Here is a 72,089-nt window from a genome sequence, read left to right on the forward strand (position 1 = left end):
GGAACATGAAGAGATCTTGGATGAAGATCTACAATATCAGTCTGATAGTGGAGATGAGGAGTACAATATAGCTAAGCAGAGGGTTAGGGATACAACTGCCCAGCTAGTTGACATTGCAAGGAAGATACAATTGGAGGCTGCTAGGGGTTTGAGCATACAAGAAGTTGCTGAGAACAGGGAAGAAGCTAGGGAAAGTGCAGCAACTGGGGCTCAGAGTGATTATGAAGAAAGTGATGAAGAAATTCATACCCCTCCTAACAGTGGTGATGAAGAAGAGTTGATTCCAGGGAGGAGAAGAAGGTTAGGGCTTTTAGTGTCTAAGCATACAGAATTTAGCACATTTGTTTGGAAGGTTGGGCAGAAGTTTGCCAACAGAGAGGACTTCAAGGATGCAGTTGCTAAATATGGAATACTTCAGGGCAGAGATATGTTTTTTGTTGTGAGCAACAAGCAAAGATCTCAGAGATTGGGTGTAAGGTGCATAGAGAGCTGTCCTTTTTATGTGTATGCATCCTAGGATACAAGAAGAGCAACATTTGTGGTGAAGACAGTGAAAGGGGAACACACCTATCAGAGAAACATGAAGAGAAACAGGCAGCTCAAATCTAGTTGGGTTGCAAAGCAGTTCCTGGATGTCTTCAAATCTAGGCCACATTGGCCTGCAAAGGAGATACAAGAGTGTATAAGGAAAGCTTACAAGATGTTGGTGACCAGAGACTTTTCCTACAAGGTGAAGTACAATGCTCATAGGTTGTTACATGGGTTAATGCATGTCCACTACAACAATCTTGGAGGGTACTTGAAAGAGATTGAGAACTGCAACCCAGGGACAGAGATTGAGCTTGTAACTGAACCATCAAAACAAGGAGACCAACCTGTATTTCAAAGGTTGTTCATTTTCTTTGAGGGGCTTAAAAATGGGTGGATACAAGGATGCAAGAAAGTGTTGGCAGTAGATGCATGCTTCTTAAAGACTTTCTTAGGGGGTCAGTTGTTGGCTGCTGTTGGAAGGGACAGCAATGACCAAATGTTTCTTGTCTGCTTGGCAGTGGTTGAAGGAGAGAATAACTCCTCTTAGGAGTGGTTCTTTAGGAAGGTAGCAATGTGCCTAAGTCTGGGAGAAGGGGAAGGCATCTCAATCATTTCAGATGAGCATGTGGTATGGACTTAACTTTGTACTCATTTATTGTTAAATAGTTTACATAGGCTAGTTTATGTTGTGTGCAAACTTTGACTTGGTTTTTTAATTTTTTTTTTTGGCTTTTTTTGTGCAAATGTAGAGTATTGTGAGTAGTGTCTCAACTGTCCTACCTAGGGCAGAACATAGACACTGTGCCAGACATATATTTGCTCACTGACACAAGAAATATAGAGGAGATGAGATGAAATTGTTGTTCTGGGCTATTGCAAAGAGCTACAATGAAGCTGATTATGAAGAGAACATGGCTAAGCTTAGTTCTCTCAATGTTGATGCTGCCAATGACTTCAAGCTGCATAGGCCTCAGTTGTTTTGCAGAGCTTTCCTCAATCCTGCTATCAAAACAGATGCAATAACTTCCAACATTGCAGAGACATTTAATGGTCATTCAAGCAAGGACCAAACATTTGCTATACATGTTAGAAGAAATCAGAACTTCACTGATGCAAAGGCTGGTAGTGAAAAGGCAGGCCATGATGAAAGCTACTGGTGTGCTCTGTCCAAGGATTCAAGCCAAGTTTGATTTTGAGAAGACAAAGGCTGCTGAATGTGAAGTGTACCCTTCTTCTGAAAATAATTTCAATGTTAGCTACATATTGGATCAATTGGTGGTGAGGTTGGAAGAAAGGAGCTGTACTTGTAGAAAATGGGACATCACTGGCATCCCATGTTGTCATGCTGTTGCCTGCATCTATTTTGTGGGAAAGGAGCCTGAGTTGTATGTGCACTCATCATATTTCAAAGACACTTACATGTCAGTTTATGCAGGTACAATAACTGAACCATTTCAACATTTGTGTATTACTTTGTTAGTGTATGTGTATGTGTCACATGTTACTTGTGTGTGGCAGGCTAAATTCCCCCAATTCAAGGTGAAAGACACTGGCCTAAAGTGTCCAAATCAATTGCTCCACCACCAATCAAAATTGGCCCAGGAAGGCCAAGAAAAAATAGAATCAAAGACCCCCATGAGAACCCTAAGAAATCTGGTACAATGACCAGAGCAGGGATTGAGATGACTTGCTCACTCTGCTAGCTTAAGGGACATAATAAAAGAAAGTGCCCCAACAAGGACAATGTGAAGCCAACTGAACCTGCTCCAAAAAGGGCTAAAGGAAGGCCTAGAAAGGATGCTCCACCACCAACTCAGCCCTCAATAGCTAGTCAGGCTATGCCATCTACACAAGCTAGTCAGGCTGTGCCATCTGCACCCCAAGGACCTAATACAAGTCACTACAATCAAACAGCTTAACCCACCATACTAGGTAGAGGGGGAAGAATGATAAATATGGGAAGGGGCTCTAGGGGTGGAAGGGGTAAAGGAGATGGTGCTAGGAGAGGTGTTGTTGCTGGTGGGAGAGGGGCTACTGCTGCTGGTAGAGGAGTGGATGCTGGGAGTGGTGCTGCTGCTGGGAGAGGCTCTGCTGGAAGAGGTGTTTCAAGTACTGCAGGCTCCAGCAGTGGTGGTGCAAGTGGGAACAGGGGTGCTGCAAGTGGGACAAGAGGAAGGGCAAGGGGTGGCTCAAGGGGCAGGGGAAGGAACCAGGTTGGTTTTTGTTCTCATACATCCCTCAATTAGATCCTAAACTTGTTTATGGTGTGTACTTATTTCCTTGAATTTTTTGTGTTTTGTACAGATTCCACAAGGTGTAGGTATGTACATTGCACCTGATGGATCAGCCCACACTAATCAAAGAAGGACAAGGTCAGCCATGGACTGGTTTCAGTGCAGTCAAACAAGCCAAACCTCCACTTTGCAACAAGGACCAACTCAATAGTTTCATGTCACTCATTAGACTTAACTATGTTTATATTATACATTTGGATACTGTCTTTTGATCATGTTGGGTGTGTTAATTCCTACAGCAATTACACCCAATTCATGATGCATTTTGTGTATGAATGTTAGGCCAGACAATGTCACCATCTTTTGTTGAACTTATGCAGCTATGTGATTATGCTACATGTCTGAATTTCAAGTATTGTGCAAACAATTGTCAAAATAACTTTCATTAACTCATCAATGCATTGCTCATTACATAACAACTTGGTCTTTGCTCAATACATGTCACAAATGACCACAACACATTACTTAACCAAACTAAACTGACTTCACTTTTAACTACCTACAATCATTTGCAATACATCACAGTCATGCCTTCAAAATCACTATCATGAAAGCAAAGACAATCCAAGAAACCAACAGAGAAATGGAAAAATTCTTTTCATTCCTTGTAGCCTTCATCAATTCAATTCGAGTGTGGCAAAGCTCCATTTTGGTGTCATCTAATTCATCCTCTTTACTTCCCATTTTCTTCTTAACCTTCTTCAATTCTTCTTTAAGGAAATCAATCTCCATTTCCTTTTCAGCAACTTGAGTATCTCTTTCAAACACTTGAAATCGTAGGTCATCAACAACTTTGGGGTTAACATGAGCCCACTCAAAGAAGCCACAGTCACCATCCTGCAAAAAAAATTAAAAAAAACCCCAATTCAATTAGAATGAAAACCCTACATTCAAATCCCCAATTTAATTGGAGCAATTAACCTTAATTAATCACACACATAATTTCGCAATACACCTGGACTTACAGGCCATCTAGGGCATCCATGGAACTTCAACCCCACGTTCTCACCATTCTTAACCGTGCGTGTAATTGCTTCCAAACCACACCTGCACTTCATTTTTGACGCAACCAAGCCGTAATTCCTTGACGAAGTAGAACTACTTGACCCATTATGCCTCCTACTAGCCATTTTAGACAGATTTAACAAAGAAGAAATTTAATTAAGAGAAGAAAATCAGAGGGGGAGGTGTTTTTTTTAGAACAGAGAACGAAGAAGGAGAAAGCAAAATTGTTGACCTGGCAATTTTTAAAAGGATTGTAACCGTTGGTAGCCACGTCATCCCAAAACCGGCTACAATAGGTAAGGTAACCTGTAGGGACCAATAGAAAAGATCGGGGGGTAAAGGTGGGATTATTAAAAAATAAACGATAGGTGGGATTATTTTCAGCGGACGGGCAAAAGGTCGGATTAATCCGGGCAATTTTTCCTTAATAAAAATCTAATAACTCGGCTCTATTTCTATCATAAATTTTTGTTAAAAAGTTCTTTAAGATAAGATTGATTTATAATATATTTCAAATAACAGACAATTAGTAAAAAATAAGTTTTAATCAAAAAAATATTTTCAGTTTAGTAAAAATAATTTAAGTATGAACATATCTTGCATTATCAAAAGTAATTATAGGACTGTGTAATCGTATTTAATATTCAAACCAAAAGGTTTATAATCCTTATATGCAATAAACAACGTAGGTCTCGCTCTGGGCACAAAACTAGTATGTAATACTACCCCCGTTACATATTATGTGCAACGATTAAACATTTTTCTTCTCTACTTTATGTCAAATCGTTGCAAATAATATGTAACAGAGGTAGTATAATAAATTAAAAATTAGTCAAAGTTATTAAAATTATAATGATATTGAAACTGACAAAAGAAAGTTAAATAATTCACAATAGAATACAAATCTTTTTCTTATTTACTATTTTTGTTTTTTTTAGTAAAAAAAATTTAAAATAAAAAACAATGGCAAACAAAGGTATCGATTTAAATTCCCCATTTTCAACAAATAATAAAACAAATTCCTTTTACTGTTTGTATCTTTTTTTTTTTTTTTTAATATGGAGTTTGGAGTATGAACCAAACAACTTTGAACCTATTTCATTCCCATATTGATTTAGGGGACCGCTCACATCGTAGCGATCAAGAGGTAGAAAAAAGCAAATAAAAGAATAATACATAAACACACAAAACGATCCGTTCCGTTACAGGGACATGACGAGCAACAAAAGAGTGAATCCGTCCTTTTCAATTTTCAAGTGAGAAAGAGAGTAATCAGAGAGTATGCTTAAATCGACTACGCGTATCCCGTAAAAGAATTAAAGCACACCCTTAACCAAAAGCAAACCGATACAGACAAATTGCGAGGCTGACGGAAATAAAGTCAGTCTATTTGTCTATCTCACCCTCAAAAAAAAAAAAAAAAAAAAAAAAAAAACCCTCAAATTCCTTCTCCCAGGTGTGAGTAGCCAAATAAATAAAAATATTTAAATCACATTGTCTTCCCGTTGCTTTGCTCCTTCCTTTATACAGAGTATTTTTTTTTCTTTTCTCTTTCTCATTGTCACTTTCCGTTGGAACACTCCTCCCAAATATCACCACCTCCCACTTTTTCTACCATCTCTTTTTCTCTGATTTCTTTGATTTTCTCTGAAAAATGCAATAGTGGAATCACGGGGAGAGAGAAGGGGAATTTAATTCGGGCATGAATCCCGTGACAGCTGAGCAATTACCGCCGCCGCCACCACCACCACCACCGCAGCCCCACCTGAAGTCCACCAGTTGCGACCGGCATCCCGATGAGCAGTTCACTGGGTTCTGCCCCTCTTGTCTTTGCGAGCGTTTAGCGGTGTTAGACAAATCATCCGCAGCAACCGCCTCTACTGGCCGTAAATCCGCCTCTTCTGCACTCAAATCACTGTTTAAACCTAGCAACGATACTGGGTCCGCATTACGAGGTAGGCCGAGTTCGAGTTCTTTTTTACCGGAGCTGCGACGGACTAACTCGTTTTCCGGAGGAAAGAACGAGGGAGGGTTTCTCGGACTTTCCGGTGCTTTCGAGCCGCAGCGTAAGTCGTGCGACGTTCGAGGTAGGAGTACGCTTTTCTCTCTCTTTTCGCAGGATGATGGGAATGGGAATGGGAAGCGCGGTGCACAAGGGCAAGGGCATCATCCTGTAATAAATGAGCCTTCGACTTCATCGGCGGTGATTGAATTGACGGCGGAGGTTGGAGATCACGGGGTAGCCGAGGAGGAAGGAGAAGGAGAAGAAGAGGAGGAATTCCATGAAAGCATTGATAATGGGGATGAAATCCAGGTTATAGAGGAGGAAATTGTCGAGTGTAATGATGATTATAATAATAATAATAACAACAGTGTGGATAATAATTTGAGGGATTATTCATCGGGTGAGCAGGTGGTGGGTGGAAACTTTCAAGGGCAGACGGTGGAATTGAAGCCAATGAAAGACCATATCGATCTAGATTCACAAAATAAGAAGGTGGGTAGCAAAGATTTCAAGGAAATTGCGGGTAGTTTTTGGTCTGCGGCCTCGGTTTTTAGCAAGAAATTGAGGTCTTGGACAAGGAAGAACAATAATCAGAAGATTAAAAAGCATATGAGTGGGTCTCATACTGTACAAGTGAATGGTAAAAAGGGCAATGCTGGGAGGAATTACAGAGATACTCAGTCTGAAATTGCTGATTATGGGTTTGGGAGGAGATCTTGTGATACTGATCCTAGGTTTTCTCTTGATGCTGGGAGGTTTTCTGTTGATGCCGCGACTGCTGGGAGATTTTCCGTTGATGCTGGAAGAGTTTCATTTGATGATCTCAGGTGTTCGTTTGATGAGCCTAGGGCTTCTTGGGATGGTTATTTGACTGGTAGGACTTTCCCGAGGATGATACCGCCTATGGTTTCAGTGGTGGAGGATGCACCGATAACGGTGTTGAGGAAAGATACTCAGATTCCGGTAGAGGAACCGAGGAGGAGTTCTGTTTCGATTAATGGTGATGACCCTTTCCCTGGTGGAGCTTCTCAGACGAAGGATTATTACTCTGATTCGTCCTCACGGAGGAGGAAGAGTCTTGATAGGTCTAGTTCTATTAGGAAGACGGCGGCTGCTGTTGTTGCTGAAATGGATGAGATGAAGAATGACTGCACTAACAAGATCTCCCCTCCTTGTGTAGACTATTTAAATGGAACCAAAGTTGTTGCTGGTTTTGGTGGTGATAGGGATTTTAGGGGCTTAGATTTGTTGAATTCTAATTCTAATTCGCTTAGAGATGATTATTCTGAGAGCTTTGATATGGGATTTAGGGATAATACCTCTGTGATGGGTAGCACCTGCGACAGAAAGGTGTCAAAGAAGTCTAGTAGATGGAGGGCGTGGAACATTTGGGGTTTGATTTATCGACGAGGCAATAACAAAGGTGAGGATGATGATAGATACAGTAGGTCAATACCGAATGGGGTGGAACGATCATACTCGGAGTCTTGGCATGGTGATCCAAGGGCTGGTTTTAATAGAAATGTGTTTCGCAGTAATAGCAGTGTCAGTTGGAGGAACTCGTATAACGTAGGGTGGTATAATTGATTCCAACAAAAAGAAAAAGGATGAGTTTGTATTAGAAAGGAATCGGAGTTCAAGGTACTCTCCAAGTCATACTGATAACGGGTTGTTACGCTTCTATTTGACACCATTGAGAGGCAGCAGAAGGGGCAGCTCAGGGAAACCAAAGCCAGCTTATTCACATTCCTTCGCAAGGAGTGTGTTGCGATTCTATTAAACCCGAATCTCTCCAGTTTCATCTGATGTTCCTTTTCATTAATGTCTAAATATTTTGAATTTGTGTACAAGCGTTGGATCCAAACCTCTGTTTCCTTTGTGGTTGATATTATAAAAGGTACCCTTGCATTAAAGTTTTACATTAAGCAATCTCTGATCAATGAGTAAAACTTGTACATTGTTTTCTTTCCTTTAGTAATGTAGTTTAATTTCCTTGATTAATCATAGTAGCAGTTTTGTTAACTGAAAAGCTCCTTAATCTTATGATAAGCACCCGTCAGAAGAAGCTTAATTCTGTCCACCTTATTTGATGAAATTTCTGCCCCTTCCATCAATTATGTAGATTCTCTGATGTTCATGACAGATTGCACTGTCCTTTATTATACATTCCTATATTATGTCATCAAAAGTTTTTCGATTCCTCATATAATTACTCCAAACAATGTCTGCCTGAGTTATATTCTTCTATATAATTACTGTAAAATCAATTGAATCTGATCTTGTCAGAATCTAAACACTGCTCCCGTATTCCATAATTTCAGTTATCTGTGGCTTCAAATGCTTGTTTTGAGGCTTTGCCGGAAACTTAGTATTGTTCAGATTCTTTGTGACCTCGGCCAATTCCTATATATGTAGCCGTGCTGACCTTGAGTAGTCCGTATGTTCGAGTTAGCTGCATTGTTGATGAATAAGTCAAATGTGCATATTGTGATTGTTGAATAATCTGCAAGAATTTCGTCTCTGTTTTGATAGTATCCTAATGGCCGAAAAATTTATCTTGTTTATGCATTAGTTTGGCAATTAAAGCTTGTTATAGTTCTTGTTGAAATCTATTTGTTAGTCTGTGTCTAATATGATATAATGGAGTATATTATGTTTATTGATTCTGATCAAACTCTAAAGTATGCGTTTTGGATGGAAGGTTGGTAGAGGGTAGTGATAATAGATGAAGCTAATACACTCGTGTCTGCAAAACAGTCTGTAGAAAAATATTGGTACAAAGATCTTAGCATACAGTAACATACAGGGGCCAGTAGCCCAGTACCACTTATGCGGTTCCCAAATCATGAGCATGAGGGAATATATTTTTAGTCGTTTCTGTTAGTTTTATTATTAAAAATCGGTACTCCTTTCCTTATCACCGAATAAATTTGAATATGATAACTAAATTTAGGCGAACACAATTTGCAATAATTTATCTTAAATATCAATTCACACATGTATATTTTATCTTACAATTGAGTTTGCTAAAGAAAATTGAGATGTTATTGCTTGAAGCTCTAACGGAATAATTTAGCGTCAAAAGCTTTTACTCCCTCTGTCGTTTTATTTGTATTACTTGATGTTGCACAATGTTTGATGATAATTTATTTAATGGAATATTAATTTTGGAAAGTAAAGTAAGTAATTACTCTGTAATTAATTTCTTTCAATAAGAATACAATGGGGATAATAGAAGACACATTATATGAAGTTTTTCTCGTTTAAATATGTACTATTGAAGAGAGGAAATTGATAAAATATTTTGAGTAGATGTTAGGGGAAAGGAAAATAAAAATATTTCATATTAAATTATGCACAAAAAAAAAAAAAAAAAAAAAAAGAGGCCAAAAATCAATATGGAGGTAATACATCCCTTTTTTTTCATCTTACTACCTCCTCTTCCCGATTAGGTGAGACAAATCTCAAATGGATTCCTTATTAACATGTTAACTAAATCTAGACGGAGTCAATTCACAATAACTTATTATATATCACCAATTGAAAACATTGGTGTTTAATTCCTTTTTAAGGTGATAACTATATCTAGACGGAGTTAATCTACAATAGTTAATTATATCTAACCATAAATAATAAAATGACTAAATCTAAGTGGAGTCAATCTACAATAATCATATCTAACCATAACTATTAAAATTATAAAATGCGATTTTCGGTTAAATGCCTGGTGGAATAATTTCGTATCTAGAGTATTTAATTCTGAACATAATTTTGCCAAGTTTTTCTTGTCAAAAAAATAAAATAAAAAAAAATTAAAAAAAATTCTGAACATAATAACTTCTCGTTCATGTAATCCATATTTCTACCTATACCTCTTTTGGTTAGTATAACTCAAGTGGGATGTATTAATGGTTAGATTATTTAATTAAAAATGTAATAGGATTAGTAGTTTGTATGCAACTTTTGACCCCCAAAATTAAATGGGGATAGATGAATAATGTTCACACGGAAAGCGCTTGATTGCCCAAATCCCGTGGGAAAAATGGGATCAAACTAAGCAAAACGGCAATGATTAAATCCTAAATGAGTGCTGCTTTAGCCTATTGGGAAATAAAAATACTTGATTGTGTTAAGCTGAATGAATAGATTTTGAGATCATTTCATTCTCTTTTTTTTCCTTGTAGTAAAAAAAAATAATATAATAAAATGAAAAAAGAAAAGGCTTAGTGATCAACCAGAAAAAATTTGCCTTAAAAGTCAAAAAGTAGGAAGAAACAACTCAAAAACATGCTCTTTCATGGGTTGGATAAAAAGAAATAAAGAGCAAAAAAGAAAAAGAAGAAAAGAGATAAAGACTAAAGAGGGCTCGTTAATCGATGGGCATCTAGAACTAGACTTCACTCACTGCTTTAAAAGATAACTTATACTCGTTCATTTGAAGTACTGTTTTTATTTAAAAAAAAAAAAAAAGAAAAAAAAAATTAAATTTTTTTTATTTATATATTTTTTTTTCCATTTTTCATGTCTTTCCACTAGTTTTAGGCATCGGTGATACTTCGAGTTTTTTTGCATTATTTCCCGGATAAAAGTACATTTTAATATTTAATTTTAATCAAATTCCATGCTAATAGTTTAGTGACTAGCATGTTAGACATTTAAATTCAAAATTAGGGTTATTATGGGTTCAAATCTTGTAAAAACCATAATTCTAAACATAGAGTGAAATAACACGATTTAAATAAGTAGAGCACCATGTGACACTTAAACTTATTTGAAAAGGCCTTTTAATCTATTGTATAGATGATTATACTTTGTATTATGAGTAAGCAATAACCCCTTATCTATCAAGGTAACCACATTTGAATATTTGATCATCATTATAATTACTAATAATTAATAAAATTATAAAATTACTTATAACAGTGCTATCAATTATAATAGTTTTAATTGACACTACACATAATATTATTATTTAGTATTAAACTATTTAACTAATAAATAATAATAATAATAATAATAATAATAATATGATTAACTTTGTTTGATTTTAATAATAACAATAATAATCTTAGCCTCATTCGGGGTTGTTTGATTTGTTCGTTCTTAGTGAGGTAGTGGCTAATGCGGTTTAGGGGTCACTGTAAGCAGGTCAAGTATTAAGCTAGTTGTCGGATGATTGGTTACAATATCTTTTTTTTTTTCTCCCTTTTCATCTCTTGGGGAATTAGATCGACAAGGAGATTGTTGTTTTGCTGAAGTGGGTCAGAAGTTCTCGAACACTCAGGATATTGGGGCACGTGATACCACTCAAATTTCAATAGGATAGATTTTACAATTACAACAACATCAACAACAACAACACCACCACCACCACCACCACCACCAACAACAACAACAACAACAACACCAACAAGAACAACAACACCACCAACCACAACAACAACAACACCAAAAACACCAACAACAAAAACAACAACAACAACACCAACACCAACAACACCAACACCAACAACAACAACACCACCACCAACAACACCAACAACACCAACACCAAAAACAAAAACAACACCAACAACAACAACAACACCAACAACAACAACACCACCACCACCACCACCAACAACAACAACAACAACACCAACAACATTAAGAACACCACCACCACCACCAACAATAACAACAACAACAACAACAACAATAAAATACTTAACCAATTTGTAAACACTTAACCAACTCAAATACTAGTATAGAGGCAAGTCAAGGGCCGAACCCAAGGTAATGGAGGGAAGCTAACTATTGCTAAAGTTGAGCTATCTCGAAACGTAAGTAGAAATGTAGGTTGTCTAAATCAACTAAACAAACAAGCAACACAAAGTAAACCAATATATAAAACTCTAGGGAATTAGGATCCACATATACTTGCAATGAATACACACTAATTGGGGTGGTGTAGGCGTCGTTCGAAGTGCGCCTACATTAAAGCATGTGTGAATATACTTAGTACTCATAGGAAGTGGGAATTAACATTACGATTAGGGACAATGATTAGGGACAAAGCAAAGTAGGGAGCCACCAACAAGTTTTTAAGGAACTTGTAAACCGTTCACGGATCATAAAAGGCAACCACGATAAAGGGACAACGAAGGCAACAACGATTGACTTGTGAAGGTTACACCCCATTCATAATCCATGAGATTACTAACTCCATATGGTTCGGAACCACGAAAGAAGGATCGGGGATGATGGTACGAAGTGAGTCATGGAGTCACATTCGCCCGTATTGGCCTCTACTCGATTCTTATAGTGAAAAGCATTCCTGCGATCTCAAAGGCATACAAACAGAGATTTAATTCGATCCAAACTACTATTAAGCTAAATTGGATTAATATTAATGCAACATATAATCTATAAAATTTGTGATCACTTGATTAAACAACAAGATTAAAAAGGAACCTAAACTGGTCGTCCAAATTATCTTATTAGGCGTGATTTTCAATTACATATTCCCTTTAACATGCAATATGGTGATCATAAAAAAAATAATAAAATAAACATTAATATTGGAAGAAATTTAACAATAATTGCGTTAGTCAAATCAAGTATAAAATAACCTAATCATGATACTAGCAATATTAAAATAAAATAAGTAATTAAATTAATTAATTACTCACATTCCGCGCGTTCCTTTAAACTGCTACATCATGAATAAATTGTTAGTAAATTCAATAAAAAAATATAAAGCAAATGAAATTAAATTAAATAAATATATATTTGTTTTGGTCCAAACCCTCATTTAATTATACTTTTCACGCGTTGGTTTAAGGACGGAACCTCGGGTTTAGTATAGACTCCTTGGAGTGCTTAAGGAAAGAATGATATAATTAGGAATATAGGTTTAAGTCTTAGAATATAGGAGAGAGAGAGAGAGAGAGAGAGAAGAATGATTTTTGGTGTAAAAGAAAGAAAGAGAGAATGATTTGATGCCCAGAACTGCAGAAAGGAGGGGGTATTTATAGGGAAAACAAGCAAAGGGAACACACGGAACCCTAAAAAGATAAAAAGCCTAAAAAATAACACCGCGACACGGCAGAGAACACCATGACACGGTGCCAGGCACCGTCATATAGGAGAGGGCACCGTCAGACGGGGGAAAACCCCGTGACGCGGTGGACAACTGAAGTGACGCGGGAAATATTTAACCTACAGGAAGTGAAAACTGATCGAGGGTTGAATAGGTCGTTAAACTACTACCCTAATCAAATTAATCATTTATAATACCTAAACTTACACTAAACTAGTTAGTGGAAAGTAAAGGGTCGAACCACAAGGGAATCACACTAATTCAACATCAATAATCACTAATGCAAGAGTAAAAAGGGAATTGTTTTTGTTGGTTTTGTTGAGTAAGAATCACTATAACTACAAATAAGCAAGGAAATGATGATTAAGACCAAGGGAGAATGTCGCTAGGGATACGGGGGTGTCAAATATGATTAGAAAGAGGGGAATAATGATGATTATCATGAAACACATGCCAAAGAACACAAGATTCCATCTAAACAATTCATTCTCATGCAATAGTCTAGGAAAATCAATGAAAGAGGTCTACACTAATAAGGATCATTCTCATGCATCCTATTAGTTACAATCAAATCAAGAGAATAAAGAAGCACAATCCATAAAAACTCCACTTTAATAACTCATTCTCATGCAATCATTAAAATAGAGATGATCTTAATCTAGTTCAAATCACTTTCATGCATTTAAACTAGAAAACATCAAATAGAGTGCAACAATAATCTCAAGCTATTAAAAATCATGTCTTTCATCAATTTATGGCATAAGTTCAATCCAACCATCATCATTCATCCAATTCAACTCATATTTTCCACCCCCTTCCCCTAGCTAAAAGTTTAGCCTAGAGAAGGGAGATTAAACATAATATCAAAACTAGAAACAAACTCAAGAGACTCAAAACAAAACATGATTAAAATCAATGAAATCAATCACAACTAGATGAACTAATAAGATTAACAAGAATAAATAACAATAAAAAAAAAACTAAAGGAAAGGAGAAGAGATTACTAATGAAAGGATTAATGAAAGATGAAAACTTGGATTCTTGCTTGATTGATTGAAGATTAAACTTGAGCAAAGTTGAATACAATAAGGGATGCTTGAATAACAATCTACTTTCTCTGTCTAGATTAGGCTAATATTCTATGGAATTAGAACTAAGTGTTTTCATTACAAAGAGTCCCGTTTATATATATGTGGCTCCCCCAAAAGAAAGAAACTTGAGCAACAAGGCACAAAGAAATCAGAAACCCAGCGGTGCGCGCCCTCACAGTAGTAGTGTGCGCCTTCTCAGTATATTGTACGGCCGCAACTTTGAGGGTACTGGGAAATGAAGCGCGCCCGCACAACAAACATGCACGCCCGCGCAACAGGTCGCGCGCCCGCACGGAGGCCGCACAATAGGTCGCACAAATTCTCTGGTTTGGCTCTGTTTCATCAGCTTGGCTGCGCGGGTTCTGACAGGGCTGCGCGCCCGCACAACCAAGGGTGCGCGCCCGCGCAATAGCCGCACTGTATCCCGCGCATAATAGTTTGCTTGGCTCCTTAAAATCCTCTTTCTTTAGGCACATGATACCTACAAAACACAAGCATGGAAATCAAAATGAAGAGAAGGCAAGAAGACTACGAAAAAGGAAGATAAAGGAGAAAGGAAAGGAGGAAACAAAACTAAGGAAAAATGCTTAGAAAAGGGCCAAACAAGTGCAAATGAGGGGAGAATCCTTAGAGAAAAAGGATAAAAGAGTGGCATAAATTCCACTTATCGAAATCCCCCACACTTGCCTCATGCTTGTCCTCAAGCAAGGAAAACTGGAACAAAGAGACAAACACAACAAACATAACATGACAAGGTTTTAGCAAAACCAATCAAGCCTCAAGGTAATGAAATGCTCCATTTGGACTCACACGCAAATAAATGCACCAAAGAATACTTATCTTTCTCAATTCAAAGAGGGAAAACACGTTCCAAGATGCTCAAGGTTGAAAAAGACAAACCTAAGCTAAGCATAGAGAACTAATGATTTCATTCTCCACCCTACCCCTAACCAAGACGGTCCACGTTCTCTTCACTAGCTTCAAATCATCCCTTAGTTAGCTCCTCATGATTCCTCGAGGGAACTGGAAAAAGAAATTTTTATGTGGAATCATAAGGTCATCCCGACATCTCAACTATGCATACTCTCTCCATAGGGTTGAAATCTATCTCCCTCCATCGTTCTTTGACCACGCCCCTCTAAAGTCCAAGGGTCTTAACTAGGGTTGTAATGTCATGGGCTAGGGGTTAAGGTTGGGAATCAATTTGAAAATTTTGGTGGAAATTCCTAAGTGAAGCATAAGAGTGGCCATCTCTCAAGAACATCCTAAGAATTGAACCTAGTCTCAAACTCACAACCTTTCAAAACAAACCACACAACATTACTTCATTCCTTTTCATTTCCTTCACATTTTTTTCCGCTTGGTTTTCATGAGTTTCAAATTTCTTGCCAAACCTTTTTGCGTACTCTTTTCATGAATAATCTTTCAAAACCTTACTTGAACCAAATTACACAACTTTCTTGCTCAATTTCAACATTATCAAACTCGAACCTCACAAGCCAATGCTTCACTAACTACAAGGGTTGGTAGAACATAGGCCGATAGGTTTGTAATATGGTTAAGTCAAGAAAGGGGAAATAAGGCTCGAATTGGTTAGCAAGTGGGTGAATGCAAAAATGAAAACCAAATTTGTAACAAAACACAAAGAAAACAAAGAAAAATGAGAAGAAATGCCCTCTTCCTCCTCTAGAGTTATATGATCATGATCTTGGGAGCTAGACGCCAACACAAAGGTTAAGATATGCATAGTTAAGGATCCTAAATGCCGCTCATAAGAATGATGAAGGCTAGAACAAATGACGCTCACACGGGATAAGAAATGAGCAAATACCAACCAAAGGAATCCTATCCACCATAGAGAGAAACACCATCTTACCACTTTTCCGTGAACTAGTGGTTCAAACATCCTCAAAAGTTCTAAACCGGGCTACCTTAACTTACAATGTGTCTAATTCAACCCTAAGCATTCTCAAACCGTGTAAACCCTCATCAACTAGGAAGATAAGCATTCAAAGACACATCGTTAAGAGAGGCAAACCAATCCAAAAGAGTGAGCAAATTACAAATAAAAAATCATTTCAAATTGTCATAGTTATGCTTGTAACACATAAAGGGGAAAACAAAACAAAAGAAAGAGGAAGAAATAAAAAAGGTTCACACACGAGGCATATAATCCATTTAAATCCCAATCGTCATACAAGTGATCGTTCGATAACAACATCAACGATCCCAGGTTCCATAGAACCAAAAGCAAATATCCTCGAACCATTCAACTTCTTCCTAAGCTAAACCTAAGCTAAACACCCAAAGAAAAAGAAAATAAAAGAGAGGAAAGGTCTCACCAAACGCGGCTTGAAATAAAGACAAGATAAATTATACAATCTCACCGAGGGAGCTCGAGTTGCCCCTTAAATTCCTTCATCTCCATTTCCAAGCTTGAAAAGCGAGCCAAAAAAAAAAAGAAACGACTGAGATAAAACAAAAATAAATAAAAAAATTTAAAAATCAAAGAAGGAAACTAAAACTTTAAACAAAAGGAAGAAATAAAAATAAAATAAAACTTTGTAAAAAAAATTTGGATAAAGGGAAATTTGGATTATCGGGAGTTTAGAGTTTCCTTCTTAGGAGTGACATCACCTACACAAACACTTGAAAATTAATTAGAAAAAGCTCATCAAAATCACCCAGAGACATCATCATCAGAATCAAGAAGAATCTATCAACATAAAAACATGATAAAGCTAACCGAAACATGCAAGCTATACCACCTACAATGGAGTCCCCCTCACACTAGCATGATGCTAAGCCTTCCCCCACACTACCAAAAAACATCCCTTTGCATCTTACGCCCCCCCCACACTAAAACAATGCACCGTCCGCGGTGCGCGAAATTAAAACATTGGGAGGGGGAAAAGGGGAGAAATAAAGAACAAGGGGGGCTAGTGGCCACTAGGGCCGGCTTCTTCATCATCCCCATCAACCTCGGGGTCGTAAGAGAACCCGTCCGGAGGGATGCCGTGTGTGTCCCAACCACCGGTGAACCCGGGGGCCAACCATAGTGACCTCAAAAGAGGTCTTGTTGTCATTGAGGCAACGGGTCGAATGGGGCGGGAAGCTGAAGAAGGGAAGGGTGGGTAGGGTCGACATTGGGGTCGCCCCTAAAATACTCCCCTCGGGTACGATAATCGTACCCGGTTTCCGTCGGGTAGTCTACCCGGGAAACACCTTGGGTAGAGGGCCCTTGCCAATAGGGCCAAGTAGGTTGCGATCCCTGCCATTGAGGGACCGGGCCATGTTGAGGCGACCAATAGGGGTAATTGACCGGGGGGGGGTGATCTCACCTCTATCCACGACCGCACCATAGAGAGCTTGGGTTTGCATAAACATACCCAGCTGGTTCTCCATCAAGCTTTGCATTCCAAGTTGCATGCTCATCATTTGCTGTTCAAGGCTACTCATGCCTTGATGTTGTTGCTGTTGTTGATGTTGTTGTTGTTGTTGTTGTTGTTGTTGTTGTTGTTGTTGTTGTTGTTGTTGTTGTTGTTGTTGTTGCTGTTGCTGTTGTTGTTGTTGTTGTTGTTGTTGTTGTTTGACTACCATATTCCTTGCGCTACCCAAAGCAGTGAGTAACACACCATTGTCTCGCAAAATTTTCCATACAATCCTAGCATTGTACTCCAAGGATGTACGGCTGAGGTAAGGCAAGATACAATGGTGCTCGCGCTCAACAATCCAAGCATGAAAATTGTTGGCATCTGAAGTTCCTTGGATGAACCCCGACCTTCTCATTTGTTGGATGTCAATGAATAAATCTTTCTCGGCCCCAACTTGAGTGCATGCAGGGAAGAAGCGTTCATAGTTAAGCTTCTTAGAAATCCTTGTAATCATCCCACCAAGGGCAATTTCTCCCGTCTTGTGACCCGACTTGATTGCCTCGCAGCACAGGACGAAAAGTAAAGAGCTCTTCATGCGAGAGCTTACTCAAGTCTTGCTTACTAAACACTGCATACCCTAAAATACGGAGAATAGGGTGGATAATTTAATTGGCCACCGAATACCTAGTGTTGAACTCTTCAAAATCGGTAATTGTTTGCCACCGTCAAAATGCATCGTACTCGGGGAATAGGATCAAAGAAGGGGCAAGGAGGTCCTCCTCGGGGTTCAAATCCAACAATGCATTGAGATCACTAAGAGTCATAGTGTGCTGGTTGTTGAATAGTTGGAAGGAAATTTGGAAATCGTTGTTCCCATAAGGCTCTTTTTCAAATGAGGCCAAGAATTTGAAGGTGGGCTCTTTATATGTTCGATGTTGATGCTTGATGAACTTATTCTTCCTTAAGTTTTCAAGGAGTGACCTTATGTCATCGTCAATCCCTAAAGCTCTCATGGAGCGTTGATCATAGTGCCTCGTGGGATTTAGCTTTCATCCTTGAAGGTCGTTGAAGACGGTAGCATGGAGCTTGTTCAAGAATTTCAATCGAGGGGGAACATTCAGTCCTTGAGCTTTAATTTGAGCACTAGGCTCCTCAACCCTTAACCGGGGCTCCTTTCTACTCTTCCTTTTGTTCATTGTGACCTTAAGCAATACAAACAACCAAACCAAAAGAGAACTCACTTCGAACTCAACCAATAACTGAAACATAACAACAACAACCCAAGCCTTAACAATCTACAAAAAGGTTAGTGTATAGGACAGCTCTCGCTGAACTATCGCCCAGCCCCCAGGGTGCGCACTCGTTGCCGAGAAAGCAGTTAAGGAGGGATCATTAGCCCGGTGGATTTAGCTCGCAGGGCTGACCAGGCTGAACTCTCCATGAAGGAGATGGTACGCCTTTAAATAGAGGGTAAAGTACAACGGAAAGGGGGGAGACACTGAAGTTATTACATTCTCTATATCTCTCTAACTACACTTTCTCTCTCTAAACACTCACTAACTTAAGCTTCGGGGGGGGGGGGGAGGTTCCTTGAGCCACCCCGAGGGCAGTTTACGTGTGCTGCCTTGTGTAGGTTTTTGATGGGACCCAGCTCACCCAGCAGAATCCTTGGATCCATACCTAGAACAATTGGCAATAGAAGGAGGGGTAGGATCATCTAACCTGAGGTTCACCAACTAGGCTAGGGACTAGTTAACTAACCACCATGGCCAGAGAAGAAACTGTACCAAAACCCATGTCCGAAGCCAATGAGACCAACCAAACACCACAAAAAACACCCTCAGTAACCATCAATCCAAAAGGATCCACCAAAAATCCCAAATCGACCATCTCACAGAAATCCAACCCCATCGGATCGACGTCAGCTGGAGCTAAAGCGGCGTCAAAACCAGTCGATCCGGCAGGATCCAGTTCCATTTTCAAATGCGGAATGCCGTTAACAGGCGCGAACAATGAGCTCATTGTTTCAGCACCTGTAACCCAGAAACCGCAGCCCGTAAACATGCCAGCCATCCTGCAGAACCTCTCTAAGTGTAGTAAGGAGCAGCTGGCAGCAATGACGACGGTCCTCACTAATATGGGTAAGGGGGCGAGCTTGTCACCGGTAACGGCGACTGCGGAGCCCGCAATAAAGAAGCTGGCTCCCTCAGCCCTCATCCCCGAGCAGAAAGAGCTCGTTCAGCTAAGGAAGAAGGTATTGGAGTTAGAAGCTCGTAATCTAAATCGAGAATGGAGCGTGGAGGAAGTAACCCCGGCTCGCATCCGCCCGGAGAAGCGGGTCCTCCGCAGCAGGTCACCAGCCTCAGAGCGAGGACCCAGCCTGGAGAGGGACAAGCGAGCGCGAATCCAAGTTGTTCCAAATGATTCCCCATTTTTCTGGGAGATTCTGGAGGAACCAATGGAGAAGGTAAAGATGCCGAGCTGCAGATACAATGGAAACACAACACCTAAGAGCCACGTATTAGCTTTTGAGAACCATATGGTACTCTATACTATGATGAACTCAATTTGGTGTAAAGCATTCGCGCCAAACCTGGAGGGGCTGGCAGCGAAGTGGTATGGAGCCATTCCCAAATGTTTCATGTACTCATATAACCAGCTGAAAAGAATTTTCATGGAACATTTTATAACCTTGGTAGATCGAACTAAGATGACAACTAAGCTGATGTCGTTAGTTTAGGGAAAGGACGAGCCCCTAAGGGAGTTCATCACCAGATTCAATAAGGAGGCAACAACCATTCCAAATATGAGTCAAGAGGTAGCGCTGCTAGCAATGCAGAGCGGCTTGCTACCAGGCTCGCCCTTCAGAGCGTACATGGGGCGTTAGAGCCTCAAAACACTAGCTGAAGCGCTGGGTAAAACGCACGAGTTCATCAAGGCAGACGAAACAGACGGAGCCATGCTGAGCAGGAAAGCACGGAGTGACTCAGCTAAGAGAGCAGAGGTTACCCGGGCAGAGAACACACCCAAGGCTGACCAGCCAAGCAGGGCAGAGAAAATTCGCATAGAAGTGGACAGGGTAGTGGGGGTAAGAAGGTCAGATATGAAGAGAGGGCCAAGACCTGGAAGGTTCGACCAACATACCCCGCAAACCCACTCAAGATCTCATATCTTCAGCGTGAACAAAGCTGATGATAAGTGGAAGAGACCCCTAAGGATGGTCAATAGAAACCGTGATACTAGCAAGTGGTGTGACTTTCACAGAGATCATGGTCATACCACTGATGAATGCACACACTTGAAGGATAACATAGAGGATCTAGTCCGGAGAGGGTACCTAAATCAGTTTAAGCAATGCGATGATCCTCTCAGAAGGAGGGACGAGGATAGAGCAGGCCGCGCTGACCGCAGAGGGGGTCATAGGGGTCCCGCTGGGGATAGAGACAGAGATGGTAAGCCAGAGGGCAGGGTGTATGTGATTAGTGGAGGTCTAGTGCATGGAGGAACAGTGAACAATGCACAGGCTGATCTTCGGGTGATGTTACACTAGATAAACTACAATGAGAAGTGTAGATGGCCACCTCTTCCCCCGCAGCCGCGAGCCACATTTGACGAATATGACCAGGAAGGCATAATTTACCCTCATGATGAACCACTAGTAGTGACAATGAGAATTGTAAACTGGGAAGTGGACAGGATATTGATAGATGGAGGCAGCTCAACCAACATCATATACATCAGCGCGTTCAACGAGCTGAAGTTGGACAAGAAGGATCTGAAAAGGGTGAGTTACGAAGTCACTTGGTTTAATGGATCAGGATTGACTCCCGAAGGTATAATCGAGCTCTCAGTACGAGTAGGGGAGAGGTCATAAAGGCGCGATGTTCGAGCAGAATTCCTTGTGATAAACTCTCCTTCGCCCTATAATGTGATCATGGGCAGACCGCTCATTCACAAGATAGGCGGAGTGGTATCCACCTATCACCTAGCCATGGCCTACACAACTAATGAGGGATGGTCAGCAAAGCTCAGGGGAAGCTAGAAGACAGCTCAACAATGTTATATAACTACTAAAGCAGCCTACAAAGACCAGGAAGCATCCAACCTCAGAACGGAGGCTCACTAAGCAGGCTGAGAGGAAGTCAAGAAAAAGGAAGCGCGAAGAGTATCACAGGGAAAAGGACAAACAGAAGTTAACAATGGAAAACTTTGAGCCTGCAAAGGAAGAAATGTCCAGACCACTCCCAAGTGGGGAGCATGTCACAGTTGAGCTCACAGATGGTGACCCCTTAAGAACGGTGAAGATCGGGAAATATATTGATCCTGAAGTAGGGGTACACCTCATAGAACTGCTGAGAAGGAACAAGGATGTTTTCGCATTCTCCATAGATGAGATGCCAGGAATTGACCCCTTAGTCATGGTCCACAGGCTGAATGTAAAGGAGGATATAAAGCCAGTCAGGTAGAAGAAACGAAACTTCTCCACGGAGAAAAAACAAGCAATCTAGGAGGAAGTGGAGAAACTCTTGGAGGCAAGATTCATCGAGCCTTGCGATTACCCAGAGTGGTTAGCCAACGTTGTCATGGTGAAAAAAGCAAATGGCCAGTGGAGAATGTGTGTTGATTTCACAGATCTCAACAAGGCATGCCCGAAAGACTGCTACCCGTTGCCACGGATTGACCAGCTGGTGGACTCAACCAGCGGGCATGCTTTGCTAAGCTTTATGGACGTCTTCTCAAGGTACCACCAGATCAGCCTGCATGAACCAGACCGGCAGAAAACCGCATTCATCACCGAAGGGGGAGTGTACAATTACATAGCTATGCCCTTTGGGCTGAAGAATGTTGGGGCAACCTTTCAGAAGACGATGGATAGAGTGTTCATACACCAGAAGGGTATAAATTTTGAAGTATAGGTTGACGACTCAATTGTCAAGAGTGTCATGCAGGTAGGGCATATCATGGATCTAGAAGAAACATTTGCTACTTTGAACAAATATAAAATCAAACTCAACCCGAAGAAATGTGTCTTCGAAGTGAACTCTGGAAAGTTCTTTGGTTTCCTTATCAGCGAGAGAGGAATAGACGCAAATCCGGAAAAGGTTGAAGCAGTTCTAAGCCTGTCGGAACCTAAGTGCATTAAAGATATCATGTGGTTGACAGGCAGAATGGCCGCGCTGACCAAATTCATCAGCAAGTAAGCAGACAAGGCTTTGCCGTTTTATCAGCTACTGAAAGGAAACAGAGAATTCAAGTGGGGGCTGTAGAAAAAGAAGCCTTTGAGGGTATTAAGGAGCATCTGACTAAGCTCCCAACAATGATCAGCCCGGAGCTGAGAGAAAAGTTGCAACTATACATCTCCGCATCAATTCAGACAATCGCAGCCGTCCTGCTGGTAGAGAGACAAAAGCAGCAAAGGCCAATATACTTCGTGAGCCATGTTCTAACCGAGGCAGAGCAAAGGTACATATTGGTAGAAAAACTGGCCTTCGTAGTAGTAACAATAGCAAGGAAGCTGAAACCGTACTTTGACGCGCACATAATACAAATCCTCACAAATCACTCGCTGGAGAAAGCGTTACAGAAAAGGGATGCATCTGGCAGACTTTTAAAGTGGGCCATCGAACTTTCTGAGTACGAATTTGAGGTCAAACCGAGGATAACCATCAAGGCAGAAGCCTTAGAAGATTTCATCTCGGAAGCCTCCTATGAAGAGAAAGAGGATGACATCGGGGTCTGGAAGGTAGAAGTAGATGGATCCTTAGCCCAAACGGGGAGCGGAGCAGGAGTCATAATGACATCCCTAGAGGGTAATGTATTTGAGTACGCCATAAAGTTCAAATTCAAAGCATCGAACAATGAGGTAGAGTACGAGGTAGCGCTGGCAGGCCTGCGCATGAGCATCGCGGCCGGAGCCTGCAAGGTCCACTTACAAACTGATTCTCAGCTCGTCGCCAGCCAAATGCAAGGAGCGTATGAGATTAGAGAAGCCGCCATGCTGAAATATGTTACCAAAGTAAAAGAGCTAGCAGCCCAGCTAGTTCACTTTCAGGTAGATTTGGTCCCCAGAGCAGGAAACTCCTAGGCTGACGCTTTATCAAAGTTAGCCAGCTCCACACTGCAGAGCCTCACAAGGACAGTGATGGTTGAAGTCATGGAGGAAAGCAGTATTGCTGAAAAGGAGCAGGTAAACTGCATTGGGAAACAGAGAGCTTGGTTTGCAGACATTCTGGCATACAAAGTTCATGGCTCGCTGGCCGACGATGAAGTACAGGCGAAGAAAGTGAAGAAAGACGCCAATTGGTATGTGGTGATGAATGGAGAACTCAACAAGAAGGGCTTCTCAAAGCCACTGCTGAGGTGCATCCCAGAATGGGAGCAAGAAATCATTATGGAAGAAGCCCACTCAGGAATATGTGCCAATCACATTGGTGGAAAGGAATTAGGGGTGGAAGTCCTAAGAAGGGGTGCATATTGGCCAACCCTAGCTCAAGACGCGCTGGCATATGTGAAAAAATGCGACAAGTGCCAAAAGTACTCCCCTGTCATAAACCAGCAAGCAAATGATCTAACCCCAATCCTCAGCCCGATCCCGTTTGCTCAGTGGGGAATGAACATATTGGGACCATTCACCACTGGGTCCGCAGGCAGAAAGTACCTCATAGTGGCGGTAGATTATTTTACTAAGTGGATAGAAGCTAAGCCGACAAAGTACATAAAGGCAACCCAAATGAGGACGTTTATATGGAAAAACATCATCGAGGCAATTTAAACTCAAGTTTTGCAAGCGTTGACTTTCTCTCTAGGCGATTTCCATGGCGATTTGAGCTTGCTAGGTCGGGATCTTCATCTAGCTTCTTCTTCATCATGCCTCGCAATAAGAAATCAACAACTCCACTTCCGCAAAACAATACTCATGCTCCGTTTGATAAGGTATTAGACAATCTAAGAAAATTTGGGTTTTCTTCCTCTGAACCGATTGCTGAAGAAGATGAACTGGTTACTCCTCCACCACATATGGTGCATCCATCTAGTGGTATGATATCCAGAGGTGATCTGAGAACTCTAGAAAGATCAATCAAGGGTTCGATTGCTCAATCTCAATCTCAATCCAATGGAACAGTAACTAGGGTTGTTGCGGTTACTGTTCCATTGGTTTCTGGTCAAAATCAGAACCCGATAATCCCTTCTGTTAATGTTCCTGAAGCTCCTGGGGTTCCTGATGGCTCGAATCAAGTTTTTAAAGCTCCTGTTGAAGGGTGGAAGGATTTATTCAAAGGGAAGCTCAATGCTAAAGGGACTTCTCTGTCTTTTATTGCCCCTGAGATCAGAGATGGGAAATCGATTGCTAAGCTTAGCTCTGTGGATATTTGTGAAGGTAACAAAAGATGGGGTAATGCTATTATTTTCTATGTTGTTGGTTATTCTCCTACTATTTCTACAGTTCATAAGTTTGTAGTTGATAATTGGAGTAATATTGCTAAACCAGACATATTTTGGCATGATGAGGGTTATTTTATAATCAATCGGAAATCAATTGATGATAAGAATGCTATTTTATGTTCTAGACCTCACATGTTTTTTGGTAAACCAACTATTATTAAAGCTTGGTCTGATAAATTTGATTTTCATGCTGAAATATTGAGAATTGTTCCTTTATGGATTAAACTTCCCAATTTACCATTAGACTGCTGGGGAGCTGAAACTCTAAGTAAAATTGGCAGTCTACTTGGTGTTCCAGTATGTGCTGATGAATGTACCTCCAGACAATTAAGGGTTTCCTTTGCCAGACTTCTTGTGGAAATTGATGTTACTAAGGCTCTACCTAATTCTGTCTGGGTTGAGAGCCCTGCTAGGGAGTTGATTGAGATTACAGTGCTTTATGAGTGGACACCACCTTTTTGAAAGAAATGTAATAAGGCTGGACATGACTGTTCCAAGCCTCGGACTGTGAAAAAGAAGCAAATAGGTGATCCAAAGGCCACTCAGACTCAGGTTAGGAAAGTCTGGGTTCCTAAGAAGACTCAGGCTCCTGCTGAGGTTAATAAGGTTACTGCTCCTGTTAAGGAAGTTACCCCAACACCTCAGACTCAGAATAATGATGATTGGAAAATTCCAGACAAGAAATCCAAGAAAAAAGCAAATAGACAGATCAACTTTCATGTTTCCAGCTTTAATACTTATCAACCTTTGACTTTGGACTTTGATGGTGTTGAAATTGCAGATGACTCTAATGAACCTAACGAGGGTGATGGGAATCCCCCTCTAGGGTCATGATAGTTCTCTCATGGAATATTAGGGGTCTTAATGACCCTGGGAAGGTGGTTGCTGTGAGGAAGCTGCTTTCTGATAAGAAGTGTGATGTTCTTTTCCTTATTAAAACTAAAGTAAAACAACATAATTGTGCTAAGATTCAAAGGAAGTTTGGGGTTTCTTGGTCTTGGTTTGCTAACTATGCTAACTCTCTAGGAGGTAGAATTTGTATAGGTTGGAAAGCTGATCTTCTTAACCTAACTGTATTGTCTTCCCAAGAACAGTTAGTTCATTGTTTTCTTACTACAAAAGATCTGCAAACTCAAATTTTCATCTCTTTTGTGTATGGGTTACATACTGTTCAGGATAGGCTTCCTCCGTGGGCTGGTCTTAGACAGTTAACTGGTATTTCTGGAGCTTGGTTATGTGTTGGAGACTTTAACTCTATCCTTTCTTGTGAAGATAGAATTAATGGGGCTGTGGTCACTAACTATGAAACCAGGGATTTTCATAATCTTATTGATGATTTGGCTTTGACTGAAATTAAGAGTAAGGGTTCCTTCTTTTCTTGGTGTAACAAAGCTCATAATGGTCCTAGGACCTACTCTAAGATTGATAGAGGTATTGTTAATTAGGATTGAATAGATGTTTATGGGCATGTTGAAGCTATTTATTTGCCCCCCTCTCTTTCTGATCACAATCCTGTTCTCCTTGATATCTTCCATTCTCAGCCTGGAAAAGGGAGACCTTTTAGGTTTCTTAACAGTCTTGCTGACCACGAAAGTTTTTTGTCTATTGTGGATTCTGCTTGGCAAAGTCCTGTTCATGGTAATGCAATGTATAAGGTCTGGTCTAAACTTAAGCAAGTTAAGACTGCTCTTAAATCTATGAACTGAGAAATTTGGTAATGTGTATGAGAAGGTTGAAACTGCTCAAAAAGCTCTAACTGACATTCAACAGCAGATTATTCATGATGTTAATAATGCTGATTTGCACTCTCAGGAGTTAGAAGCTATCCAAATTGTTAAATACTGGATTAATGTTCAGGAAAGTATTTACAAGCAAAAATCAAGAGTGGATTGGCTTCAACTTGGTGATAATAACAACAAGTATTTTTTTGCTGTTATGAAACAAAGACAAAGTAGGAATAGGGTTGATACCCTCTTTACTAGTGATGGCACTTTACTGAAGACCCCTACTGCTATTGAAGAGGAAATCACAGGGTTTTATAAAGATCTTCTTGGTTCTAGTGCTACTTCCTTCCCTGGAGTTGATCTTAGCACTCTGAGAAGAGGTGCTCAGCTTTTGAGAGATTCGCAGCAGTCCCTTATTGCTCCTATTTCCATTAAGGAAATTGATTTAGCTTTGAGAGATATTGATAGCTCTAAAGATCCTGGAATTGATGGGTTCAATTCCCACTTCTTCAAGAAATCTTGGGATATAGTGAAAAATAATGTTTATGCTGGGGTTTTGGAGTTTTTTAACACTGTTGTTATGCTGAGACAATGGAACTGCACCACTATAACCCTAGTTCCTAAAATCCAGAACCCTTCCCTGGTTAAAGACTTTAGGCAAATTGCTTGCTGCTCTGTTCCTCATAAACTTATTTATAAAATTATTACTTCAAGGCTTACAAATGTGATCTCTGAGGTGATTGATGGCTCTCAAGCTGGGTTCATCCCAGGAAAGCATATTGGTGACAATATCTTGTTATCCACTGAACTTATTAAAGGTTATGGGCATAAGTTCCTTTCTCCAAGATGCATGTTGAAAATTGACTTGAAAAAGGCTTATGACTCCCTTGAATGGAGCTTTCTGAAGACTGTTATGTCTGAGATTGGTTTTCCTAACCAATTTATTGCCTAGGTTATAGCTTGTTTGTCTTCTGTCTCCTTTTCTATCTTGATCAATGGTATTCCTTCCAAACCTTTTCCAGCAAAGAAGGGTCTTAGGCAAGGTGATCCAACGTCCCCCTTTTTTTTTTCCATTGGAATGGAGTACCTCTCTAGATGTCTCTCTGAGCTTCAGCTGAATCCTGATTTTAATTATCACCCTAGGTGTGAGAAAATGGGGTTGACCCATCTTATGTTTGCTGATGACTTGTTACTCCTCTCTAGAGCAGATGCTCAGTCTATTTCTTTGCTTTTCCAAGCTTTCTCTAAGTTTTCTGCAGCTTCTGGTTTATCAGCTAACTTAGAGAAAAGTGAGGTGTATTTTGGTGGTCTTACTGATTATGAGCAGGAGGAGCTGAGAGATTTGATTGGGATTTCCCCTAGTACTATTCCCTTTAAGTACTTAGGGGTTCCTCTTTCTTCTAAAAGGCTTACCATTGCTCAATGCAAACCTCTTGTTGATAAAGTTACTATTAGGATTAATGGGTGGTCTGCTAGACACCTTTCTTATGCTGGTAGGCTCCAGTTAGCTAAGAGTGTCTTGTTTGGCATTCAAACTTATTGAGTTTAGATCTTCATTCTCCCTAAAAAGATCCTAAGAGAAATGGAAGCAAGATTTAGAGCTTTTATTTGGACTGGGAAAGCTAACCCATCCAAGAAATCTCTTGTTGCTTGGTCTCAAGTTTGTCTCCCAAGAGTTAGTTGGGGGTGGAATTTTCTCTCTCTTCCTGAGTGGAATGTTGCTGCTATCTCCAGACTTCTTTGGGATCTCTCTCATAAAGCTGACAACTTATGGGTGAAATGGGTTCATATCTACTATTTCAAAGATAACCCTTGGTGGAATCAACCTGCTCCCAGGAAATGCTCTTGGGTGTTGAGTAGAATTCTGAAATGCAGAGATGTAATTGATAATATTGGTGGATGGGATACTGTTAAGCAAGGTGATGAATCAAGATAAAAAAAAATCTATGTGAAGATTATGACTCAAGCTCCCAAAGTTCCATGGAGAAGATTGTTTTGCAACAATCCTGCTACCCCTAAGAGCTTGTTCATTCTCTGGCTTGCTGTTAGGAATAGACTACTCACAAAAGATAGGCTGAGTCTATGGAATATGCATTGTGATCCTACCTGTTTTCTTTGTAATCTGCATCTTCAGTCTGTTCATCATCTATTTTTTGAATGCAGCTTTACTAAGGACATTTGAAGAAGGATATTGACTATCTTTGGTTACAATAGGCCCGTTTTAAGCTTTGATGCTGAAGTTATGTGGGTTGCTAAAATTTGCAGAAAGAGTAGAGCTAAAAACAGACTGTTGGGAATGTGTTTTGCTGAAGCTGTCTATCATATTTGGCTACAAAGAAACTCTCTGATCTTTACAGGAAGCTGCAAATCTAATGAAGCTGTATTTAGAGATGTCATATTTGTTGTTGCCTGTAGGTGTTCTGTTTCTGACAGGAACTTGCTGATTATGTAATTTAGTGTTTTGTGGTTTTTGTTCTGCTGGTGTTGAGGCTGGTTTTGTCAGTCTGTAGCAGTTGGTTACTTAGTCTGGTTTTGTGAGACTTTTTATATTGCCTCTTTTGTCTAGTCCTGTTGTTTCTACAGCTGAGTCTAGGTGGAGGTTGTTATCTTCTGCAGTCTTGCTTTGAGGTGTTTGTGGTTGCAGGTTTTGCCTGTTTCCGTCTGGTTCTCTTTGTGGCTGGCTTCATCTTTCAAAACCCTTCCTAGAAGGTGGCTGAAAGCTTTAGTTCAGTTTGTTCCTGTCTCTTTCTCTAGAACCCTTCCTAGAAGGTGGCTAAAGAAAGGGCTTGAACTGTTGGTGGTTGGTTGGCCTGTTTTCAGGTCTTGGGGTGTTAGGTGCTTGTTATAACTTAGATTGTGTAAATTGTAACTTTCTCTTTTGGTAATAAAATCTTATATTTACCAAAAAAAAACATCATCACAAGGTTCGGGGTGCCACAGTGCATAGTCTTCGACCATGGGTGCCAATTTGATTGCGACACGATTAAGGATTACCTGGAAGACATGGGCACCAAATACGCAAGCGCCTCAGTCTGCCACCCCCAGAGTAATGGCCAGGCAGAAGCAGCAAACAAGCTGATCCTAACGACCCTGCAGAGGAAGATGGAAGAATACAAGGGCCTGTGGGCGGACTTAGTCCCATAGGTCTTATGGGCGAATAAAACCACAGAAAAGGAGTCTAATGGTAAAAGCCCTTTAAACTTAGCATACAGGGCTGATGCAGTCGTCCCAGTGGAAGTGCAAATTCTTAGCCTGAGAATACAACATTATGAACAACAAGGAAATGAAAAGCACATATTGGAAGAGCTAGACATCCTGCCAGAAGTAAGGCTAAAAGCAGCTCTCAAGCTGGCAGCCCAAAAGAGAAGGATTTCCAAAGCTTTCAACAAAAGAGTCAAGCACAGAGAGCTTCTGCCCGCAGATTTAGTCCTCAGAAGGACAGCAGCTGTGGGAAGAGGAAATCAACATGGAAAACTGTCAGCAAACTGGGAAGGCCCTTTCATCATTCACGAGCAGGTAGGACCAGGTGCAATCCTCCTCACAGATCAAGAAGGTCAGGTCTTAAGAAACAGTTTCAATGCTGATGTGTTAAAGAAATATTTTGTTTAAGAAGCATGAATTTAAGAAGAAATAGGGATAGTTGTTTCAATTCTGCAAAAACTATATCTAGTTCATGTTATACCAATTAAGACATTTGAGCCATTTTTATTCAATGAAATACGAGCCTCTACGTGAGGAGTATGTTGCGTACACTTGTTTTAATATATCGTGCTTTAGCATCATATACTAACGTGCAGAAAAAAAAACTATAATAACATGCACAAGTGTTAGAAGCAAACATTACCCCAACGCAAAGTGGCAAATTAGCGCTCCCTCCCTGAGACCTCATCTCACCTGCTTAAAGTAAAACAGGGCACCACCTCGGGGACGCCTGAGGGGGAAGCTTAGCACGTTAAACAGAGTGCACAATGCATAAGCACTCAAAACAAATAGAACATGAAGAATAAAGTTCACTAAAGTTCCTGCCAAAGCACAGAAGAGGATAAAGTAGCAAAAAGCAATCAACAACCAAATTAAGAAGACAGGGAGGCCCAACCTACGAGGCTTCAGCAAATGCAATAAAAAAAGCTGCCATGCTAAAAGATCCAGATAATGCTATGGGGCACTTGGTTCTAGGCAAATGTGCAGGTAACGAAATACATAGCAGGCAAAACAGCAGAAGAAGATCGCAAAGCGCATACAATATAAGGCAGAACCCCTGCCCACCAGGGTAGAGTAAACATTCAGCTGGTTAGTTACAATATAGACAAAGCTGAGCCCTCGCCCACCAAGACAAGGAAACACTCAGCAAGTAAGGTTAAGAAAACACAAATTCAAGTTAAGCTGTACAGACCCATCAACGAAAAACAAAGTATTCTTAGAAGACACAAGGAAACATAATCTTTGGCGGCTATACACCCTAAAGATAGTAACAAAAACTACCTAGTTACAACAGATCTTGGTTAGGGAAACTCAGAGGAACCACTAGAGTAAGAAGGTGACAACCGCCATAACCTTTATTGATCATCAGCCAAGGACTCTACTCCAATAGCCGCAGCGACGTCAGGGCAGAGAGGAACTTCCAAGTTCAGCATAGCTTGGTTGGGAATCTTGCAGTCGGCAGCACGGGGGTGATCAGCAGGGAGATCAAACAAATCAGCCTCGCATGCAGCCTCAACCTTAGCCCAAGAAAGCGTTGAAATGAGCCTGCATCTCCTCACCTTCACCATACAAGCTGCTAACGCACCGGGCCGCAGCCACCCATCCACCATCATGGCGATCAACCAATAGCTTAGCAAAAACAGGGGATAGCGCAAAAGATTTGAGTGCCTTTTTCCTGGCAGCTTCCAGCTCAGCTATGTGTCCAGCTCGCAAATTTGTAATCTCTTCCTCAAGCGTCTGCACCCTGGCCTAAGAGGTCCCCAACTGCTCCTTGCAGCTCTTCAACTTGGTCTGAGTGAGCTGAAATTCTCCCAACTGGAGCTGCAGGGCGTCCGCCCTCTCCCTTAGAGGAGTCACCTCATTGGCCATAGCATCCCTCTCAGCCTGAGCCTGCTGGACCTCCAAATTCTTCTGAGAAAGAATAACGCTATGATTCTGATACTCCTTCTCCACTGACAGCAAGGCATTGGATAAATCTCCAACAAACCTGACAAGCTGCACAAAAGACAAAAAGGAAAGGAGTAAACCAAGGCAGAAATTAGCCAAAAGCAAAATAAAACAAGGCAGTAAAAAAAAAGAAAGAAAAGGCAGAAGCAGAAACTAACTTTCTGCAAGTCATGACAAGCCGTAGCAGCGGGAATACTAACTGAGTCGCGCGTAGAGTCAGTGGGCAGACGAACTCCTTAAGTCAAACGGTACCCCAAAGTACCACCCTTTTGAGGGTTGTCCACAAACAAAGACTCGTCAGCCCTCACATTCATCAAGGGCCGAAAGGGAGCATTCTAAGCTCCAGCAGGACAAAGTATAGGACGAAGATGGACATCAATGGGTACCTCAAAAAACTCAATAGCCCCAGTGATGAGTGACATTTATGTCACTCTTAGGGAGTAGTTTTAGCGTCATTTTTGTGTTTATTTTATCTTATTTTCCCTTTCTTTCTCTTGTTTTCTCTTTAATAAAGTTTCTTGTTTATTTGGTAGTTTTGGAGCGTTTTAGTTTATTTTCCTTATTCTATTAGCTTTAGTTTAATTTTCGTATTTTATTTTACTTTATTTGCTTGTATAGTTTTTGTTTTATTTTTATTAGTTTAGTTTTATGTCGCTTATTTTCTATTTTATTTTATTTATTTTATTTTAGTTGTCGTGGTTTTGTTTTATTTCGTCCTTTGTTTATTTTCATTTTATTTTATTTTATTCTTTGTCCCATTTCTCCCCCCATGTTTGGTTTTTGGTTGTAGGTGTGTTCGGGTTGACGCTCGATTTTCATGTTCAAATCAAGTTCGAAGTCCGAGGTTCGAGGCACAAATTTTGAGCCAAGCAAACTGTGCTGTGCTGCCTTTAGATGATGCCTCCTATTCTTCACCCCATCTCTTTCTTAACCTCCACCACACCAACCTTTCCCCTGATGCCTCCCTCAACCAACACCAACATCAACACAACCTGACCACACCACAGCAACGCCACCACACATCACAGCAGCTCCCTCGACCAGCCACACCCCTCACAGCTGCCGCAACCAATACACCACCCAACCACAGCCTGCAACCCCGCAACACCACCACACACAACAGCAGCTACCCCCTGCTCTCACCACCTCACACGACCACAACCAAACACCACACACAACCAGCCTGTAACCCCGCAAGCACCACAACACCCCTCATAGCTGCTGCCTCCCTCAATCACCTCTGTACCCACCACCAATCAGCAACAACAACCACCATCAACCATCAATTCCACTCACCCTCACAACACCAACACCACCAATCAGAACTCTCCTGCTGCCACCAATCAACCACCACTAACCCGCAATTAACCGCAATCACCACGCAACAGCCCCTGCTTCACCCCGCAAACCACCAGCCACAACAACAACAAAACAACCACCAATTAAGCAACAAATCGCCCACCAGCATCAATTACAGAAAAAATCAGAACAAATTGAAAATCAATCAAGTTCGAGCAAACCCATTGAGATGTTCGGCCGAACTTCGAGTCAGAGACTTTGGGGGTTTTGTTATTCGAAGAGGAGTGGTCGAACATACCCATGGTTCGACCGAACCAACCCCGTAGTTCGGCCGCACCAACCCATGGTTCGACCGAACCGCTTCATGAGCTATGCACATGGCTTTTAATGAGGATCGAACGGTGGTGTTTGCTTGATGCCGATTTTCAATGATGATGAGCGGTGGTGATTAAGATGATTGCTTGCTGATGGTTGATGATGATAGAGCAGCCATGAATTTGGAAGAAAAGGGGAATCAGGGTAGCTGATGTTTTGGGGGATTTTGGTTTTATTTTTCTTTTTCTTTTCTTTTTATTTCTTTTCCTTTTCCTTTTCTTATTTCTTTTCTCTTTTGTTTTCTTTTCTCTTTTATTTTCTTTTTATTTCCTTTTCTTTCTTTATTTTATTTCCTTCTTTTATTTTTCTATTTTTCCTAGTTTTATTAGCTTAGTATAAATACTCAATTTTGGGGTAATTAGAAGAAAATTCAATAACTATCTATTCTTCTCTCTAATTAGTTTTAGTTTAGGTTAGGTTAGGGTTAGTCTTCATTAGTAGAGAGAGAAAGTGAGGTTTTCTTCATTAATGAACTTGGATTTTGAAGAAGGAGCTTGTTCAATCCTTTGTAGACTTTCTTCTTCAATTAATGAGCAATTTCTTACTCTTTCTCTTTAACTTTGTTTTTGATTTTGTTTATTTGCTTTTATTTTTCTTCTTTGCTTATTAATCATGTTGATGCTAGATGACTACTCACAAATCATGTTGACTTAGTTGAGATTCATTACTATCGATTGTTATTTAATAGTACCTCCTAGTATATGGTTCTAATGTGGAAACATAGAGGCTATGTTAGGAGAAGCCAATTGACCCCGGAAGGCGGCTAGATTGGACCCTTTACTTCGATATTCATGCATGCTTAGTTTACCATTGCTTTGCTTCCGTGTTATTGCATGATCAAATGACATTTTCACCTACCCATTTCCCTTGGTGCCTTAATGTTTTATTTCTTGTTTTAGCATTTTTAGACTTTAGTTTATTTATCCCCTATTCCGGACTAGCTTAATTGTCGATAACATTTGGTGGTGTTTACCGTTCTCTGTGGTTCGACCCCTATGCTTGCCTTATACTCGTATTAGGTTTGTTTAGGTTGTATAAATTGTACTTGATCTAGGGATAGACAATTGACGACGCGTTTATTCCCTTGTCACCCAGTAGGGCGAAAAGTTCCTCAAGCAGAAATTGAGGTAGCAGACAGAGGATTCTCAAAAGCATCACTCAAAAATTGATGAACACAATGGTGTAGTTCACTGGAATTCTGATTGTTCACCCCCCTATCAGCATTCCCACCTTGAAGCCTAGTGTTGGAAGATGTAGATGCAAGAGGATCAGGACCAGGAGAGGTGCGAGCCTTTTTCGCTTCAGGCTCATCTCCAGCAGGGGGCAGGGGACATTGGATCATCCTCCAAGTCAATAACTGGACGATCCTTCTAGTGAGAACCCCTGCCCGAGAGAGCCCACCTCTTGAAGCGTTTCGAAGCCGCCCTCTCAGCCCGGAGGGACGCAATAGAAATCTGGGAAGCTCCATGATAGTCTCGTCAGGGAGCTGGAAGTCAGTAGCTGTAACAGAAGGAACAACAGTATCCTTTGCAGCAGTGACATCATCAACAATAGAAGGAAAGAGCAGAACATGCTTGGCAGAAGAAATGGGTTTCTCACCCACAACAGCGGTCTCAGCCCCCTCAAAGGGAAACTAGAGAACACTATCAGTAAAATCATCAGCAGTAGTTTTTTGGATCATCAGAAGCTTGATCGCGTTGTCTTTTGGCGGCAGAAGTCTAAGGTGCCACCCGGCCAGAAGCCTCAACAGATTGCTTCTCAGGAGAAGCATCAGGCGCCACTAACGCCTCAGATTCTGAAGCCGCCCTTTGAGGGGTAGGCGGAGTTTCACGCCTACTCCCAATAGTAGAGAATGAAGGCTCAGCTTCAGCGCGGCTGGACCCAACACGTTCAGCAGTAGCTGCAGTGCCAACAACAGCCCGCAGCTCAGCATGGGCCAGACGCACTTCACCCTTCAGAGAGCCCGCATACACCTCCAGCGTGTCAAAGAGCTGAGGGGGATTTTCAGGAGTAGCAGTCAAAGGGTCCTTCCAATTATCAGCCAGCCCAAACATATGTTTGTCCAACTTATCGTAGCCTGAAAGGGAGAAGGGCAGAAAAACCAAATAAGGCAAAGAGACAAAAAAAAAAGAAAGGACAGAAAGTTGAAAACTTACCAGACTCATGCGTACGACACAAACGCATAGCAGAGAGCTGCTAATTTCCCACAATATATATTGAGTTCGGCAGCCAAATCTTAGGGAACTTAGAGTCACCAGTCCCCGCTCCCTGTAGAGCCTCCAAAGCCTTTGTCTCACGGACAAGCTCAGCAGGGGAGACGGTAACTCCAGCCATGTTAGTGCGGATCTCTCTAAAGTTGCGCGGTGCAGCAAAATTAGAAGGCACCTTCATCCAGAAAAATTTGCCAGTCCAGTCCCTGAAATTGCCAAGTTTTGGGTAGGACAAGACCTTGCTCTCTTTAGGAGCAACATAATACCACCCTGACTCAATCCCAGAAGCAGTTCTCTTTAGGCTCATCAAAGACTTAAACTGATGCAGAGACTCGGGATACCTTCGAAACCTAAAAAACCACAGCGAACAGATCAAAGTATGAAGGGAAGTAGGATGCACTAGAGATATAAAGATATTGAAGGCACGTAGCAACTTCTCCAGGGTGGGGTCCAGAGGGAACCTCAAGCCCAAATCCAACTGTGAAGCGAACATAACAATATGACCAGCAGGAGGAGCTGATAGCTTCGCACCATCAGCAGGGTGAACCAACTCGTAACCCTCCCCAAAACCATAGAATTTATGGCCAACAACAGCCAGGTTCAGACTCTTAGCATTCTTACGCCAGCTAGAGTCCAGCGCACAATTTTTGGGCCCATAACATTTGTCATCTAGAAAAAACTCAACTATGCCCTCCTCTACGGGCTCCACAACGTAAGTGGACTGACAGTCATAAAAGGAGCGGTCACCAAGAGACTCAGTCATCCTGCCCGATTGAATAGCTGGAGAAGGAGACGGTGATGGAGTCTCAGTGCTGCCACCTCGCACTACATAATGGTAAAACCGATGCACGTCAGCCATGTTATCAAGCCAAGCAAAACTATTTAAAGGCTTAACGTGGGGAATGGGGCTAACAAGAGACACGTCAGGGGGATTAGCCTTGATGCGTCAACTAACATTTTATGGCGTATTGCGCGCATCCTGAAATAGGTGAGATGAGATAAAGGAATCCCATCCAGCATGAGCAGCCCCTCGCAATAAAGATCAAAGAAGTCAGGACGGGGTTCACGCCGGAAAGGGCGAAAAACGCTACCTTCAGCGGGATGACTACTGCCTGACCCAGACGCAGCAACAGGAGTCGCAGCAGTACCCATCCTACTTGCAGCGGGGGGAAAATTAGAAGGCATAACTGTTTGTACAGGAATATGAGAAGAAGAAGGAGAAACAGGGGAAGTGTGCGCAGGGCGCTCACTTGAAAGAGAGGATCGGGAAGGAGAATCCAATCCAGTGGCCGTTTGAGGCTCACTCATGTTGTGACTATCAGAAGCGTCAGACATTTTTAAATCTACAAAGAAACACAAGCCCACAAAGAGAAGAAAAAGCAATGGGGCACCGAAAAATCAAAAGATCAGTTTAGAAAACAAGAACAACGAAGGAATAAGGAGAAAAAATCAAGAATGCAGTTACAATAACAACAAGGAGAAGAAATTGAACAACGACAGTTGGGAAGAATCAAAAGACACAATCTTATGAAGGAAAAGCAAAAAGGAGCGAAATTGGGTAAATACAAACAACAAAAGGCACAAAGTAAGTACCTTTAGGAAAAAAAGTTGCAGAAGCAATAGAGTATAACAACAATGGCGAACACAAAAGCCCGAGCGAGACGAAAGTTCAAATCTGCAATTGAGAAGAACAAAGGGGAAACAAGTCAGTAAAAGACAAGAATTAAGCACGGAAAAACAAATAAAGTAGAAACTAAGGCAAAAACAAAGACGAGGAAGCAAGAACTTACCGCAACAATGGAGGAACGCGAGTGTTTGGAAGAGAAAGGACGAAGAGAGAAAATTTTGAAATGACAAGAGTAATGAAGAAGGGAAGATGAAAGGTAAAAGGAGTAAAGAAGATTAGTGAAAAAGGGGAACAGTGAAATTAATACGGAATAAATGGGCGGTTTGACGCAAGGCAAAACCAAATCGCCATGTCACTTCAGTAAAATCAAACTGACAGCCCGGATCGTCAACACGTGTCCCAATCATGTAAATACGGTTCCCGCCCTAAAAAAAAAAGAAAAACTTCAGCGGGAGTGATTGAAAATCCTCTCAGTAAGCTCATCATTTCTCAAACTTCAACGGGAGTGATCGAAAATCCTCTCTGCAAGCTTGTCATTTCTCAAACTTCAGCAGGAGTGATCGAAATTCCTCTTTGCAAGCTCGTCATTTCTCAATTTTCAGCGGGAGTGATCGAAATTCCTCTCTGCAAGCTCGTCATTTCTCAAACTTCAGCGGGAGTGATCGAAAATCCTCTCTACAAGCTCGTCATTTCTCAAACTTCAGCGGGAGTGATCGAAAATCCTCTCTACAAGCTCGTCATTTCTCAAACTTCAGCGGGAGTGATCGAAATTCCTCTCTGCATGCTTGTTCTCAAATTTCAGCGGGAGTGATCGAAATTCCTCTCTACATGCTTGTCATTTCTCAAATTTCAGCGGGAGCGATCAAAATTCCTCTCCGCGAGCTTGTCATTTCTTGGAAACAGAAGTTATCTTTGACATATAGATAGTGCGACAACACAACTACCAAAATTATAACCTAACCTCCCAAGTCTCTAGGCCGCATCAACAACCTAGACACTTGAGGGGCTAGGAGTGCACATGTTAATTCAGCCGGACGACCCGTTGAGCCACGGCCGATAAGGCAACACGCTCAGAACAGCTGGCATGAACAAACCTCACGCCATCTCGTGAGGGGCAAGTTGTAAGGGATAGCTCCTGCTGAGCTATTCCTTCCAGCTGGGCTCAGTTAAGAAGATGGTACCTGCATATAAAGAGTCGACATGAGTGAACTCAAACCACCTCTTGAGGGGCTAGTTGTATAAGATAGCTCCCGATGAACTATCGCCCAGCCCCCAGGGTGCGCACTCGCTGCCGAGAAAGCAATTAAGGAGGGCTCATGGGCACTAGCTGCCCATGAAGGAGATGGTACGCTTATAAATAGAGGGTAAAGTACAACAGAAAGAGGGGAGACACTGAACTTATTACATTCTCTATATCTCTCCAAGTACACTTTCTCTCTCTAAACACTCTCTAACTTAAGCTTCGGAGGGGTTCCTCGAGCCACCCCCAAGGGCAGTTTACGTGTGCTGACTTGTGTAGGTTGTTGACGGGACCCAGCTCACCCAGCAGATGCCTTGGATCCATACCTGGAATAGTTAGTACCAACAACAAACCACATAAATATAGCTCCAAAAACAACTAGAATCAACAACAAAGCACACAATCACTATACATTATGATAATAAGCAATTTTAATGAAAATGGTTGCATTATCATCAATACTAACACAAAATTACTCAACTAAATTCCATGAAAATAGCTTCAAAATCAATAATGTTAACAACAATGTTCCAAAATCACTAAATATCACACTAAAAACCAAAAAATCCTTAGCATAGAAAATCAAAATCACATGAAAGTCACTCAAGCTAAACCATGCTTAATAACTAAAAATTTTGCATAAACAAGTGAAAATAAGCAATAAAGTAGCAAAATTTAGAGTTATACCACTAAGATGCAAAGGGATGTTTTTTGGTAGTATGGGGGAAGCCTTAGCATCATGCTAGTGTGGGGGGGACTCCATTGTAGGTGGTAGAGCTTGCATGGTTCGGTTGGCTTTATCATGTTTTGATGTTGATTGATTCTTCTTGATTGTGATGATGATGTCTCTGGGTGATTTTGGTGAGCTTTTGCTAATGAATTTTCAAGTGTTTGTGTAGGTGATGGCTCTCCTAAGAAGGAAAATCCAAACTCCTGATAATCCAAATTTCCCTTAATCCAAATTTTTTTTTAGATAGTGTTTTATTTCTATTTCTTCCTTTTGTTTAAAGTTTTAGTTTCCTTTTTTTTATCGCTTGGTTTTCATGAGTTTTAATTTTCTTGCCAAACCTTTTTGCATACTCTTTTCATGAATAATCTTTCAAAACCTTACTTGAACCAAATTACACAACTTTCTTGCTCAATTTCAATATTATCAAACTCGAACCACACAAGCCAATGCTTCACTAACTACTACCCTAATCAAATTATTAAGCATGGTTTACACGGAAAAGACAAATTCCATAACACATCACACGTACTGTTACACAGCATTGTCCACCGTGGAATGGTATAGTACACCGTGTCGCGGTATGGGAAAATGCGGAAATTACACGGAAAAAGCACCGCGACACGATGTAAAGCACTATGTCACGACACCAGGCACCGTGTCACGGCAACATGTACCGTGACACGGTGGAATTTGAGGCAAAAAAGCTTTGAAAATAGCACTGTGAAACGATGTAAAGCACCGTGTCACGGCACCAGGCACCGTCAGACGGGCACACTCCCGTGACACGGTGCTTTTGCACCGTGCACGGTGATTCCAGTTTTTTACACGTTTTTAAAATAATCATAACTTTTGATTCGTAACTCGGAATAAGGTATATAATATATCATTGGAAACATTATCATCTACTTTCTAACCCAATAAAATTCAGTTAAATTTTTTTTTTAGATTTTAAGATATGGCCGTTTTAGTGGATGGGTATCGGTTTTAGGCCGAGTTTAGTGTTTTGCTCATATCTTTTTCGTTATAGCTCGGAGTTGGCTTATGATATATGGTTAGAAAGATTATTTCAAGGCCTATCCAAACAAATAATAATTGGATTAAAATTATATAGCCATAAAATCAGTTCAGCTCGGTTTTGTGATGTGGATATGAAAAGTAGAAAATATGTTATGGTTTAGGGAAATGAGCTAGAAATTGGATTGGTTTATGAAATATATATTGGATAGAACATGGATTTAAGCACTCCAAAGATTAAATAATCAACCCGACCAATAATGGCGGTGAAAGGTGTTCATCATTGGGTTTGGTTTTGGGGAGACATTTTTAGGTGCCTACACAAGCCCCCACTTTGACCGAGTTTGTAGAAACGTCAGTTTCGAAAACGATAGTCAAAGTATTCGATAGGGACGGAGAATGATTTAAGATGTTCTGCGATCCTAAATAACTCTTTATACGCCGATACCTACAGAAAAACGTTAGTTCCACATATAAAAGAGTAAAGGGATATAATGCTTATCTAACACCAGCTTATCGGTGACAAATGAGTTTGGTAGCTTCCTATGCTTGAAGGAATCCACCGGATGACGTTTGTTGAAATACTTTCCATGCCTGAGGAAAGCCGACTGATGAGTTTGGTAGCTTTCTAAGCCTGAAGAAACCTACCGGATGATACTTTCCATGCTTTAGGAAAGTCGACATATGAATTTGGTGTTTTTCTATGCTTGAAGAAACCCACCTATAATACTTTCCATGCTTGAGGAAAGCTAACAAAGGAATTTGGCGGTTTTCTATGCTTGAAGAAACCTACTGGATAATACTTTCTATGCTTGAGGAAAGTCGACAGATTATGAGATTGCAAGTCTATGTGTATCGAGAACCTTACGCCGTGAAATGATAGTGGTTTGATTGTCCCCAAACATGGGCTGTAGTTGGTTCGCTTGTCCTCGAACGTGGGCTGTAAATGGTTTGCTTTTCCTCGAACGTGGGCTTTAGACGGTCTGCTTGTCCCCGGACGTGGGTTGTAAATGGTCCGCTTGTCCCCGGACGTTGGATGTAGATGGTTTGCTTGTCTCCGCACGTGGGCCGTAAATGGTCCGCTTGTCCCTGGACTTGGGATGTAAATGGTCCGTTTGTCCCTGAACGTGGGCTATAATTGAGACTTGCAAAATAAAATTTTCCAAGGGACTCGTATAGACTATTGGTTGACTTGACCAAATGACTTGACCAAGTTTTTCATGACACGACATGACATGACATGAGTATGACTTGTGATTGTGTGTGTATAGTTTGAATATGTGTGCACAAACACAAGCAATCGAAAATGAAAAAGCAAAAAAATTCCGTCATTTTTGTCGTGAGATGAGTGGAGGGTACCGACTCTCTCCCGAGAAAGACGTGAAAAAAAGTTTTATTTTTTAAATTCCCTCGATGAGAAAATTTTAAAAACATTTTTTAATTTCCCCAAAAGAAAAGTTATGAGAAAGGGAAAAAGTTTTGAACTTCTTCGTTGAGCAAGACGAAATGAATCGCATGGATTAAATTGCTTGTCTTGAAAATAATTTATGCATGATGCATGTTCTTAGGCCAGGAGGCTAAGGACAATTATATCATGTGACACGATAGATGAATGAACTTAGGTCATGGTGCTAAGAATCATATATGGTGTAAAGAAACGATCTTGAACGTCACTTAGGTCTTGAAGCTAAGCACGAGATGAAGTGATTATTGCATAATGAACGTTGCTTAGGTCAAGGTGCTAAGAATGATATGCTTTGTATGATTACAAATCATTGATATATAAAGGTTGCTCAACACATTATACGATCCATGAAACAATGAACATTGCTCAGGTCAAGAAGCTAAGCAAGTATACAATGAAACAATGAAACTATGAATGGCTAATCAAGGAAAGTAACAATCAAACTCAATCAATTAAAACAATTCTCAAATTGATGGTTCATGTCATTAAGAATTGCAATGCAATCTAGATTAATCTTATAGGTTGATCACTCCTAATATAATTAATCACATGAAAAACTATGTCAACCATTTAATTGCAACAATTCAATCAATCAATGATCATCAACTAGCACAAATTATGAATCAAGCATGCTTCCCCTTCTCCCTAGCAACTAATCTATTCACTAATCATGGTGTAACTCAAGAACAAATGACTAGAAATTGCATTGATCATCATTCTAAATCAAAATCAAGAGAAAATAATATCAACTACAATATCAAATTCAAATCCAAGGAAATCAAAAAACCAAACATGAATCTAAGACAAACAGGTAAAGAGATGAACTAAAAGAAGTGATTTTTACTAATATTAATGATTGATAATGAAGAAATCCAAGCACAAATGAACTAATGTTGAAATACAAATCCAAATCCAAGAACTTCTTTCTAACTTCTCTCTCTAAAACAAAGCTAATGAAAATTATCTAAAAGTTAGTTTTAAAAAAGGAATTACAAGTGTATTAATCGGCAAAGAAAGAAAACAGGATCCCCGCGTACTCTCTAAGAAATCCCGCGCCCACAGGGAAATGGGTACAGAACCCATAACAAACTCCGCGGGCTGTCTGGGAAACACCTGCGCCTGCGACAAAAGCCACCGCGCCTGCGGCAAGGGCGCGGCAAATTCCCCTGCTCTCAAAGAGTAATTAGAGGGCCATGATCTCTCTAATATGAAGCGCTCTCTCCAATCTACCTGCGCCCGCGGGGAGCCTGCGAAGAGTTCCTGGTCGATTTTGGCTAATTTGGTGCAATCGAGCCCGCGCTCGCAGCCTTCAGGACCCGCGCCCGCGGCAACCTGGCAAGAGTTGATGCCCTCTCCAAGGCCTCTCCAAGCCCTCTCTGAGCCCTCTCCAAGCAGATTGCTTCCTCCTTGCTTAGTCAATATAGCTCATCTTAATCCCCTTGCAAAGACAACTCCTAGGTACCTACAAGAGCAAACAAAGGAAAGGAATTAAAGGGAAAAAGGGCCAAATAAAAGAAAAACATGAATAAAACATGAAAAACACAAAGAAAACATGAAAAACACAAAGAAAGAAGGAAAGAGAGGAACTAAAGGTAAAAGGACCAAAAATAAGAGAAGAAAGCATGAAAAAGGGATGAAATCATTTTAAAAGACTACTCTATGAGTGCCATAAATGACACTCATCACCAAACTCTAGCGATAAATGTGAGCTATAAATCAATGGTTTGTGTCAATGTAGACACACAATGCAATCTAGCATGAAGAACAAGGTTGATCACTCCTTCCAATCCATACACATGCACTAAATCAATCAACCAATTTAATCACAATGCTAAATCAATAAAAAACCTCCCAATTATCTAATAATCCATCACTAATACATGCTTTACCACATCCCTAGCAAGAAAAATACTCCTAATCCATTTACAAAAATAAAAAACAAAGTTATGCCATTCATCAAATTCATCAACATCATTTCAATTAAACTAATTCAATCAAACAATCAATAAACTTGAACGATCAACAAAACAATTGAAATCAAAATATAAAGATTGAATTAAAGAAAGGAAGATTCTTACAAACTTGATCAAATAAAAGGAAATGTACTTAAATTTAAACCAATTGCGACTATCATCAATCACCAATCATCATTCTTCAATACTTCTCTTACTACAAAATCTAAAATCTAGAGTTTCTCTCTCTAAGAATATCGAACCTAAATCTAATTCTAAACTCTCTAATTCTTCCTTCTATTTCTAAAAATTCATTCTCTCTCCAAAAATAAAAGAAGAGTCATTATATAGTAAAACTAACAAAGATAAATTAGTTAGATCGTCCAATTTAGACCCGTAAAGGCATAGTCCTCTTCAAGAGAATGCGCGGCCGTGCAAAATTGGGTAATGATGAGTGTCATTTATGGCACTCATTTGGTTCTTTTTAGGATGAATTTCATTCTATTCTATAGCTCTTTTACTTAGCTTTTCCTTAATATTACTCTTTATTTCTTTTAGTTTTCATTTTCTTTGTTGGATTTCTTTTTTTATGCATTTCTTGGTTTATTTTGTTATTTTCTATTTTATTTGCTTGTTTTCCTTTATTTTTCAGGTTAAGGTCGGTATCCAAGTTTCCCGAGGACTCTTCCCAAGCTTGGCATTAATTAGCATGTCTAGTGATCTCCATTTGAAGCTTAAGCATGGAGAAGTGCAAGTTCCTAAAGTCCTTGAACTATGCACTCAAGCCGTGGGGGCATAATTTCTAGTCTTGAACCTGCAAACATGGAGTTTAGAAACTGCAAGGTCCCCTGTTTATTAAGAGCATTAAGTGGATCGCGCAAGGAGCATCAGAATAATATGGAAGATGGCTGCCCTGTTCCCAGGTACGGGCGTGCGCAACTATGGCGCGGCTGTGCGGCTTGGTGGCTCGGGCGCGCCTTTCTCGGGAACGGGTGCGCTTCTCTCGAGCGCGGCGCGCCTTTTCAGGTCCTTGTTCCAAACCCAGATTTGCGGGGCCTCACTCTCTCTTATAGTTAGCTGTGCATGTTCGGGTTTATTTGAGGACGATCTAACTAATTTCTCTTAGTTAGTTTTACTATATATAGATTTTCTTTCTATTTTTAGAGAGAGTTCAATTTTTTAGAAATTAGAATAGAATTAGGTTAGATTTTTTGAGAGAGAAACTCTAGTTTATAGAGAGAGAAGTTCTTTATTGATGATTGAAGATTGATGATTCCAAGTGTTTTTCTCCATTGAATTGAAGCAAGTTTGTAAGGATTTCTTTACTTTAATACAATCTTTGTTTTGATCTCAATTTCTTTGTTAATTGTTCAAGTTGATTGATTTTTGAATTGATATATTTTTTATTAATAATATCATGATGAATTTGTTGCTTAGTTTAGTTTTGATAATGATTTCCATGAATAGTGAGTAGTTTCTTGCTAGGGAAATGGTGAAGCATATATGAGTGATTGATTTATGCTAATTGGGGGAAATTGATGGAGTTGATGTTGTGATTAAATTGGTTGATTGATTAAGTGCATGTGTGTGTTCAATTTAGGAGTAATCAACCTAAGTTTCTCATACTAGATTGCATTGTAGGTTCACATTGATACGGAAAATTGATTTGTGACTTACATTTGTCGATTGAGAAGGTTTGCAAGTTTTCTAGTTAGAGTCTCTCGTAGTTAGCGTTAGTTTGTCCTCTAGGAATTTAGTCTACCATATTCTCTTGATTGCTCAATCGATTTTCCCTCGTAACACTTGACTTAGTCATCTCCAATCCCAATTAGTTGAATTAATTACAAGTTTATGTGGATCCATACCCTAGTACTTGATAAGTTTGATTTTCATTTTGATTGTTTAATTGGTTGAATAGACACACTTCACCTCATTGCTTCGAAATAGCTTAACTTTGACTTTAGCATTCACCTCCCATTCCTAGTGGTTCGACCCTCGACTTACTCTATGCTTGGTATAGGGGTGTGTTGAAAGATTATAAATTGTGTTTTAACTAAGGGTAGATTAGTTTTCAACGACCTAGTCTCGCCTTAGATAAAAAGTGGCGCCATTGCCGGGGAATGGCGTAGATGATTGCTATTTTTGTTGCGTCTATTTCACCTTATTTGCAAAAATACAAAAAGATTTTCTTCTTTAGGCTTCATTTGTAGCCGTGCTACTAATACTTTTGTTTGAGATTGTGTGTGCAAGTAAACATGGGAGAAGCTCAAAGGGTTACATTGAAGAAGTTGGGCACTCCGGGTGCATACAAGTATGAGAGCGGGATTGCTCCATTATTAATCCCGGATAGTGACTTTGAAATCAAGCCGGAAATGATAACTTTAATTGAAAGGAGGCAATATAGTGGAGGAATTAATGAGAGCCCCCTAAATCATCTTAAGGAATTCGAGAAATATTGCAACACTATTAAGGTGAGCGGGATAGCTCAAGAATTCATAAGTATTAAGGATTTCCTTTTTCTCTAATTGGAAGAGCTCAAGAGTGGCTAGATAAGGAAGTGCATCCTAATTATTTGAGAACTTGGGATGAAGTCACCAAGGAATTCCTTTCTCGTTTCTTCCCTCAAAAGAAAACGGCGGAGGCAAGAGCTTTGATTCAAGGTTTCAAGCAAAAGTCTAGTAAAAGTATTTATGAAGCATGGGAGAGATACAAAGAGTAACAAGGTGAGTGTCCTCACCATGGGATCCCCACATACATAATCATTCAAATTTTTTATGGAAGTTTGAGTCCTAAAGGGAGAGCAAGTCTAGATGCCGGAGCCGGAGGCCCAATCATGAATAAGACCGAGGAAGAGGTTGTAGGTATCATTGAGGATGTAGTTAGAAACTACATGGAATGGAAAGATGGTGAGAAGGAGTCGATAAACAAGAGTAATACAATGGGATGCTCAATGGAACAACTAAATGCTATCAACAATTTGTCGACTCAAATTTCGGATTTAGGAAAGGAGGTAGTTTCTATCAAGTATAAGCTCAAGAGCGCGACCTCACAAGCACCAATTCTTCCCTCCCAAATTAAGGGGATGGGTACTTCTTTCTCTAAATTTCTTCCTTCTTCTTGTTGCATGATTAGAGAATGTTGGTTTTGTGATTTGTGTGGAATGAATGACCATGATGCTTCTTTTTGCCCTAATGTTCCTTGTAATGAATATGTTGGGAGTGAGAATGAACATGTGAACTTAGTTTCTAATAACAATGTTGGACCTAGATTTGATGCTCAAAGGAATGTTGGAAATAGGAATTATCACAACCAAATGAACTATGACAATTATAACCAAAATGGCGGTTATAGAAACCGTGGAATTCAAGGGAATTGTGGTAGCTATAACAACCATAGTTATAATGGTCAAAGTAATGGCCAAGGATATGTGGACTATAACCAAGGTTATGTTAACCATAATCACGATAGTGGCCAAAATCAATGTAGAGGTAATTGGAACAATCAAAGTAGGGGAAATTTCCAATCGAATGTTCAAAGAGATGCCCCACTTTGATTTGTTCCGAATACCCAAGAGCATAGTGATAATTTGTATGATTAATCATTTTCTTCTAGAAGTTTCTTGGAAAGTGTCATAGAGAAGCAAGCCAAATTGTTGGACACCTACATGACCCTAAGCAATGAGAAATTCAATGACATGTTAACTTGCCATAAGGGGTTGGAGACCCAAATTTCTCAATTGGCTAATGAGTTTAAGGAATTTAAAAATCTTTCTTCTTTGACTTCACAAAGCTTAGATCTTAAGAGCCCTATGAATGCTATTGTGACTAGAAGTGGTAGGGTCCTTAAGAGTGACATCTCTAAGAAGAGTGATGCTAAAGATAGTCCTAGCAATGGCTAAATTGAGAATGAGGGAGCTGAGAATACTTTAGTTTAGGAAGTCAATAAGGAACAAGTTGAGAAGGTGAAAGATAGAGAAAGAGAAGTTTACAAACCTAAGCTCCCTTACCCCCAAAAGTTTAATAGGCACAAGCTAGACGAGCAATTTGGGAACTTTATAGAGATGCTTAGTCAAGTTCATATTACTCTTCCTTTTAGCGATGTGATAGAACAAATGCTAAATTATGCAAAGTTCCTTAAGGAGATTTTGAGTGGAAAAAGGACATGTGATGTGGCTAAAATAGTTAACTTGACCAAGAATTGTAATGCAATAATAATGAACAAAATCCCACCCAAGTTGAAGGATCCCGGAAACTTTTTTATCTCTTGTGTTATTTATAAAATGCAAATTGATAATGCCTTGTGTGATCTAGGAGCTAGTGTTAGCATTATGCCATACTCGGTATATCACAGACTAGAGAAGGGAGAACTTTTACCTACCAACATTACCTTGAAATTAGCCGATAGATCAATTAGGATCCTAAGGGGCAAGGTAGAGGATGTTCCCTTAAGGGTAGGAAAGTTCATTATTTCGGTAGATTTTGTGGTCCTTGATAGAGATGAGGATTCTAAAATTCCTATTATTCTTGGTAGAACATTTCTTGCTACTTTGGGTGCTTTGATTGATGTCAAAAGTGCTAAGATCTCACTTATAATTGGAGATGAGGGAGTTGAATTTTATTTGAATGAAAGTATGAGATATCCTTCTTCATCTCTTGAGAATTTCATAAGAGTTGAAATGTTAGATAATCTTGTACATTCAATGCATGAGCACTTGCTCACAACTAATGATCCTCTAGATTGTGTTTTGTTCAACAAGGAAAAGATAGGTGCTCCTAGAAAGGACATGGCTTTGTATGAGAACTTTTTAGATGGAAGTGTTGAGGGAAGTGATGAGAAAATTTGCATGCAAATTTGTAAGCGGCTTCGATCAAGGAAGGTAAAGGTGTTCCTATGGTAGAGCCCAAACCTTTACCATCACACCCAAGGTATGAATTCTTAGACCCAAATTCTACTTACCCCATGATTGTTAGCGCATCTTTGAGTAAGATCCAAGCTCAAGCGTTATGCGGTGTTTTGAGAAAGCACCAAGGTGCTTTGGGTTATACCAATGATGACCTCAAAGGTATAAGCCCCGCTTTATGTACGCACCACATAACCCTTGAGGAGGGTGCCCTTCTTTCTATTGAACGACAACGGAAATTACATCCCCAAATGGGGGAGGTAGTGAAGAAAGAGACTACTAAGAATTTAGATGCTGGAATCATATTTCCCATCTCAAGCTCTAGATGGGTCTCACCTGTTCATGTCGTTCCAAAGAAGGGAGGCATGACCGTCGTCAAGAATGAAAAAGGTGTGCTTATGCCAACAAGGACGGTCACTAGTTGGTAGATGTGTATAGACTATAGACGTTTAAACACATACACTAAGAAAGATCAATTCCCCCTTCCTTTCATTGGTCAAATTCTTAAAATACTAACGAGGCACAAGTATTATTGTTTCCTTGATGGTTACTCGGGATTTTTATAAATTCCTATCTATCCCGATGACCAAGAGAAAACTACTTTTACTTGTCCCTATGGTACCTTTGCCTATAGGAGAATTCCATTCGGCCTTTGCAATGCTCCCGCCACTTTCCAACGGTGTATGATGAGGATCTTTGGAGATATGTCGGAGGAGGAGATGGAGGTGTTTATGGATTATTTTTCCATAGGTGGAGTTTCCTTTGAAGCATGCCTCAAAAATCTTGAAAAGTGTTTGGCAAGATGTGAGAAAGTGAATTTTGGTGTTGAATTAGGAATAATGCCATTTCATGGCTGAAGAAGGAATAGTCCTTGGCCACAAGATTTCCCACAAGGGCATAGAGGTTGACAAGGCAAAGATTGAGGTTATCAAAAAGTTGCCACCTCCGGTCAACGTGAAAGGTGTGAGATCATTTTTGGGCCATGCCGGTTTCTATAGAAGATTCATTAAAGATTTTTCACTTATTGCAAAGCCCCTCAATGATCTTCTTCAAAAGGATACCGAGTTTGTATTCGATTACAAGTGTTTAGAGGCATTTAATAAGTTGAAGAAAGCTTTAATCTCCACTCCAATTGTTCAAGCTCAAAGATGAGATTTGCCATTTGAGTAAGTGTGATGCAAGTGATACGGCTATTGGAGGAGTTTTAGGTCAAAGAGTTGATAAGAAACTTCATGTTATTTATTATTTTTCCAAGACTCTAAATGGAGCTCAACAGAATTACACTACAACGGAGGAGTTCTTGGCTATTGTTCATTACATTGAAAAATTTTGTTTCTATTTGTTGGGGTCCAAAAAAATTGTGTTCACCGATCATGCGACCCTAAAATACCTTTTCGTGTAGAAGGAATCAAAGCCAAGACTAATTCATTTGGTGTTAGAGCTTCAAACTTTTGACCTTGATATTAGATATAAGAAAGGAGCGAAGAATGTGGCAGCGGATAATCTATCTAGGCTTGAGGATTTTCAAGTTCAAGATGATGGGTCTCCCATTGAAGATAGAATGTTAGATGATTCTTTGTATGCTATAGATGTGAAGGAACTCCCATGGTTTGCCGATTTGGTGAACTGTCATGCTTGTAGGGAATTTCCTCCTTCATTTTCCAAGAATCAAAGAAAGAAGCTCAAAAGGGAGGCTAGGCATTATGTTAGGGATGAACCTATTTTCTATAAAAGGGGTGTTGATGGGTTGTTGAGGAGATGTGTTCCAAATGAGGAGTTTCCTAGTGTATTAAAGATATGTCACTCGGATCCGAGTGGGGGTCACATGGGTGTCTCAAAAAGGGCTTTGAAGGTGCTTCAATGCGGAATATGGTGGCCAAATCACTTCAAGAATGTTTCGGAGTTTGTCAAGAGTTGTGACCGATGCCAAAGGACCGGAAACATTTCAAAGAGAAGTGAAATGCCCCAATAACCCATTCTAAAGTTGGAGATTTTTGATGTATGGGGAATAGACTTCATGGGTCCTTTTTCGACTTCATATGGGAATCAATATATCCTTGTTGTCGTCGATTATGTGTAAAAATGGGTGGAAGCTAATGCCTCACCTACAAATGACCATAAGGTAGCAATGAAGATGTTCAAGAAGATAATCTTCCCAAGGTTTGGCATCCCAAAGCAAAATATTAGTGATAATGGATCTCATTTTGTGCATAGGGCCTTCCGTAAGATGTTGAAGAAACATGGAGTTAATCAACGTTTTGGGCTCCCCTACCACCCTCAAACTAGTGGGCAAGTAAAAGTGTCTAACCGTCAAATCAAATTGATTCTTGAGAAGACGGTAGCAAGAAATATGAAGGATTGGTCGGATAAGCTAGATGATGCCTTGTGGGCATACAAAACGACTTTTAAAACTCCTATTGGCACTACTCCTTACCGCTTGGTTTATGGGAAGTCTTGTCATCTTCCGGTCGAACTTGAGCATCGTACTCATTGGGCTATAAAGAAAATCAATTTTGATTTGGCAAGTGCGGGTGAGCAACGTTGGCTTGGTTTTCATGAGTTGGAAGAACTTCGATTGGATGCTTATGATTGTGTAAGCATGTACAAGACTCGCACTAAGGAAGTGCATGATAAACTCATTGTGAAGAAGGAGTTCAATGTTGGTGACAAGGTCCTCCTTTACAATTCTAGGATGAGATTATTTCCTAGGAAGCTAATGTCTCGTTGGAGTGGTCCTTTTGTTGTTCAAGAGGTTTTTCCTAATGGTGCGGTTGAAATATCTCCTTTGGATTTTCATGAACTTTCAAAGTCGATGGTCATAATATGACTCTTTTTGATCCACCTTGAAGGGTGGAGAACGTCAAGCTAATGACTTTAAACAAGGGCTTTTCAGGAGGCAACCCCAGTTTCTAACCAATTTCTCTATTTTCCTTGATTTTTGTTTTCTTTTTGTTGAATCTATTCTTATTTGATTTGTTTTCTTGATTGTGTTTTTAGGTGGTTTTGATTGGATATCCAACAATTTTGGTGCCCATATTGAAGAGAGAGTGCTTAAGTTGGTGAATTGGAAGTATGCTTAAAAGTTGAAGTTTGGTGGGTTCAAATGGTGGGGTCATAAAAATCTTGTGTTGAACCCACATTCTTGGGGTTTAGAAACTGCTTTCCTCCACCTTTATCATGAACATTTCCCTTGTACTCACCGATATTCTCACGAGAAGGGATTCGGAAGATGGCATACCCAGAAGGGCGCGGGTGTGGGAGACTAAGGCGCGGCCGCGCAGCCCTATTGCGCGGCCGCGCACCCCTTGCTGATGCCCCTTAAACGCACCGACCTTCTCTCTTTTTCTCTATCTTATTTTCATTTCATTTTTACTTGGTTATTGTTCAAGCATCCTCACCATTTTCCTTCATTATTTTACTGCTGAAATTTCACCGTTTTTCACTTCATCTAGTTTTTTATTACTCTTAATCCCTACTCTAACACTTTCATTGTGATTTTCTCTTTCCTAAAGTTGGGATTTTTGGGTACCCCTTTGGTTTGGGGTTTGTTGCTTGCAATTTGGCATAATTGTGTTTGCTAGTGCTTTGTGTTCCTTTTCTTTGTAAACTCTCATCAGTCTAAGGTATGATTTCTTCATTTCTATTGATACTTATGATAAATTTTCTACCTTGGTTGTTCATGAGTGTTTAGATTTATTTGGTTATGGCCTCATTAATGTATGCATATTGCCTACTATCTCCTTCATTTGTTGTGTCAATGATGAAATTTTTGTGATTATATGAACTTGTATTTGATGATTTTGCTTGACCATACTATTATTTTGGCACCACCTTTGTTGGAATTATAGTTTGATTATATTGATATGGGAATGTTAATGTGCATAGTTTGTTTTTAATGATGGTTTGGAGTGTTGTTGCTCATGATGCATACTTGTGACTCATAGTCTTTACTCACTAGAGCATTTTTCAATTATGTGTGTAGAATGGGTCCTCTCCGTCGAGCTAAGAGGGCTAGATGCTCTACCTATAGGGAGGTGGTTCCTCCGCCTTCCCATATTTAAGAGACTTATGGAATTGAGTTTACAAAGGAAGAGCATTGGGATAGATTTGCCAAGCTTTCAACTCAGACACTCTTTTCTACGGATTCTATGATTCGTCGGCGACAACTTCGTTTAGTATCGACGATGATGTGAGATTTTTGGATCGAAACTTGGGGTTAGAGGAATTCTTAAGCCTTCATGCTCCAACTTAATCTCGCATTACTTTCGAATTCCTTTCTTCTCTTGAGGTCCTTGAGGAGGATTTGGAAGGTGAAACTTCTCGAAGAATTTCTTTTCAACTTTTCAACAATGATCATTCGGTGCCTCTTTCCTATCTTAATGAGGTTTTCAAGTTTCCAACTCCTAGTGAGGATGTCCCACTTGTGTATTCGGTATTTGATGTTGTGCAACGTGATAACAATTATAGTGAATTCAACTGGTGGAGGCATATTTCTGTCGAGGACTCATATAGTCCTTATTATTCAAAGGCGGCGTCGATTATTCATGCGGACTTGAGGTATTTTAGCCAACTCCTTACATATGTTTTCTTCTCTAAGGATTCCATTGGTGCTATTTGTCGAGAGGAGTTGAGTTTGTTATGGCTAGCAGATAAGCCATTTGAAGAGGGGGTAGCGGTAATCGACTTCACTTTGCATTTCTCGACCGTTTCATTGATATAAGAGATGGTGTCCATCCCTCCGGTCGTATCCAATTGGGAGGGGGTATGATTACCATTTTGATCCTTTCTCTTAACAAGAAGTATAAGCAATGCTCGAGTCGCTTGTCCCAATCCATGATAAAAGGGAGAAAGCTCCTTACCATTTCTTAAGCATCTATGCCATGATGAATCAACGTTTTTTGGAGCGCACCACCAAAGCAAACTTGTATATTTGGAAAGTTACAAGGACTACGGATTGGTGCCCTATCCCTCATCCCGAGGATATGGTTATATATGTGGACACCCCTCTTCTATGGAGACCTAACAAGGTGCCGATTGTTCAAGCCCTCAAGAGACCTCCGTTGCCTAACCTCTCGCATAATCCTTATCTCCCTCTTCCTCCATCTTCATCCCGGGGAGGTACATCCTCGAATCCTCCCTCTCCTTCTACTATTACTACCATTGACTTGTCTCTTTTGCATGCAAAAATTGATTCCATAGCGAATGTTCTAAATTGTTCACCTTTGGGGTACGATTTTGTATTAGGCTATGACTTTCATGCTACACAAGTCTACGATTTTCATGTCATGAAAGGGGATATCCAACCATATCTTAACTATCCATACCTACCGGTCCAACAGGGACCCATACCTCAGTGGGAGCCATTTGATGAGACCCTAGGCCCTAGGTTGTGTTATCCATATTGTGAGGGGCCTAATGTACCTCCTTATGCTATTAGAGGGACCTCCCCGACCTCTTACGATTATAAGAGGCCTGGTGGATGTGATTTTACTTATGATCCGGTAAACCCTAACCATTTTCCTTGTCGTGAGACTTTTGGCCGTTGGGGTTATCGGGTGAGCCGGTCCTTGTTGATTGGTCCCACTATTTTGCTAAGGATAAAGCCGAGAAGGCGAGGAGGTTAAAGAGTAGGGACCTTATGCTCATGGATGATGTTTCTAGCCAGGTTTTTAGTGATGTTGGTGAGGGGAGTGCTCATTCTACCCCTTACTATAGTGCCGAGTGATAGCATATTAGCTACCCTCCCTTTTATGCTTGTGTGTTTTTCTTTTCTTTCTTTGCCAGCTTGTAGCTTGGTTTTAGCTTGGGGGGGGGGGGGGTAGCTCATTTTTAGCTTGGGGGAATATTCTTATGTCTGATGCGCTTCTGTTGTCTCCCCCTTGCTTCTTTGGTTCACTTTGGCTTTATCTCACTCCTGGTGTTTTTCTCTGCTAATGATTTATGCTGCTGTCTTTTCCCTGCGATGGTATTCCGTTGATGCTTCTTGATTCTATTATTTGTCTGTTAAATTCTACTACTGATGATATATTTATGATCTAGTTCTTATTTTCTGTCTTCCTGATAATTGATTGCTCTCTGATTGGCTGATTTTTCTCTCTGCTCTCTAATTCTTTGTCTCTGCTACTCTGATAATTTCCGTCACCTATGATGTTGTTTGATTTTGTTTGGAAGTTACTAACAATTTTGTTTCTGTATATAGCTTTATTTTTCTCTCTTGGTATGTCTTTCTTGCAATTTCTCTTGGAGTATCTTGACGTTTTGCGTTTGCTTTCTTTCTTACTCTTTTGCATTGCTTGGAATACCCGGTGAGACCTTTCTTATTTTTCTTTATTTCTCTTTTATTTTCTTGGATGCATAGTTTAGGATTAGTTTTAAGAAAAGTTGAATGGTTCGAGGATGGATGCTTTTAACACCTAGAGTGTTTGAGATCATGATGATGTTTTCATTTGATCACTTGTTTGTCGATTGGGTATTACATGTTGTACTTGCATATTCGTTCCATTCTTTATTTTCCTTCTTTTCCTTTATTTATGTTTTTCTTTTCTCTTTTCTTGTCTTTTATTTTTTATTTTTTATTATGTTTGGAGGCTTTATTTTTCTTTTGAATTGGACTATATACAACCGATTTTTGCTTTTGAATTGGACTATATACAACCTATTTTTGCTTTTGAATGAATATCTTCCTAAATGGTATGGGTATGCACGGTTTGAGAATATGCTTGGTTGACTCTAGGATAGGTGTATGCTAAGGTAGCATGTTCTAGAACTAGGAGGATCATGAAACCGGATTCTACTTGTTTGTGGCATGTTGGTAGTTGCTTCGTATAGTCGATTTGACACCTATAGTGAGTTTTTTGCTACATCCATGTGTGGTTCATCGTTTTTCAAGCCTTCTACATATTTTTCATGAGTGGCATGGATCCTTGACTATTGCGGACTTAATCTTGAATCTTGACTCATAATTCTCAAACACGAGACCGAGCCATTTAGGGAGGACAAAGACATCTTTTTGGAGTGGTAATTTTTCTTTTTCTAGGTTTAATTTTCTTTAATTTAGTTCTTTGGGTTTACGTTTGCCTTCTTGCTAACCATTTGAGCCTTTTTTCTTCTTTTCAAGCCACATCTTTAGAATTTTGAGCCTTTTATTCTTTTTGTTCAATTTTTGTTTTTTGTGAAGCAAATGGTCATGTTTTTGGAGTTTGTGGTTTATAAGTATGGATATTGGTCCCTTTTGTAAGCAAGCTTGTGTTTTGTGAATAATTCGTGAATAATTGCAAATGATTGATGGAAAAAGCCGTCCTAAACGTTAATAAGGCAAGGACTTAATAAATGCAAAATTGTAAGAGCCATCCTAAGTTAAAAAGGCATGGACATTTGCTTTAAATCTTTTGAATATAAACTATGAAAAAAAAGGAAAGGATAAAAAAAAAGTTGAAAAAATGAGAAAAATCAAAAATATTTTGATGTGATTCTTTTCTTCTTTTCAAGCATTAAGGACAATGCTTCATTTTAGATTGGGGGAGAAGCGTTTACACTTTTTGTACATATGCTATTGGATATAGCTTTGAATTAGCTTGGGGGTGTTAGTTTGTTTTTGTTTGGTAACTTCTCGGTTTTGGTGTTGAGATTTGGCCAATCTTTGCTTCATTACCTAGGTGTACCACCAAATTTTAAAATTTTAGCCTATCCCTAACTTTTTTCCTTTACGTTACAACCTTGGGGAAAGACCTTTCGACCTAGAGGTTGAGTCAAATTTCGTGGGAGGGCATTATGAGTTAAAGCCTAAAGAGAGGGGATGCATATGCAAGACGTCGTGTAGCCGAAAAGTATTTCTTTTCGGGCTCCTTCGAGAAGCTATTGAGATGCTCATTAGAGGGAGATTTGAGATTATAGGAAGAATGCGGTAAGATCGAACGGGATGAAGGTGAATTGTGATAACTAGTTCTCTAAGCTTAGCAAACTCTATCTTTCAATCAACCTCGGATATCTTAAAACGTGCATACCCTTATTTTCTTAAGAAAGATGTTTATTCATTTGAAATGTAGTCATTTTGTAAAGTCCAATTCGTAAAGGTTTCAATTTTTTTTTCTTTCTTTTACTTTCCTTTTTGTGGTTTGCCTCATTTATGTTGGTGGAGAGTTATAGGTTAAGCTCTTAGAAAACCTTTACGAGACCTCACTCGTCCTCATAGGCGACTTTGGGTTTAAAGGGCTTGTTGTAGCTAAAAACAACCGTGATTCCTACGAAAGTGAGTCTTAGTGTATATTCGTGTCTTATGTCTTTCTTTTTCTTTTCGAATAAGTATTTCATCCTTGTTCTTTCTTGCTTTGTTTTGCTCGAGGATGAGCAAAAGTTTAGCTTGGGGGAATTTGATGAGTGTCATTTATGGCACTCATTTGATTCTTTTTAGGATGAATTTCATGCTATTCTATAGTTCTTTTACTTAGCTTTTCCTTGATTTTACTCTTTATTTCTTTTAGTTTGCATTTTCTTAGGTTAATTTCTTTCGTTATGCATTTCTTTTTTTATTTTGTTATTTTCTCTTTTAATTGCTTGTTTTCCTTTATTTTTATGGTTAAGGTCGGTATCCAAGTTTCCCGAGGCCTTTTCCCAAGTTTTGCATTGATTAAGATGTCTAGTGATCTCCATTTGAAGCTCAAACATGGAGAAGTGTAAGTTCCTAAAGTCCTTGAACTGTGCATTCATTTGGGGGCATGATTTCTAGCCTAGAACCCACAAACATGGAGTTTAGAAACTGCAAGGTCCCGTGTTTATCAAGAGCATTAAGTGGAACGCGCAAGGAGCATTGGAATGATAGGGAAGATTTCTTCCCTATTCCCAAGCGCGGGCGTGCACGGCTATGGCGCGACCGTGAGGCTTGGTTGCGCGGGCGCACCTGTTCAGGTCCCTGTTCCGTACCCAGATTTGCGCGGCCACGCTCCCTCTTATAGTTGGTCGCGCCTGTTCGGGTTTATTTAGGGACGATATAACTAATTTCTCGTAGTTAGTTTTACTATATATAGATTTTCTTTCTATTTTTAGAGAGAGTTCAATTTTTCCGAAATTAAAATAGAATTAGGTTATATTTTTAGAGAGAGAAACTCCAGTTTGTAGAGAGAGAAGTTCTTGATTGATGATTGATGATTCCAAGTGTTTTTCTCCATTGAATTGAAGCAAGTTTGTAAGGATTTCTTTACTTTAATGCAATCTTAGTTTTGATCTCAATTTCTTTGTTAATTGTTCTAGTTGATTGATTTTTGAATTGATATATTTTTTTATTAATATGATGATGATGAATTTGTTTCTTAGTTTAGTTTGATAATGATTTCCATGAATAGTGAGTAGTTTTCTTGCTAGGGAAATGGTGAAGCATATATGAGTAATTAATTTGTGCTAATTGGGGGAAATTGATGGAGTTGATGTTTTGATTAAATTGGTTTATTGATTAAGTGCATGTTTGTGTTCAATTTAGGGGTGATCAACCTAAGTTTCAAATACTAGATTGCATTGTAGGTTCACATTGATACGGAAAATTTATTTGTGACTTACATTTGTCGATTGAGTAGGTTTGCAAGTTTCCTAGTTAGAGTCTCTCGTAGTTGGCGCTAGTTTGACCTCTAGGAAATTAGTCTACCATATTCTCTTGATTGCATAATCGATTTTCCCTCGCAACACTTGACTTAGTAATCTTCAATCCCAACTAGTTGAATTAATTACGAGTTTATGTGGATCCATACCCTAGTACTTGATAAATTTTATTTTCATTTCGATTATTTGATTGGTAGAATAGACACACCTCACCTCATTGCTTCGAAATAGTTTAACTTTGACTTTAGCATTCACCTCCCATTTCTAGTCGTTCGACCCTCGACTTACTCTATGCTTCGTATAGAGGTGTGTTGAGATATTATAAATTGTGTTTTGACCAAGGGTAGATTAGTTTTCAACGACCTAGATCAGGTACGGAACAGGAAAAGCAGGAGGCGCGCCCGCACCAAGGCCACGCGCGCCTGCGCTATTAGGCCGCGCCATAATCGTGCGTGCCCGTGCTTGGGAACAAGGCAATCCCCCTTCACCATCACTTTGATGCTCCTCGTGCGCTCCAATCGATGCTCTTGATAGACACGGGACATGGCAGACCCAAAATCATCTCGACGGTGGGTTCAACAAGAGAATTTGTGCCCCCACGGCTTGAATGCACGACCTAAGTCAATTAGAATTTGTACTCCTCCATGATTGAGCTTAAAATAGAGAACACTAGGCATCCTAACCAATGCCATACTTGAGAAGGGGTCTCGAGAATCTTTGGATAACGACCTTAACCTGAAAAATTAAAGAAAACAAACAAATAAAAGGAAAAAGACAAGAAAAACTAAGAAATGCATGAAAATGGAAAATTAACTAAGTAAAGAACAAACTACAGAAATAAAGATCAAAACTAAGGTAAAAGGAAAGAAAAGAACTATAAAAGCAATCTAAAATCATTCTAAAAGAGAACAAATGAGTGCCAAAAATGACATTCATCAAATTCCCCCAAGCTAAACTTTTGCTCGTCCTCGAGCAAAATCAAGCAAGCAATAATAAGGATGAAAGACTTACTCAAATATGAAAAGGGAAGACATGAGATGAGAATATACACTAAGACTCACTTTTGTAGGAATCACGGTTGTTTTTAGCTACAACAAGCCCTTTAAACCCCTAGATGGCCCTAGAGCATGAGTAAAGGTCTTGTAAGTGTTTCCTAAAAGGTTAACCTGTAACAGTTTGAAATAAAGTGAGGCAAAATCATTAAAAGAAAAGAAGGTAAATAAAAAATTCAAACAAAAAGCTCTTGACAAGGACTTTTGCAAACGATCAAATGCAAGTGAATGAACACTATTCTATATGATAGGGGTATGCATGCTCCAAGATGTCTACGGTTGATTGAAACATAAGGTATGCTAAGAGTTGAGAACTAATGAGGCGCAATCAACTTTCATCCCAAAAAATCTAACCGCGTTCTCCCAATGGCTTTAAATCTTCCCTTAGTAAGCGTCTCTATGGTTCCTTGAAGGAATTGGAAAAGAATAAAGTTTGAGGGTTCCCGACATCTTGACTTTGCATCCCCTCTCCTTAGGATTTAATTCGTAATGACCTCCCTCGGTATGTGACTCAACAACTAGGTCAAAAGGGCTTTCCCAAAGGTTGTAACGTAAGGGAAAAAGGTTGGGGGTAAGCCAAAAATTTAGAATTTAGTGGTACACCTAAGTTGTGAAGCAAAGATTGGCCAAATCTCAACACCAAAACCAAGAAGTCACCAAACAAAAACAAACTAACACCCCCAAGCTTATTCAAAGCTACACACAATCATATATACAAAAAGCATAAGACGCTTTCCCCCAAACTAGAAAATAGAATTGTCCTCAATGCTTAAAATAGGGAGAAACATTTACATCAAAATATTTATGAACTATTTCATTTTTCTATTTTTTTTAATTTTTCCAAAGCTTTTTGTTTGAAATTGCTATGCATTTTTTCATGTTTTTTAATTTTTTTTTTCATATATTCACTTTATTCAATGCACTCGCCTCTTATAACTATGGACGACTTTTTCAACATTGCATTTGAATGTCCTTGTCTTTTTAACTTTGGACGAATTTTACATTTATTCACTTGCCATTATTCACAAGCTTGCTTACAAATAAGTACCAAATCCAAACTCATACACCACAATCTCCAATAGCATGACCATTTTCTTCACAAAAACAAAAAATGCAACAAGAAGAAACAAAAGGCTCAAAGTTCTACAGATGTGGCTTGAAAAGAAGGGAAAAGGCTCAAATGGTTAGCAAGTAAGAAAATGCGAACCCAAGAACTGAAAACAAAGAAAAATTAACCTAGAAAAAGGAAACTTACCACCCTAAAAAGATGCCTTTATCCTCCCAAGATGGTTCAGTCTCGTGTTTGAGTATTATGAGTTAAGCTTCAAGATTAGGTATGCAATAGTCAATGATGCATGCCGCTCAATAAAAATATGAAGAAGGCTTGAAAAAGAAGAAACCTCACATGGTTGTAGCAAAAATTTACTAAAGTTGTCAAATCCACCAAAGGAAGAAACTCCGTCTTACCACGAACCAAAAGAATCCGGCTTCAAGGACCCAAAAGGTCTAAACCGCTACCTTAGCATACCCTATCCTAGAGTCAACCATTGATACTCTCAAAGCATGCACACCGATAAAATATAGGAAAGCACACATTCGAAGGCAAAATCTCGAATGGTAGTATGTTTAAATATAAGAGCTAAACAAGAAAAAAGAAAAATATACCCTCAAAATATTTTTGTTTGTTTTTTGTTTTATCAATGCAAGAAAAGAAAAAAAAAAGAAAAGAAAGAAAAAGGAAAGAAAAGAAAAGAAAAGAGAAAAGCACAAGCATGTAAGCAAAACAAGTAAAACCCAATCGTTAAATAAGTGGTCATTCGGCAATAACGCCAATGACCCCAAACACGCTAGGAGTTACGAGGAAAACATCCTTGAACAATCAACTCATCCTAAACTAAACCTATTAAATGCAATCAAAAAAAGAAAAATAATGAAAAGAAATAGAAGGATCTCACCGGGCACTCTGAGCAATGCTAATGAATATAAATGAAAGGAAGCACAAACCTTTATGATGCTCCAAAAGCAAAAGAAAGGATAACATACCAAGAGAGAAATAAAAATATATATATACAAAAAGAAAATGTTAGTAACTTCCAAACAAAAACACACAACATCAAATTGTGGCAAAAAAAGGTCAAGAATTAGAGAAATAGAATCATAAAGTAGAGAGAAATTGCATCCATCCAGAAAACAATCAACCATCACGAAAACAATGGTCAAGAACCATACCAACAACATATCATCATCATCAGAAATCATCAGACAGAGATCATCATCGAAAATCATCAGCAAAAAACTATCGCAGGAAATGGAAATCGTCATTAGAGAAGACACAAAGTCGAAGACAAAGCCATAGTGAACCATAAAAGAAAGGGGGAAACAAAAGAAACACAACAGACATAAGAATATTCATGTAGACACCCAAATGTGTCTCCCAGTGATGAATACCTTTCATGTTGCTTGATTATCGAACAAAGCAAAAGTGTTAAAAGGTCTAGTGATGAGGATGTTTTTATTAGGAAAATTTGGGAGGAAGGTCCTTATATGAGGTCGACCTTGTGTGGAAGGTCCTTTTATGAAAAAGGTTGCATGGAAGGTCCTTATATGAAATTTTGATTGCGAGGAGGGTCCGTTGACCGAACTCCGGCGTTGACCAAAATTTTCCGGCCACTTAAAATCACGTGCTTAGCATGTGACCACTTAACTACCTCTTTTTTTTATTTTTTATTTCTTTCCCTTCCTTTCTCATGATTTTCCCTCTTTCCCCTCATTTCTCCCTCCTTCAAACCCTCAGCTATTGAAACTTAAATTCTTATCTTTCGAATCACAATTAAAGGGCTAACACAACCTATAATCAAGAAGCGAATCAATTAAGGTGAGAATTCTTTTTCAATTTGCTTTACGTTTTTCACTTTTTAAGTCAACAAAGATATTGTATTTGTAGAACAATATTGCTGCGCGATGATGAAGAGGTGTAATTGTGGTTTCCTAGTTGCCAAGATAACAACACATGCAACCACTATTTCAAGTGTAACAGACTAATTTGAATATTTAATTGATCAAGTAACCCAAATTTTAATTTACATATTAATTGTTATGATTATGTTTCTTGATATTTTATATTATTGTTATTGCTTGATCACGCCTTTTATGCATGTTTAAAGGTAATTTGTACTTATAATCACGCTTAATAAGATAACAAATAATCTTGTTTAGGCTAATATGATTATAATTCAAGTGATCGCCAATAACAATTTTGTTTGTGCATTAATATTCAACCAACATAGATAAACAGGTTTAGGGTAAACCTATGGATTGCATGTTAGTCAAAAAGCGCAAATGAATACGTGAAGAATAAAGTAGAGGACTACTTTTAGGGCAGATTCAATCTCTTTTAGGTTGGATTTGTACCTTCATCACCGAACTTCCAGTCATGGTTCTAGACCTATTGGAGTTACGATCTCCTGGATCGTTAAGGGGTGTAAACTTCACCATGTGAACGGTTTACATGTTCCTAAAACTTGTTGGCGACTCTTTTTACTCTAACTTCCTTCCCTTTGGACGCCACCATGCTTAAGTGTATGATCACAGTGAGCCTCAAGTGTGGGATGGGTTGAAATATTCCCTAAAATTCCCCCAAGATTAAAGTGAGCTACCCCCCTAAGCCCAAACCAACCAGCAAGCTAGCATAAAAACAACATAAAAGCAAACAAGGATAAAAGGGAGGGTAGCCAAAATGGCATCACTCAGCACTGTGATAAGGGATAGAATGAGTATTCCCCTCACCAACTTCAAAATAAACTTGGCTTATGACATTATCCACATCCATAGGGCCCTTACCCTTTAACTTACTCTCCCTCATGGCCCTTTCCCTAGCAAAAAGGTTGGATCAATCATCTAGAACCGGCTCACCCGAGAGCCCTTGTCGGCCAAAAGTCTCAGGATTAGGGAATGGATTAGGGTTAGCCGGGTATAAGAAAAGTCACATCCTCCCGTCCTCTTATAATCGTAAGAGGTCGGAGAGATCCCCTTTAATGGCATGGGGAGGCACATTGGGCCCCTCCTAATAGGAATAGCAAAATCTAGGACCAATGTCTGGGTCATACGGGGCCCACTGAGGTATGGGTCCCTGTTGAACGGGGAGGTAGGGGTAGTAAACATAAGGACCAATATCCCCCCTCATTACATGCATATCATAAACTTGCCTATCATGGTAATCATAGCCTAAAACATAATGTCATTCCAAAGGTAAGATGAAGAAGGGGGAATCAAATATCTACCTCCCCGGGACACCGGGGGTGAAGAGGGAACAAGAGGGACATTTGGATTGTAGCGGAGATTTGGCAAAGGAGATTTCTTGAGAGCTTGGTCGACCGTCCACTTGTTTGGTATCATGGAAGAGGGTTGTCTAAGAATCTAGTCGTAGCCTCGGGGTGAGGGATGTGGCGCCAATCTATTGTCTTTAAAACTTTCCAAACAAACAAGTTTTCTTTAGTAGTGCGCTCCAAAATCTTTGATTTACCAAGGCATAAATACTAAGAAGATGGGATGGAGTCTTCTCTCGCCTATCACGAATGGGTTTAAGGGATTCATGCATCTTCCATATCTTTTATTGACAGAGAGAATTAAGATAGTGATCATTCCTCCTAATTGAATGCTTTCGGAGGGAAAAAAACCATCACGAATATCGATGAAATGATTAGGCAAATGGGACGTGAAATAAATGACCGCAACCTTTTGCTCAAAAGGCTTATCCACCAACCAAAGCCAACATAGCTCTTCCCTAGAGATGGCTCAAGAGACTCCTTAGTGAAAAATGCATATGTGAGGAGCCTACAAAAATATCTCATTGCCGGGTGGATGATAGAAGCCGACTTGGAATATTGGGGACGATAGTTATCTTCTACCGAGATGTGCCTCCACCAACAACGTTCCTTATAACCATGATCTCTTTGAAAACACCAAAATCTAGGTAAATATACGGAGTATCCTCTATTGGCGAAGGAAACATTAAGGCTTCATAGAAATAGGAGAGAGGAATCATGTGGTCATTGTTGAAAACTTGAAAATTAAGCATTTGAGTAGTCACACCATCCATCTTCTCCTCATGTTGCTCCAAAGATGAAATAATTTCCAAATTGATGCGGGCATATGTCGGAGCATTAAGACAAATGAATTCTTTCAACCCCATATTTCGAGATAAGACTCTCACATCATCATCCATACCTGTAGACACCTGAAAATGTCTCCCCAAAACCAAACCCGATGATGAACAACCTTTCACCGTCATTATTGGTCTGGTTGAGTATTTATTCTTGGAGTGCTTAGATCCATATTTCCATTTCATAAACCAACCCAATTCCTATCCCATTTCCCCAAACCATATCTTATTTTCCTCTTTTCGTGCCATTAAACCCAAAATAATTCATTTCGTGTCCTTTAAAATCATTCATTTCGTGTCCTTTTTATAAAAACGTTTATTCCAGTTTATTTTAGCCCATAATAAGGTTTAAAAGATTGAATAGTTGGATTGGGATTTAAAAGATCTTTCCAACGATATATTATAAGCCAAAATCCGAGTTATAACAAATAAGTTATGGCCAAAATATTAAAATGAGCCCAAACCAAACCTAAGCTTACCTTACCTATGACCCAATGATCATGTGGAGGGTCCAAATGATTTAATCCAATTCCTAAACCTATTAGGATTATTAGAAACTTCTATAAGTTTCTAAAAGATCCTAATTATCCTTTTTGAAAAGATAAGATTAAAGAGTTTGAAATTGAATAAAACTCCTTTTTTTGAAAGTCCTAATTCTATTCTAATTGAAAGACGTTCAAAGATAGTCAGATATTATTTCTGTACCTCATAGTTTTTATACAAATTTTATATGTTTTTATAGCCCTTGAAATTATCTTTCCAATAATATATTATAATATCATTCCGAGCTATAACGGAAAAGATATGAAAAAAATATCAAACTCTATCCAAAACTGACACCGTCTCACTATTTCGTCCATATCTTATATTCTAAAAATTATTTCAATCTCATTTTAATTGGTTTAGAAATTAGAATTCAAGAGATTTCCAAAAATATCTTATTCATTGTATTTCGATTTCTTGATCAAAAGATATGATAAAAACAAAAACCGCAAAAACTACAGTCTATTGAGTTTTATTCCGATTTAATTCGGATCTTATCTTAATTCTTCAACCCGTTTTTTTTCTCTATAAATAGAGGTCATATCACCCATTTTTTAATCATCAACAAGATTGATCATCAAATAATTCTCTTCTCCCACTTTAGCTTAAACACTAGCCTCCCCGTTCTTTCACTATTCCTTCCTTGAACCACTCCAAGGAGTCCATATAATACCCAAAGTTCTATAATTAAACCAAGGCTTGAAAGGTACAATTGACTAAGGGTTTGGACTAAATCAACTCTACTTTTTATTTAATTTAAATTTTCAATTTGATTTATATTTTTTATTGAAGTTAATAACAATTTATTCATGATGTAGCAATTTAAAAGAATGCGAAGAATGTGAGTAATTAATTAATTTAATTACTTATTTTATTCTTGTTGCTAGTATCATGATTAGGTTTATTATTTGATTTAACTAACACTATTATTGTTAAATTGCTTCCAATATTAATGCTTAATTCTATTGTTATAATGATCAATGTATTGCATGTTTAAAGGGAATATGTAATTGAAAATCACGCCTAATATGATAATTTGGACAACCGGTTTAGGTTCCTTTTTAATCTTGTTATTTAATTCAAGTGATCACAAATATTTTAGAATTATATGTTGCATTAATATTCAACCAATTTAGCATAATAATAATTTAGAGCAAATTGAATCTTTGTTTGCATGCCTTTGAGATCGCAGGAATCACTTTTAACTATGAGAATCGAGTAGAGGCCAATACGGGCGAATGTGACTCCATGACTCACTTCGTACCATCATCCCTGATCCTCCTTTCATGGTTCCTAACCATATGGATTTAGTAATATCATGGATTATGAATAGGGTGTAACCTTCACGGGTCAATCGTTGTTGCCTATCGTTCTCCCTTTATCGTGGTTGCCTTTTATGATCCGTGAACGGTTTACAAGTTCCTTAAAAACTTGTTGGCGTCTCCCTACTTTCCACCTCCCTAATCGTAATGTCAATTCCCACTTCCTATGAGTGCCAAGCATATTCACACATGTTTTAACGTAGGTGCACTTCGAACGACGCTTACAATTTGGCGACTCCACTAGGGATGATTCTTGGTTATTTATCGATTTGAGTGATCGGTATTAAATTAAGATGAGTGGATGAGACTTGAAAGATTCTTGAAAAATATTCTTGTGATTTAATTGGAATTGTCGCATATGCACATGCATTTTAGCTTACCTATTTTGCCACAATAGTACGTGTTCTACGTATGTGGCTAGCTCGGGGGATTTATGCTCTATCAACCCGAAAACGCTCATGGCAATAAGAGTTATCCGAGTTTTTAATCTGCCTAAACCATGGAGTCGAGTTCGATTTCATCACGAACTCGCGGAGCCGCCCGTTGGCGTACACCCTCAAGGGAGGCTGCCTTGCTAACGCGTTTAAACTCTTAACCATGGTACCCTTTGACACCCAAAAGCTTGACCATAGTCGAACATAGAACTAGACTTTAGGTTGCGAACTTCATTGCATCATGCGTGACGATATGCTTATATGTGCATTTGTTTTATTGACTTTTTTTTAATTATTTTTTTTTCGCTTATCAAACCTTTTTTTTATTATTAGAGTCGAGCCATAGATTTTTTTTTTATTTTTGAGTCACCCGGATTTTTATTCCCGTTTACTACATAAGAGTCAACTTGTTTTGGTCATATCTGGATTTCTAGAAAGAGTTACGTGTTGCGACACCTATGGCTCTGTAGCCCCGAGTTTTATCTTTCATTTGGAATTGGTTTCGTCCCAATCAAAGTCACAAAACAAAAGTTATAACTGATATACTACAGCCTGTCTAGTTTAGGTGTCTTTTTAGCGTCAACTTTCTTTTTTATTTTTTATTTTTTTTATATCTTTTCGTGTCAAGCTAGTATTAGCCAAATCCTTTAATCTGTGTCAACTCATATAACATAGGATTATAGATTTTTATTTTATTTATTTATTTTTTATACCCATGAGTCATAACTCTTCTAGAATTCTAGCCCTTTTCCTAGTTTCTTGTGATTTTTTATGCTAACCTTAACATGTGTTCTTGTCTTTTATTGTGGTTGATATTATTTATGACTAACGATTGCCAATGGACCATATTCACTTAGTTAATAGCATAAACATTAAAATTGGAAAAAATTAATCAAGTTAGTTTTTCTTTTAGTCTTCCATGCTATTTGGTCATTAGGCCCTTTGTTTTTCACAATGTCCTCATGTCTATCCATGCGATCATACCACGAGTCTTAATAAACTCACCTAATCACACATGTTGATTCATTGCACACACTTTGTCTTTGAGTAATGCACTATATTGTTTATGATCGTATACTAGGACCATGGATGCGTCGTTTTCCGTCGTAATAGGAATGAGTGGAGTATTTCCCATCGATTTTCAAAATTCTTTCATACACTCTTCCTTTCCACTCTGAGTATTGAGTCAAAGCATTAAGTGAGCTCATTTTGTTCTATAATACTCGAGTTCAAGAATTACTAGTTAAGAGTTGGAAGAATAAGGGGAACGTCATTCTTTCCTTCTTTTCTTACAATCAAAGCATAAGTAATAACAAAATTCTTGTTCCTCTTGGCGGTAACAAATAATTCATAAGCAATCATGAAGACTAAGCACAAGACAAGTCTCTATACAAGATTTCATTTTTTTCTTCTTTCGTTTCATCCCTTTTCCCCTTATAAATCTAGCATAGGTTCTCATTATCCTTATGTATATATGCCAGTGTTCCATCAATGAGTATTTCTTTCCTTTGCATTCGATCATTTCATGCGAAAAAAAAATATTGCCGAACTGAACACTAGGTATATCAATGATTTAAGGAACCTTTGCAACTCATTCATTCTCCATTAACCATTCAATCACATATTCATTTCTTCATCAATAATATTGAGCCTCGTCTATCTTTTGGCCTTCATTTCTTCAACCCACATTCACTTAACCCTGGGATGGGAAGGTGTGTAATTTGTAAGCAAGTTAAAAAAAAATGTATAAAGGCAAGTGTTCCAATGTCTTTGATATGAACACGTCTCAAATTGCGTCTCTCATCGAGTGCTTGGTACCATGCCTGAGAAACATGAATGATAAGTGAGTGATGAACCGCATGATCTGAGATTGCCTACATTGATTTAAAAGAATGAAAAAAAATGAAAAGAAATTCAAAACAAAAAAAATATGAAAAATAAAAATCGCAAAGTCCAATACATAATTGCATATCTTGGGGGGCTTCTCTCGGGTCTTGAGCCTTTTACCCCTTTCTTCCTTGAACCATAAACTTAACCACATTACAACCCTTAAAAGACCTCTTTGAGGTGTGCACACACTTTTGCAAAGTTCGGTTAGAGCTACGTTCGGCCTGATTCGTAACAGATACGTAGGCAACCTCACATCGAGGTGCGGCCACATTCATATCCATATCCATGCATGATCGAGTCAAAGAATATCCAATGCTTACCCCTACCCATTTAAATCTAGACTTGGGGGCTTGAACCCACATAATTTAGCCTACCTAGCCTAAAGAGTCATCATCTTTGATTGTTCCCACATCTCATTTCATCACCATAACCCTTGCAGCCAGCCTTAGTATCACATTCACACACTTCACTCACACATCCATATCCATATCAATCATCCCTCCCTTTAAGAGCCCTTATCATGAAAACTTGTTTCAACACTGTGCATGTTTCATCATATTTAAAGACAACATTCATTAGAAGAAACATTGTATACTTGCTTAGCTTCCGGACCTGAGCAATATTCATTGTTTCATGCATCGCATAATGTGCTGAGAATCATTTATATATCAATGATTTTTAATCATACAAAGCATATCGTTCTTAGCTCCTTTACCTATGCAATGTTCATTATGCAATAATCACTTCATCTGGATACGTGCTTAGCTTCAAGACATAAGTGACGTTCAAGATCGTTTCTTTACACCATATATAATGCTTAGCTCCATGACCTAAGTTCATTCATCGTGTCACATGATGTAATTGTCCTTAGCCTCCTGGCCTAAGGACATGCATCATGCATACATTCCTTTCAAGAAAAGCAATTCAATCCACGCAATTCATTTTGTCTTGCTCAACAAAGAAGTTCAAAACTCTTTCCCTTTCTCATAACTTTTCTTTTGGAGAAATTAAAAAACGTTTATAAAATTTTCTCATCGAGGGAAGTTTGAAAATAATTTTTTTTTTCACGTCTTTCTTTTTTAGGAGAAAGTCGGTACCCTCCTGACAAAAATGACGGATTTTTTTTTTTTTTGCTCTTGCATTTTCACTTACTTGTGTCTGTGCACACACACTCAAACTATGCACACACAATCACAAGTCATACACATGTCATGTCATGTCATGTCAAGTCAAGATTGGTCAAGTCAGTTGGTCAACTCAATCATAGTCTATATGAGTCCCTTGGCAAATTTTATTTTGCAGGTCTCAATTACAGCCCATGTCTGGGGACAAGCGGATGACAAGGGAATAAACGCGTCGTCAATTGTCTATCCCTAGATCAAATACAATTTATACAACCTAAACAAACCTAATACGAGTATAAGGCAAGCATAGGGGTCGAACCACAGAGAACGGATAAACCCCACCAAATGTTATCGACATTTAAGCTAGTCCGGGATAGGGGATAAATAAACTAAAGTGTAAAGATGCTAAAACAAGAAATAAAACATTAAGGGAAATGGTTTAGGTATAGCATTCACTTGAACATAAACAAAGACATAGAAATTGAATTAATTATGAACTAAACATGCATGAATATCGAAGTAAAGGGCCCAATCTAGCCGCCTTCCGGGGTCAATTGGCTTCTTCTAACATAGCCTCTATGTTTCCACATTAGAACCATATACTAGGAGGTACTATTAAATAACAATCGATAGTAATGAACCTTAACTAAGTCAACTTCCGTTTCTTGTTAGCAAATATTCACCTTTAATCAACTAACAATGTGCACTTGCAAGAAGATTAAAGAATATCAAGCATATAAATACTTTAATCACAAATAAATTAATTCTAAAACCTAGAACTTGCTCAAGGTCCAACTACACCACAACCATCCCCTAAATGGGGAAATTACTCAGTAATCATGCTAATAACAAGATTAATAAACAAATAATCAAGAATAAATATGATTAACAAGCAATACCAACAAATAAAATAATAATAAAAATAAAGTAAATAAAAATAGAGGAGAGAGAGTTAGAGATTCTCATTGATTGAATGTGAAAATCTACAAGCAAGATGATCAATCTTCCTCTTCAATATCAGAGCTCAACAATGGTGAAACCCTTATTTTCTCTCTCTAAACTATCCTAATCCTAACCTAAATCTAGAGAGAGAAGCTCTCCTAAAACTAATTAGAGAATAGAATAGATGGATGAAAAGTTGAGAGAGTATTAACCCCCAAAAAAGGGGTATTTATAATACAAGGCTTAAAATAAAATAAAAGAAATAAAAAGAAAATAAAACTAATTAAAATAACTAAAATAACAAAACTAAAAATAGAAGGGAAAAAGAACCAAAAATCCCCAAATTCCCTCAAACCCACCGATTCCATCAGACCGAAAATCCCCTTCCCTCAAATAGCTTGGCTGCTCTGAATTATCATCTTCACCATTCACGCATGAGCCTTCAAGCCATCACCATCAGTCACCTTCAATCATGGCCGTCCAAATTCAATAAGAACCCCCATTCACGAGCAAGGCACGTGAGAATTAAGGAATTCAAGACCCGGGAAGGAGCGGCCGCGGCTAGGCATCTCCTTGGATTGACCGAAACTTGGAGAAGGATGGAAGGACTCAAGGACGCGCCCGCGGTGGTCTGGGTAGCTTCTTGCTGTGAATTTGGTTTGATTGGTTGTGGATTGGTGATGCGGGGAGGAGTTGCTGCTACTAATTGTTGGCGTTGTGAAGCACAAGTTAATTTGTGGGAATGCGTGGCTGGAGATTGGTGTGATTGGAGGTGGTTTGGTGGATATTGATGGCGGTTTTGGCGGTGGCTGGTGCCTGGTGGTGATTTCTGCAGGTGGGTGATGGTGGTAGAATTGAGGTGTGGGATTGCGTGACTGGTTTGGGCTGTGGTGGTGTAGCAGCGAGCAGGGGAGGTTGTGTTGATTGAGTAATGTTGGTGAATTGGGGAAGCACGAGAGTGATGAGGAGAGTGTGGTGTAGGATAGGGAGATGGAGTGGTGTATGGTAAGAGTGGCAGCAACTTGATGCTTGGAAGCTTGTTGTTTGTCATATTTGACTCGAACCCGGAATTTCCAACTTGATTAGAACATGAATATTGAGCATCGACCCGAACACACCTACAACCAAAAACTAACACGAGGGTAGAACAAAATATAATAAAATAAATCGAAAGCAAATAAAATACGAAAATAAACTAATTCTAATAAAAACTACAAAAAGAACTAAAACACGACAAAATTACCAAATAAACAAGAAATGTTATTAAAGAGAAAACAAGATAAAGAAAGGGAAAATAAGAGAAAATAAACACGAAAATAGCTCTAAAACTACTCCCTAAGAGTGACATAAATGTCACTCATCAGCGGACCATCTACATCCCACGTCCGGGGACAAGTTGACCATTTACAGCCCACATTAGGGGACAAGCAAACCAATTACATCCCACGTCCGGGACAAGCGGACCATTTAAAGCCCACGTCCGGGGACATGTGGACCATTTACAGGCCACGTCCGGGGACAAGCG

At 39.3% G+C, this 72,089-nt stretch overlaps 3 protein-coding genes across 3 annotated transcripts; all 3 read left to right on the top strand.

Moving 5' to 3' along the window:
• The first annotated feature begins 2,486 nt into the window (after nucleotides 1-2,486).
• On the top strand, nucleotides 2,487-2,976 carry LOC110723993 (rRNA 2'-O-methyltransferase fibrillarin-like). Its single transcript, XM_021903406.1, has 2 exons — nucleotides 2,487-2,744; nucleotides 2,836-2,976. The coding sequence occupies exons 1-2, from the start codon at nucleotides 2,487-2,489 to the stop codon at nucleotides 2,974-2,976; spliced, it is 399 nt and encodes a 132-aa protein (XP_021759098.1).
• Nucleotides 2,977-4,988: 2,012 nt separating this feature from the next.
• LOC110724130 (UPF0503 protein At3g09070, chloroplastic-like) lies at nucleotides 4,989-7,809 on the top strand. The gene is given in 2 exon segments (XM_021903521.1): nucleotides 4,989-7,409; nucleotides 7,411-7,809. Coding segments are annotated over 2 exon segments (2,082 nt in total). The 5' UTR covers nucleotides 4,989-5,532; the 3' UTR covers nucleotides 7,616-7,809.
• Nucleotides 7,810-47,668: 39,859 nt separating this feature from the next.
• On the top strand, nucleotides 47,669-48,505 carry LOC110723994. The gene has a single exon (XM_021903408.1). The coding sequence runs from the start codon at nucleotides 47,669-47,671 to the stop codon at nucleotides 48,503-48,505; it is 837 nt and encodes a 278-aa protein (XP_021759100.1).
• Nucleotides 48,506-72,089: the final 23,584 nt, after the last annotated feature.

Source organism: Chenopodium quinoa, unplaced genomic scaffold (assembly GCF_001683475.1).
Source record: "Chenopodium quinoa cultivar QQ74 unplaced genomic scaffold, ASM168347v1, whole genome shotgun sequence".
Taxonomy (NCBI): Eukaryota; Viridiplantae; Streptophyta; class Magnoliopsida; order Caryophyllales; family Amaranthaceae; genus Chenopodium; species Chenopodium quinoa.

Excerpts from the sequence above, each read along its gene's own strand:
- LOC110723993 (XM_021903406.1), top strand. The coding sequence starts at position 2,487 with ATGGGAAGGGGCTCTAGGGGTGGAAGGGGTAAAGGAGATGGTGCTAGG. Across the intron at positions 2,745-2,835 it reads GGGGCAGGGGAAGGAACCAG|ATTCCACAAGGTGTAGGTAT; the intron begins GTTGGTTTTTGT and ends TGTTTTGTACAG.
- LOC110723994 (XM_021903408.1), top strand. The coding sequence starts at position 47,669 with ATGCTTAGTCAAGTTCATATTACTCTTCCTTTTAGCGATGTGATAGAA.